This window comes from Haematobia irritans, chromosome 1, assembly GCF_050003625.1.
Source record: "Haematobia irritans isolate KBUSLIRL chromosome 1, ASM5000362v1, whole genome shotgun sequence".
In the NCBI taxonomy this organism is placed as follows: Eukaryota; Metazoa; Arthropoda; class Insecta; order Diptera; family Muscidae; genus Haematobia; species Haematobia irritans.
The window spans coordinates 197,069,700-197,141,788 of record NC_134397.1 but is presented as its reverse complement, the minus strand read 5'-3'; the positions used below and the strand labels follow the sequence as shown (position 1 = coordinate 197,141,788).

Below are 72,089 nucleotides of genomic sequence, written 5' to 3'. Positions count from 1 at the left end.
TTTCTATCCAATTCGCCTGAAATTGGAAATCTAGAGGTATTTTAGCACCATAAAGAGGTGTGCCAAAAATGGTGGCTATCGGTTGATGTTTAGGTATATCCCCCATATAGACCGATTTCCCGATTTTACTTCTTGGGCTTCTAGAATCCGTAGTTATTATCCAATTTGGTTGAAATTTGAAATCTAGAGGTATTTTATGACCATAAAGAGGTGTGCTAAAAATGGTGAGTATCGGTCCAGGTTTTCGTATATCCCCCATATAGACCGATCTCCCGATTTGAGTTCTTGGGCTTATAGAATCATTAGTTTTTATCCAATTTGCCTGAAATTGTAAATCTAGAGTTATTTTAGAACAATAAAGAGGTGTGCCGAAAATGGTGAGTATCGGACCATGTTTTTATATAGCCCCTATATAGACCGATCTCCAGATTTTATTCTTGGGCTTATAGAAACCGTAGTTTTTATCCAACTTGCCTCAAATTGGAAATCTAGAGGTATTTTAGGACCATAAAAAGGTATGCCAAAAATGGTGAGTATAGGTCCATGTTTTGATATAGCCATCAGATAGACCGATCTCCCGATATTACTTTTTGGGCTTCCAGAAACCGTAATTGTTGTCCACTTTGCATGAAATCGAAAATCTGGAGGTTTTTATACCCACCACCATAGAATGGTGACGGGGGTATAATAAGTTTGTCATTCCGTTTGTAACACATCGAAATATCGATTTCCGACTATATAAAGTATATATATTCTTGATCAGGGAGAAATTCTAAGACGATATAACGATGTCCGTCTGTCCGTCTGTCTGTCTGTCTGTCAGTCTGTCTGTCTGTCTGTTGTAATCACGCTACAGTCTTCAATAATGAAGCAATCGTGCTGAAATTTTGCACAAGCTCGTCTTTTGTCTGCAGGCAGGTCAAGTTCGAAGATGGGCTATATCGGTCCAGGTTTTGATATAGTCCCCATATAAACCGACCTCCCGATTTGGGGTCTTGGGCTTATAGAAATCGTAGTTTTTATCCAATTTGCCTGAAATTTGAAATCTGGAGGTATTTTCAGGTCACAAAGAGGTGTGCCAAAAATGGTGAGTATCGGTCCACGTTTTGGTATAGCCCCCATATAGACCGATCTCCCGATTTTACTTCTTGGGCTTATAGAAACCGCAGTTTTTATTCAATTTACCTGAAATTGGAAATCTAGAGGGATTGTAGGACCACAAATACGTGTGCCAAAAATTGTGAGTATCGGTCCATATTTTGGTATAGCCCCCATATAGACCGATCTCCCGATTTTACTTCTTGGGCTTATAGAAAACGCAGTTTTTATTCAATTTATCTGAAATTGGAAATCTAGAGGTATTGTAGGACCACAAATACGTGTGCCAAAAATTGTGAGTATCGGTCCATATTTTGGTATAGCCCCCATATAGACCGATCTCCCGATTTTACTTCTTGGGCTTATAGAAACGGCAGTTTTTATTCAATTTATCTGAAATTGGAAATCTAGAGGTATTGTAGGACCACAAATATGTGTGCCAAAAATTGTGAGTATCGGTCCATATTTTGGTATAGCCCCCATATAGACCGATCTCCCGATTTTACTTCTTGGGCTTATAGAAATCGCAGTTTTTATTAAATTTACCTGAAATTGGAAATATAGAGGTATTGTAGGATCACAAATACGTGTGCCAAAAATTGTGAGTATCGGTCCATATTTTGGTATAGCCCCCATATAGACCGATCTCCCGACTTGGAGTCTTGGGCTTCTAGAATCCGAAGTTTTTATCCTATTTGCCTGAAATTGGAAATCTAGAGGTATTTTCAGGTCACAAAGAGGTGTGCCGAATATGGTGAGTATTGGTCCATATTTTAGTATAGCCCCCATAAGAACGATCTCCCGATTTAACTCCTTGGGTTTCTAGAAACCGTAGTTTTTATCTGATATGCCTGAAATTGTAAATATTCTGGTATTTTAGGCTCACAAAAACGTGTATCGGATTAAGTTTTTATCGGTCCATTTGGTAATGCCTCCATATAGACCGACTTCACTTCTTGAGGGTGTAGAAGGCGCACTGATCATGAAAATTGCTTGAAACTCAATGTAAAATTTCCAGATTTTACTTCTACAGATTTAAGATTTCAAATCAAGACGTTATTTTATAATTTTCTTGCACACTTACAAGAGATGTAATGATTCCTCTAAAACTCAAACAAAAATGGTTCTTATAAATCCAGAATCTGATATAGTCTTCATAGGTGAAATCTTTAAATTTATCTTCGGGAAGTGTCCTCAAGCCCTCCTGAAATTTCAAAGGAAACCCTAATATTTGGTTCATGGTGGTGGGTATTTAAGATTCGGCCCGGCCGAACTAACTGCTGTATATACTTGTTAGGAATACAAATAGGTGTGCAAGAAATGATTTTATTTTTTAGGCTTCTAGAATCCGTAGTTTTTATCCAATTTGCCTGAAATGAGAAATCTACAGGTATTTTAGGACCTTAAATATGAGAGCCGAAAATGGCGTGTATTGGTCCATGTTTTGGATTATCTCCCAAATAGACCCATCTCCCGATTTTACTTCTTCGGCTTTTAGAAACCATAGTTTTTATCAAATTTGCATGAAATTTTAAATCTAGAAGTATTTTAGGAACATAAAGAGGTGTGTCGAAAATGGTGAATATCGGTCCATGTGAACTGATAATGAAAATTGCTTGAAACTGAATTATAGTTTCCAGATTTAACTTCTGGTAATCATTTAAATAATGGGGGTAAAAATCTACAGATATTAGATTAAAAATCAAGGCGTTATTTCATTTTCTTGCACACTTGCACACGATGTTTATGATTATTATCTTCAGGAATCCCCCTGAAATTTTCACATGAAACTATAATATTTGATTAATGGTGGTGGGTATTTAAGATTCGGCCCGGTCGAACTTACTGCTTTATATACTCCTTATACCCACCACCATAGAATGGTGACGGGGGTATAATAAGTTTGCCATTCCGTTTGTAACACATCGAAATATCGATTTTTTTTTTATTTACGGTTGTTAGAAATCATATAATGACATCACGTACCAAAATCTGATGAAATTTCCTCCTCCAAGAGACTTCGTAAATTGTATCTGGAGATCACCCCAAATAGGTTTCAACAGCAATATATTATTTTTGAACAGTGAACGTGGAACATTTTTGTAGCAAAAATTTTTCTTTCTTTTTTGTTGCCAAAATCAGATACATAATTTTCGACAAACGTATTATATGTTCCCTGTCCAAAAATAGCATTTTGTTCTTGAAATCTGTTTGAGGTGATCCTAATTCCGTATAATAATGGACCGAATTTTTGTATGATTGTTAGAAGGGATATGAGAATCACCGTAATGCAATCGTTAGCTTGCCCACATTGCATACAAAGGGTGATGGGTTCAATCCCATTTTCGACCAAACACCAAAAAGCTCCAACGCCAGAGAAGTTCAGCACTGTGGTATCACAACGGACTGAATAGTCTAAGTGAGCCTAAAATATCGGGCTGCCACTATACCTAACCTAATTCTCTCAGTAATGCTGGTGAAAACATGGAATCGACCATCACTCAGTGATAAGAGAGAAGTTCACCACATTGGTATCATAATAGACTGAATAGTCTATGTGAACCTGAAATATCGGGCTACCATTATTCATAACCAAACCTAACCTAGGAGGCTTATGTTACCATCACGTACCAAATTTCAACCGGATCGGGGGGTATGGGGACTATATACAATAATTGACCTTTGCCGCTTTGCAATACCATAGTTTATAACTTCTTACATCCCGAAGTTAGCGTGATTTCAACAGACGGACGGAACATCGCTGGATCGTTTCAGAATTTCAACACCCCCCATTATATACGTGATCGCTAAATCTTTATTTTTTATTTGAAAAAAAAAATGTCCTAAATAATATCTAATTTTGTTACGAATCATGACCTTCAAACGTTGGCAGCGTGCGATGGCAACCCAAAATCCCATGGATTTAGATCTGGATGTGTTGGTGGCCATTGTGTGGTAGAAATAAAGCGAGGAACCTTCTTTTTAAGTCATTCTTGTTTGACGTGAACTGAGTGCGCAGGTGCTGATATCAGTTGGAATGCCTATGGTCTAAGGCCGAAATGTTTGTCTGCCCAGGGCTTGAACAATGGACTGGACTAGGACATTCTACCCGATAATATCCATCATAAAATATGGGGAAATATAGTAGAAAATATCATAGTTTACATCCATTTTCAATAAGATTGAACTTCAATCGACTTGATATTTTATATAGGGAATATATTTAACATTGCATTTATATATGTTATATTTGATCCAAATCGGTTCAGATTTAGATATAGCTACCATTATTATATGTCCTGCCGATTTAAAGAAATATGAGCAGAATACAGTGTTGCCAGGGGAATTTTTTGATTTACCCTACAAGGACAAAAAGGTTCCCTAATTTCAAAAAATGTCCCCTACAATATTTTTCGTTCTATAGAAATAAAATTTTGACAACATTTTTAATAGAAATAAAATTAAAATTCTTTATAGAAATAAAATTTTGACAAAATTTTCTATAGAAATAAAATTGTGGCAAAATTTTCTATAGAAATAAAATTTTGACAAAATTTTCTATAGAAATAAAATTTTGACAAAGTTTTCTATAGAAATAAAATTTTGACAAAATTTGCTATAGAAATAAAATTTTGACAAAATTTTCTATAGAAATAAAATTTTGACAAAGTTTTCTATAGAAATAAAATTTTGACAAAATTTGCTATAGAAATAAAATTTTGACAAAATTTTCTATAGAAATAAAATTTTGACAAAATTTTCTATAGAAATAAATTTTCTGTAGAAATAAAACTTTGACAAAATTTTCTATAGAAATAAAATTTTGACAAAATTCTCTATAGAAATGAAATTTTGACAAAATTTTCTATAGAAATGAAATTTTGACAAAATTTTCTATAGAAATACAATTTTGACAAAGAAATACAATTTTGACAAAATTTTCTATAGAAATAAAATTTTGACAAAATTTTCGTTAAAAATAAAATTTTGACAAATTTGTCTATAGAAATAAAATTGTGACAAAATTTTCTATAGAAATAAAATTTTGACAAAATTTTCTATAGAAATAAATTTTCTGTAAAAATAAAACGTTGACAAAATTTTCTATAGAAATCAAATTTTTCTATAGAAAATAAAAGTTTGACAAAATTATCTATAGAAATAAAATTTTGACAAAATTTTCTATAGAAATAAAATGTTGACAAAATTTTCTATAGAAATACAATTCTGACAAAATTTTCAATATAAATAAAATTTTGACAAAATATTCAATAGACATATTTCTTCAAATTTTGGTAGACTATTTCTTTTTTGGTACGAATGGTACCAAGGCTAGAGCCTTCCTTCTAAAAAATATGAAAAATTGTGTTAAGTGAAAAAGTCTCTACATTGTGTCCCTATGTTTCTACAAGACGCTACATATTAGAAAAAAACTATTTGTAGGCAATTTCCCCTACTTCTGGCAACACTGCCAGAATACCCACATTTTACACGCAATATGAGTGATGCTTTTCCATTTATAGTAGTCATAGCCTTGGATTTTACTTACATTGTGTTTCGTCCCAGGACATTAAATTTTAAGTCTAGGGATTGTGTAGAAATGTAAAAAATTTTTTCAGATTTAAATATATGTATATGTATAAAAAAATTCTATGCTACAAAATAATGAAGGGTATAATATAGTCGGCCCCGCCTGACTTTAGACTTTACTTACTTGTTTTTCAATAAGTGTTACATCCGTCCTAACAATATGTTCATGGGCTGCAAAAGAGTGGAAAATAATAATTTGATGAGATTTTCATAAAATTCTTGAAATTTGAATTTACTGGGTAGAAGTGCGATTAACTAAATTGAAGTTCAAAACTTGTTATAAATTACGAGCTACATGTTTTTCGAGCTCCATGTTTTACTATAAAATTTCCCATTAAGTCGCTGGGCCTCGCAGGATAAATCTGTAAGAAATGTTGGGAAAAACTATATGTGGTAACAATCAATGATTCTAAATGGCAAATTAGCTTCGAACAGACTCTAAATATGTTGGATAAATTGAGATATATAGATTCTATTATGGCAAGTTATGCAAATTGCGTGTTGAGTTGAGTTCTTTTGTATTGTCTGCCATTCAGTCTATCGTGTTCTATTGTATCACCATAACCACCTTCTGCTACTATCTCTATCACCGGTTACACCTTTGGCTATTGTTGTAATGACAACAAAAGGGGCGCTACTCACATTTGAAGTTGATTAATTGTTATTTAAAAACAGTATTTAAGATACATTAATTAAATTTAATTAAATATGTGTTAAACTATCCCTATTTGTTCAAACCCAATGGTCCATGGGAGCTGGGTATATTTCAATTAAGAGTCGCAAAAAATTTTGCATGTCTAGTATAGAATATTCCCAGAATGAATTCCGTTGGTGTAACAGGTACAACCCGGAATTCCAATCTATTCAATGGATAATTAACACATATGGTTCGATTGTGATCACTTGATTGTTTTGGTATAATTTTGATATTTATGGTGGGTTATTAAATATTAGCATATTTAAAATATTATTTTCTAATTCTACTCGTATAATTTAAATTGATTATTTATATTCATGAAGGCGAAAATGATTTAGCCTTTTAACTAGAGGTGTAGCCTGTACCGATGTGAGTAATTAATTAAATTTGTTTGGTGGTGAATATTGAAGGGATATGAGATGGAATACCGTATGGAAATGTAAAAAACATTTAACCAATGCATGTAGATTATGTTACAGAATAATTACACTGGCAAAAAATAAGTACATAAGTTCGTCCGAGCCAAATCTCAATTATCACCATCATGGATTACAAACAATAATTTCCTCAGAACCTGAGAAGTCAAATTAGTTATGACAGGATTGACAACAGATAGCTTGGTTCAGAAGATACTCATCACACAATATTGAAACGAATATCATAGTTTTCATTTTCAGAATGTGTTATTTGCCCGGAGTGTACGTTAGGATAGGTATAGGGGAAGCTCGTTATTTCAGGCTCACTTAGACTATTCCGTCAATTGGGGAACTTTACAGTGAATCCACTTGAAACACTCAGAAATATCACCAGCATTACTGAGAGGATCACGTTAGGTTAGGTATAGTGGCAGCCCGATATTTTACGCTCGCTTAGACTAGTCAGTCCATTGTCACAGCACAGTGGTGAACTTCTCTCTTATCACTGAGTGCTGCCCGATTCTATGTTAAGCTCAATGACAAGGGACCTACTTTTTATAGCCGAGTCCGAACGGCGTTCAACATTGCAGTGAAACCATTTAGAGCAGCTTTGAAACACTCAGAAATGTCACCAGCATTACTGAGCTGGGATAATCCACCGCTGAAAATTTTTTTGGTGTTTGGTCCAAACTGGGTTTGAACCCACGACTCTGTGTATGCAAGGCGGGCATGCTAACCATTGCCTCACGGTGGCTCTCTGCCCGGAGTGTAAACAACGTTGTCAGGTCATCGTTCGTATCTACACAACAGCACTTGGGGGAAGCTTGGATTTATTTCTTTAATTTGGAGAAAAATTCAGCTGGATCGCACCGGTTACTCTTCGTAGCTTATACGGGGTGTGCTATTTCAGTTACAACGTGCGATAGGTGTTTCAGAACTGGTGATTTTCATGTGAAAGACAATGAACGTTCAGGACAGCCAAAGAAGTTCAATGATGCTGAAATGGAGGCAAAACTCCATGAAGTCAAACGCCAGAGAACTGGCCATATCCCATTGATTAAAATTAGTGGGTTTAGTTCAAAGGCAAGGACGAGTTGAAGTTCAGAGACGTCGAATGTTTTTACGTACGAACTTCTGCTGCAAAGGTAATGTTTTTTGCATCGCATCGTTACTGGTGCTGAAAAGTGGAACCACTACACAGAAAAAAAATGTCCGTAGTTAAACTAACGCTAAATTTAACTTATTTTTATTGGAAAAGAATTATTTGCTTGTAGTTAAGTTTTATTATTTTTATCGAAATTTTCCACAGCTTAATGAAATCTTACTTTCTTAAGTATGTCTCAAAAACAACGTAACCGAGGCGACGTAAATCGAGGGATTGCTTCAGCCTAATTGGATGAAATTTGCTCTTCCAAGGGGCTCTGGAAGTCAAATCTGTGGTGGGTGTATACACGCTCACAAAAAATCGCTTCTGTAACATATACTCCCAAACATATTTTGCTTCAAGCATATACATTTTTGGCTATTGCCCAAACATTTATATGTTTGATCTCTTCCAATATATCATATGTTTGAAAGCATATTGGTCTAAACAATATATGTTTGGGTAGTCAATTTCCAAACATTTTGTATTTTTGCATCCAAATTCAATAATGTTGTCTTCCAAAAAACAATATGTTATTATGTGAACATATAATAGGTTTGGAAGCATTTTGCACCCAAAAATATTATATGCTTAAAAAAAAATTCTCCCAAACAATATTGTGCTCAAAATTTTATTTATTTATTTATATATTTACAATCATAATGAATTATGAAAATAAACAGGTAATATAGGTGCTAACAACATAGGTTTTCGACCTGAATGCTCAAAATTTTGTTTCTGCCCAATTGTATATTCCCCGACATCTTTCTCACTTCCACGAGATTTTTTAGTTCTTAGCACCTTTTTCTGTAATACAAACATTGTAGAAGAAATTATTCAATTGTATGATTTTTTTTTATTTTAATTTTACCTTTTGCCGGACTGGGATTCGAACAGCGGTCCACACAGTTTGTAAGGATCAAAGAATTAGCTGATCAATTGCCCAAGGAAAAATAAAATGTTAATTTTGTAATAACAAGCAACAACCACCAACTTAATTCAATATCGCTCCCTGTTAAATAGCGCTCCAAGCTACTAAACACATATATGTTTATAGGCTATTTCTAAATTAATATATGTTTGCATCCAAGCATATTATATTTACAAACATTTTATGTCCCAAACATAATATGTTCTAACATATTAACATATATGTCCCAAACATGTTATGCTAATTTATGAACATTATATGCTTGCACTCAAAAATATTGTGTTTAAAAATTTGTGTTCCAAACATATAATGTTTATAGCCAAACATATGAAAAACAGTCTTTTTCATCCGTGTACACAGAAAAATATTTCCGTAGTTAAACTAACGCTAAATGTAACTTATTTTTTATTGAAAAAAAAAAAATATTTGCTTGTAGTTAAGTTTTATTATTTTTATCGAAATTTTCCACAGCTTAATGAAATCTTACTTTTCTTAAGTATGTCTCAAAAACAACGTAACCGAGGCGACGTAAATCGAGGGATTGCTTCAGCCTAATTGGATGAAATTTGCTATTCCGAGGGGCTATGGAAGTCAAATCTGTGGTGGGTGTATACACGCAGCAGCACTAGAGGTACTGATGGGAGTCAACCCGCTGGATCTGCATATCAGAAGAACAGCGGAGATTATACTCATGAGGCTGAAGAGCATAGACTCGCTCGGAAATGCGGTAAGCAGACACATGGAACTCGTTGCTTCAGTTGGGCGAGATATTAGGACGGACTTTATGGCGACTCAGCATGTATGTGAGGGGACAGCTGAGATCGATTATACCAAGGGGAGTGGAGAGAGGTACGCATACACTTTGAAGACCTGAATTTATATACGGACGGCTCGAAGATGGATGAGGGTACGGGCAGTGGTGTCTACTGCGAAGAGCTGGGTATCAGCGATTCATACAAGATGGATGACGGATGCAGCATCTTTCAGGCAGAGGTGTTTGCCATTGCGTAGGCTGCAGAACCACTGTTGATGAGGCCGATATTCAGGAGCGATATCAGCTTCTTCATCGACAGTCAGGCAGCAATTAAGGCCTTGGGAAACCCGAACATAACGTCGAAGGTAGTCAGCCGCCGTCATAGAGAGCTTAGAGTTCTCACTGAACAGCATAATATTACTCTGCTGCTGGGTACCTGGACATTATGGAATAAGGGGAAATGAGGAGGCGGATGTTGGCTAAAGAAGTCGCATGCGGGACGAAAAACATCGTGACGGATGTCTTCCCCCCGCTATCCTTATATACTTACAGGATCAATATAAGATACGATGATTTATGGAAGGAACGTTGGGCTTCCTCGGCGACCTGCGAGCAAACCAAGCTGATTTGGGACGACAAGAGCCGCAAGAACTCTGATTTCCAGATGGCGACCCGTAGAGATGATCTGAGAGCATTAAAAGGCATCGTAACGGGACACAACACCCTTCGAAAACACATGGTAAGGATTGGCTTAATGACTGATGATATTTGTAGATGGTGTCTGGACCCAGAGGCAAAAGAAGACTCCTACCATTTTCTGTGCCAGTGTCCAGCATTATCCTTTAGAAGAAACAAGATAACATACTACACACAAAATTTTTTTTTCTGATTCAATCACGAAATTAATTGATCCAATTAATTTTTAATTGAAATGTCTTCAATCATAGAAATGATAGTATCAATTAAAAAATTAATTGAAGGTCAATTAAAAAGTTAATTGATCCAATTAAAAAATTAATTGATATTATTATTTTTGTGTTTGATTTTTGTTTCAATTAAAAAATTTGTTGAATCAATTAAATTTTTAATTGAATATTTTTTAAAACTCAATTAAAATTTTAATTGGAAAATTTTTCGTGAAATTTTTGTGTGTGTAGTCTCTTTTTTCTTTCAGGATACAACGGACGTACCTAGGAAAACTTTCTTTGGAACTTGCCTGCAAACTCAAATGATGGAGGAGGACGCAGAAGAACAACAATGAGGAAACACAATGGATCAACATGGTCTAAGTGGGAGCCAGCCCTTTTTGTTACGGGCTGGTCTCATCCTCCATAACCTAACCTATCCTAACCATACACACAAAATGGAGGAGGATGCAGAAGAACAACAATGAGGAAACACAATGGATCAACATGGTCTAAGTGGGAGCCAGCCCTTTTTGTTACGAGCTGGTCTCATCCTCCATAACCTAACCTAACCATACTCACAAAAAAAGGTTTTTCTAATTCACTCACGTAATTAATTGATGCAATCAATTTTTTTATTGAAATGTCTTTAATCACGAAAATGATTAGCATGCCCGCCTTGCTTACATAAGGTCGTGGGTTCAATCCCAGTTTCGACCGAAGACCAAAACGCTTTTTAGTGGTGATTTATACCGTCTCAGTAATGATGGTGACATTTCTGATTGTTTCAAAGCTTCTCTAAGTGATTTCAACGCAATGTGGAACACCATTCGGACTCGGTTATAAAAATGAGGTCCCTTGTTATTGAGATAAACATAGAATCGGGCAACGCTCAGTGATAAGAGAGAAGTTCAATGGACTTAATAGTCTAACGCCCATTTTCATTAATCTCCGTTTGTGATTCGTTAGCTAGCGAACTTTTAAACTGTAATGTAGATATATCTGTCATCTTGCCTATATATTCCATATGCCAGTTAGGTTCTTAACTGCTGAAAATTTCCAGTTAAAGTTAAGCGGAGAGAAGATATTTGCAATTTAATGTCTGTTAAATGGCAGTTAAAACCCAACGGAGCTACATAGTGCCAAATTCCAGGACGATAGCTTCATTATTGAAGTCTGCAGAGTGATTACAATAGACAGACGGACATTGTTAGATTGTCTTGGAATTTCTTTTGCAGATCGGTATATGTTAACGTTATGGACCAACTCTCATGCGGATTTCACGAAAGGCAAGCCTCCATGTGGGTGGTCCATCAAACTCCCTTTTCATTTAAAAGTTAGCTTTTCAATTCTTCCATTGAGAGGCCTATTAGTCGACTTTGTTTACTTCTGGACATGCCGATTTTGGCCAACAATTAAATTTCGACTTTGTATCCCCAGATCTATATCGTAAAATTAGGTATATATGTTATATTTACTTTTTTGCATATTGAAATTAGTTTTTTCGACCTTTGCTCTTTACTTTCACTCTCACAATAATGACACGTGCCCAATATCACCATAGAATATAATGTTCATTGAAATAATAGGTGAACCATAAAGTTCAACAAGTTAAGAATAATTCAACAAGTTAAACACCCCATTACCTGAAAATTCTGTTTTGTTTCACTTTGTCCAATTAAATTCAAATCAATCATTTTTGAATTCCAACTCTAAACAAGATAGTTGAGAATTGTGATAAAAAAAACCCGAATGGTTTCGAGCTTCAACTCCAACCAAACCCATTCAAATAATAGCGACACATGTTTTTCATATTCCGCAGTACAATAGATTTATGGAAGCGTGTTATTACCCTCGTTCTTATAGTACCTGATGCTGGCAATGATTATTATGATAATGGTTATGACGATGGAAGCCATATCACGCATAATTCAAGTAATTTCGAGAAACAAGAATCATGGTTACCAAAGTCGTTGATCAGGTTGAAAATCAAATGTACCAGAAATAAAGAATGTGAAAGAAATCAAAAGTTGCAGGTATAAACTCTGTAGCGTAAAATCCATGTAACTCGGTGAAATCTTAATGCAATTCGTCGCACAATAATTATGGAATCACTTTCAGGAAGAATAGATACTCTCGAAATCGCTCTCGCAATAATATGGTATCTGCTTTACGGATTAATAAAAAATTGGAAAATTAGGACGATGGGGTCTATTAAAAACAAGCTAGATTCTAAAAGGACGTTGCTATTGTCTTCTGTAGTAATTAACATCACTAACCAGCATTTTCATGAAGCTCCGTTCCCTTAACTAACGAACTTTTAAATCGCATTATTGACATAGCTGTCATTTTGCCTATATATTCCATAGCCAGTTAAGAACTTAACTGCTGAAAAAAGGAGAGAAGATATTTGCAATATAATTTCTGTTAACTGATAGTTAAAGCCTAACGGAGCTACATGAAAATTGCCTTAAATTGATTTATTTTAAAGAGAAGTAGAAGTTCTATTCTAGATATTGTGTATGCGATTCGTTCAATTATTTTCTGCGATGGAAGATCAACTGTTACCGCGTGGGAACAATTATTATTGTCATGTGGATTCAAATACAGTGCTGTTAGTTTTCTTTGCTGGCAGGAGCAGTATGTGGTATGCATTCAACTTACCCTTCAACTCTATGTAGTCTACAATCTTTTTGTACCGATTGTGATCTCTTTCCATTTCTACACAGAAAAAAATATGTACGTGATATTAAAGATTACACAACCTCAATTTCTGGACTCGCAATTTACTATTAAGGACAAATTTCTTTAAAATAATGACATTTTAATTAAAAGATATTTTATAATCTTTGCTTCAAAAGTTTTTTTCATTAAATTTAGGACACACATTTTGAAAAATTTTGTCCTTTTTAGAAAAATATTTAACAAAAAATTGCCGCTGGTGTGATTTGAATCAGCGTTCTTCATTTTTATACCCTCCATCATAGGATGGGGGTATATTAACTTTGTCATTCCGTTTGTAACACATCGAAATATTGCTCTAAGACCCCATAAAGTATATATATTCTGGGTCGTTGTGAAATTCTGAGTCGATCTAAGCATGTCCGTCCGTCCGTCTGTTGAAATCACGCTAACTTCCGAACGAAACAAGCTATCGGCTTGAAACTTGGCACAAGTAGTTGCTATCGATGTAGGTCGGATGGTATTGAAAATGGGCCATATCGGTCCACTTTTACGTATAGCCCCCATATAAAGGGACCCTCAGATTTGGCTTGTGGAGCCTATAACAGAAGCATATTTCATCCGATCCGGCTGAAATTTGGTACATAGTGTTGGTATATAGTCACTAAAAACATGCGAAAATTGGTCCACATCGGTCCATAATTATATATAGCCCCCATATAAACCGATCCCCAGATTTGGCTTGCGGAGCCTAAAACAGAAGCAAATTTCATCCGATCCGGCTGAAATTTGGTACATAGTGTTGGTATATAGTCACTAAAAACCATGCGAAAATTGGTCCACATCGGTCCATAATTATATATAGCCCCCATATAAACCGATCCCCAGATTTGGCTTGCGGAGCCTCAAAGAGAAGCAAATTTCATCCAATCCGGCTGAAATTTGGTACATGGTGTTGGTATATGGTCTCTAACAACCATGCAAAAATTGGTCCACATCGGTCCATAATTATATATACCCCCCATATAAACCGATCCCCAGATTTGGCTTGCGGAGCCTCAAAGAGAAGAAAATTTCATCCGATCCGGCTGAAATTTGGTACATGATGTTGGTATATGGTCTCTAACAACCATGCAAAAGTTGGTCCATATCGGTCCTTAATTATATATAGCCCCCATATAAACCGATCCCCAGATTTGGCCGGTTGTAATTATGAACATGGTGTTAGTATATGATCTTTAACAACCGTGCCAGAATTGGTCCATATCGGTCCATAATTATATACAGCCCCCATATAAAACGTTCTCCAGATTTGACCTCCGGAGCCTCTTGGAGGAGCAAAATTCATCCGATCCGGTTCAAATTAGGAACGTGGTGTTAGTATATGGTCGCTAACAACCATACCAAAATTGGTCCAATCACACAAAAATTGGTCCATATCGGTTCATAATCATGGTTGCCACAAGAGCCAAAAATAATCTACCAAAATTTTATTTCTATAGAAAATTTTGTCAAAATTTTATTTCTAAAAAAATTTTGTCAAAATTTTATTTCTAGAGAAAATTTTGTTAAAATTTTATTCGGTTCATAATCATGGTTGCCACTCGAGCCACAAATAATCTACCAAGATTTTATTTCTATAGAAAATTTTGTCAAAAGTTTATTTCTATAGAAAATTTTGTTAAAATTTTATTTCTGTAGAAATTTCTGTCAAAATTTTCTTTGTATAGAATATTTTGTCAAAATTCTTATTTCTATAGAAAATTTTGTGAAAATTTTATTTGTATAGAACACTTTGTTAAAATTTTATTTCTGTAGAAAATTTTGTCAAAATTTTATGTCTACTTTGTCAAACTGAATTATATACGTATTGGATCGATCTTTTTTGATTTAATATATACCACGTATGGAATTACATACAATTTAGAAGATGGTGTTAGGAGGTTTTAAGATACCTTGCCATTGGCAAGCGTTACCGCAACTTAAGTAATTCGATTGTGGATGGCAGTGTTTAGAAGAAGTTTCTACGCAATCCATGATGGAGGGTACATAAGCTTCGGCCTGGCCGAACTTACGGCCGTATATACTTGTTTGATTTAATATATACCACGTATGGAATTACATACAATTTAGAAGATGGTGTTAGGAGGTTTTAAGATACCTTGCCATCGGCAAGCGTTACCGCAACTTAAGTAATTCGATTGTGGATGGCAGTGTTTAGAAGAAGTTTCTACGCAATCCATGATGGAGGGTACATAAGCTTCGGCCTGGCCGAACTTACAGCCGTATATACTTGTTTTTATTCATAATAATAAAGAACATCTCAGGAAGTAGTTAGAATGTCATGCCGTGGTGTCATATTAGGTTCATATCACAAACATTTGAATAAACGTGTTGATGCATGGTGTTCAATGGCGTTCTGTTATGGTGCCAACAAAATGGAGTACTTCCGTCCCATGTAAAATACATTGCAGACTATTGGAGTTTGCACTATTTCCGGATCACAAATTGGGGATCCAAACTACTTTTTTGGAAGCTCTTTTTTGCTGGGTTGTTATTAAAGGTATTAGTTTCAAAACATCAGTAACATTGTAATCAACGGGAGTAAGAATGATTTTACTCTAAAATAAAATTGAGATAATATATCCATTTAAAACTAGTACATAAATCCCTTTTGGGATTTAATTGTTTATTGTGTTGGATCGAAGACAAATTATATTTCAAAGATTTTATATGATATATTTTACTTTAATATTATAAGCAATTATGACATTAGATTTCTTTAACATTACATTGTAAATGTTAAAGTGTTACAATCCTTAGTCAACACAAAAGCCCTCTGGTAAAACTAACTCGTTAGTGTTACAAAGAAACACGTTCGTTAATCTAATAATTAATGAATAAATCTTAGAAATTAGTTTTGAATGATTTGTGCATTGTCATGCAATTTTAATGTTTTTTTTTTATATGATATCTACAAATATGAATCGAAAAGGCGTTTTAAGATTCTATATCCTAGGGAAATACATTTGCATTTTTAGCTTCTGGTATTTATTCTTTGATTAGACCAACTGATAAAGGCAATTAACAAAACAAGTGTAAAGTGTTGCACCAGTTTTTCACTTTGATATTCGAGATTAGTACTTAAAACAAAATCTCACGAGTAATTAAGGCGCCACCATAAAAATGTATACGGTATAAGCCAGGTTAATACGTTAAGTATTAACTTGGCTTATTGAGTATGTTCTATAAGCAAGTTTATTAGAATAAATGTTTCATGTCCATTTAGTTGTTAGTCTCGTTAAATCGGTATCAAGTTTGTGTTAACAATGTAAGATTTCTTGTCGTTTTCACATACATTTCTTTTCTAATTAATATGTTAGATTTAAATGTGACATTTTATGGGAAAAATGTTGACGGCATTGATTTAATTGTAATAAATTATGTTACAATTGCAATTTACAATGTACAATTTGATAAAATTGAGATGTGGACTATGTTGGGTAAATAATAATTATTAATTATTTATACATACCAACATAGGATGATATATACAAAGTTTGACTTTGACGTTTGTATATAAGAAATATATCTTCTTGATCAGGGAAATATTTTAAGATAACGTTGTAATCCTATTACACCCTTCAATGTACAAAAAAAAAATTCACAAAAATATTTCCAATTATGAAGATTATTGAAGTAGAAAACACAAAATATTGACAGAATGAATTAGCTTCTTCATCAAATTTAACCCTAGACAGTCATCATTCGTCAAAATGACGACGCTTAATTCTAATTCGCTTATTCTAATTCAAAGATTTTATGAGTTTTTGTTTAATGGTTATTGAAAACAAGTGAGTAAAGTAGATAGTCGTACGGGGCCGACTATATCATATCTTACTGAACTAGTAAACATAAGTATTTGTGGGGTATCAATGGTATAGGTTTGGGAGATGAACCGCATTTCCATATTTAAGAAAATTAAGGGGTACATGCACTGAAAAAAATATTGTCGTGAGGTCAAAGATTTCATGTCTTTAAAATACGAATACAAATTTTGCTTAGCATAGAAGACGCATTTCTTTAAAATAAAGTTATTTTCCTTGTCCAAAAGTCGACAAACTTTTTAATGAAGTCGTCATAATTAAGTGATTTGACTTAAAAAATGGGTATCTTAACATGAAAGAAAAAAATTATAGGCTAAGGTCAAATTGACTTTAATAATTCAGAAAAATTCTTTAAATTTAATGAAATTGTCTTTAAATTTTTTGTCTTTTTGCATCTTGGCTACAAAGCAAAAAATCGTTCAAATATAGGACATGTTTTTCAAAACTTTATTTTAAAGAAGTTTTTTACTTCAAACATAGCATAATTTCTACTGGAAGTCGAGTCCTAATTTGGAAAGTAATGTTGGCGTTAACTCGTTTTTAAAGGACTTTGATAGCATATGAAGAAAAAAAGCTGAGAAAGCGAAAAATTAAAATTTGCTTCCTAGAAGCAAGTACACAAAACCTAAATTTAAAAGAAAATTGTGTCTTAAAAGTATCCTTACTTGTATTCTCCGCTTCTTTGGCTCGGAATCAATACCAAATTTTTTAAAGTAAAGACAAAATCTTTGGAACCTAGTATGCTTTTTTTTCAGTGTGGTTATGGGAATGTTATCACAATCTGAACAGAAAAGTCTGATATTAGAAGCTATAGTTGATTTTGCACCTACAGAAATAATGCCACTAATATCCATTATTAAACAAGTAAGGAAAGTCTAAAGTCGGGCGGGCTGACTATATTATACCCTGCACCACTTTGTAGATCTAAATGTTCGATACCACATCACATCCGTCAAATGTGTTGGGGGCTATATGTAAAGGTTTGTCCCAAATACATACATTTAAATATCACTCGATCTGGACAGAATTTGATAGACTTCAACAAAATCTATAGACTCAAAATTTAAGTCGGCTAATGCACTAGGGTGGAACACAATGTTAGTAAAAACAAGTATATACGGCGGTAAGTTCGGCCAGGCCGAATCTTATGTACCCTCCACCATGGATTGCGTAGAAACTTCGAATCGAATTACTTGGGTTGTGGTATCTTAAAACATCTTAACATCATTTTTTAACTTGTGAGTTATTCCATACGTGGTATATATTAGACAAAAAAGTTATGTATAGGTAAGTCTACAAATAATTACGAATCGACATGGACTTTTGCACGGTACGTAGAGAGCCAGAATTGAAATAGGGGGTCGCTTATATTGGGGCTATATAGAATTATGAACTTGATATGGATCAACTTTTGTGTGGCGATCGATTTATCTGAGGGCTATATTTTTTTGGGGGATCGATTTATCTGAGGGCTATATATAACTATAGACCGATATGGACCTAGTTAGGCATGGTTAGGTTAGGTTAGGTTAGGTTAGGTTAGGTGGCAACCCGATGTATCAGGCTCACTTAGACTATTCAGTCCATTGTGAACTTCGCTCTTATCACTGAGTGCTGCCCGATTCCATGTTAAGCTCAATGACAAGGGACCTCCTTTTTATAGCCTAGTCCGAACGGCGTTCCACATTGCAGTGAAACCACTTAGAGAAGCTTTGAAAACCTCAGAAATGTCACCAGCAATACTGAGGTGGGATAATCCACCGCTGAAAAACGTTTTGGTGTTCGGTCGAAGCAGGAATCGAACCCACGACCTTGTGTATGCAAGGCGGGCATGCTAACCACTGCACCACGGTGGCTCCCCTTTACATGGTTGTTAACGGCCAAATACTAGCACAATGTACCAAATTTCAACTGACTCGGATGAAATTTACTCCTCCAAGAGGCTCCACAACCAAATCTCGGGATCGGTTTATATGGGGCTATATATAATTATGGACTGATAGGAACCAATTCTTGCATGGTTGTTGGATACCATATACTAACATCACGTACAAAATTTCAACCGAATCGGATGAATTTTGCTCTTCCAAGGGGCTCCGGAGGTCAAATCTGGGGATCAGTTTATAGGGGGGGCTATATATAATAATGGACTGATAGGAACCAATTCCTGCATGGTTGTTGGATACCATATACTAACATCACGTACCAAATTTCAACCGAATCGGATGAATTTTTCTCTTCCAATGGGCTCCGGAGGTCAAATCTGGGGATCGGTTTATATGGGGCCTATATATAATTATTGACCGATTTCGTCCAATTTTTGGCATGGGTGTTTGAAGCCATATATTAACACCACGTACCAAATTTCAACTGAATTAGATTAATTTTGGTCTTCCAAGAGGCTCCGGAGTTCAAATCTGGTGATCGGTTTATATGGGGGCTATATATAATAATGGACCGATGTGGACCAATTTTTACACGGTTGTGTGAGAGTATATACTAACATGATGTACCAAACTTCAACCGGATCGGATGAAATTTGCTTCTCTTAGAGGCCCCGCAAGCCAAATCGGGGGATCGGTTTATATGGGGGCTATATGTAATTATGGACCGATGTTGGCCAATTTTTGAATGGTTGTTAGAGACTATATACTAACATGATGTACCAAATTTCAACCGGATGGGATGAAATTTGCTTCTCTTAGAAGCTCCGTAAGCCAAATCGGGGGATCGCTTTATATGGGGGCTATATGTAATTATGGACCGATGTGAACCAATTTGTGCATGGTTGTTAGAGACCATATACTAACATCATGTACCAAATTTCAGCCGGATCGGATGAAATTTGCTTCTCTTAGAGGCCTCGCAAGCCAAATTTGGGGGTCCGTTTATATGGGGGCTATACGTAAAAGTGGACCGATATGGCCCATTTGCAATACCGTCCGACCTACATCAATAACAACTACTTGTGCCAAGTTTCAAGTCGATAGCTTGTTTCGTTCGGAAGTTAGCGTCAACAGACGGATGGACGGACTGACACGCTCAGATCGACTCAGAATTTCACCACGACCCAGAATATATATACTTTATGGGGTCTTAGAGCAATATTTCGATGTGTTACATGTGATTGTTTGTGGTAATCTCCAGTTTTATGCCATGGCAAAACTGTCTGCATTTGACTGCTAATGAATGAATGAGAGATTTTTTTTCAGAAACACTCAGGTTTAAACATTTTGAAATCGTTGATTTTTTGTTGGCAAATAAGAGAAATGATTCGAATTCTGTTAAAAAAATTACATATTGAAGTCTGACGATTTGAGATATGAATAAGCCGATTGTATGCGTAGACTTGGCAGCAAAAAAAACTCAAAATTAAAAAAAATTTAGGGTCTCCATTTCAAAAAGCCGAAATACAATGGCAGTGAAGACGGTGATGAAACCCATTCCAAGAGAGAAGAGCATTTTCCGGTAAGGACCTTTTAGAATCTTTTACTGGTGTTAGTATTGGTTTTTAAAACATTTACAGCCAAACTCAATTGCTTTCTCCTCGGAATTTGAAAATGGTACTCAAAAGTCTCGTCGTCATTGCATTAAAAATAGTGAAATATTTTTCACAAAATATGAATGGTCCTCGATGTCTGCCATAATATACAAAATATTAGTATATATAGTTATCTCAAAGAAACAAGGTTTCAGTAGTTACTATAGATTTCCTTACAGAAAATTAATCTGAGACCCGAAACAAGTGTTGAAAAAAAGATCGAGCACTATTTTTCGAGGTATTTATAGCAATTACTCTAAAAAGGGGGCGTGTCCCCTTTTTATTTCTAAAATCAATTTTTTTATAACTACAAATCTACTCACCAAATTTTTTGAAGCTAACTTGGTGGGAAGTATCGCCTATAGGGCAGTGGAAATTTTTTTATTAAATATTTTTCCAAAAAAATATTTGTTGGCATATTTTTTTGTATAAATATATTTTTCCATTAAAAATCAACAAAAATTTAAATTATCGTAATTTGCAAAACCTTCTCAAAAAAAAAAACTTCCATGGAAGTGAAAAAGTCAAACGACACAGGTTCAAATCCCAGTGGGGATGGTTTTTTCATTATTTTTTATGCTTTTTTGATTTTCTATTCTTTTTTGTGAAGTTTTATTGTCCAAAACTTAATTTTTCACTTAAAACGGCCTAATTTCGTACTTTCTAAAACTTGTCTAACAGGATTACATCGGAAGTGAAAACAAGTAAGTAAAGTAGAAAGTCGGGCGGGGCCGACTATATCATACCCTAAACCACCATTACAGAATTAGTAATCATAAGCATTTGTGGGGTAACATATATGTCTGGGAGATAAACCGCAGTTGCATATTTAAGAAAATTAAGGGGTACATGTCTATGGGTGCTTTGTGTCAATCTGACTATAGCTCATAGTCAATGTTGCCAGGGAAAATGTTCGGTTTATCCTACAAGGACAAAAAAAATTTCCCTACTTTCCCATACATTCCCAAACAATTTTCCCTACTATATTTTAATTTAAAAAATTTTACAAAACAAAAATGGTTCTAAGTACTTTATTATCTTAAAACATGAATATGCAACGTATATAACTTAGAATATAAATTTGTATTACCACCACGGTTGCACAGTTGGTAGAATTCTACCCAAATTAGTAATCTTTTTTGTTAAATTTTGGAAAAAGTTTCTATAAACAAATGTTTGTGAGAAATTTTTCTATAGAAATAAAATTTTGACAATAAATTCTATAGAAATAAAATTTTGAGAAAAAATTCCAGAGAAATAAAATTTTGAGAAAATTTTTTATAGAAATAATATTTTGAAAAAAATTTCTATAGAAATACAATTTTGACAAAATATTCAATAGAAATAAAATGTTGACAAAATTTTCTACAGAAATAAAGTTTACCACACATTGTTAAAGATCAAGCCTTGCCGGCTTCTAATTTCCTCCTCTAGAGCCACCAAAATCTAAAAATTATTACAAATTGTGTTGAGTTAAAATGTCCTACGTCCCTACAAGACGCTAAATATTAGAAAACCCTACATATAGGGAATTTTCCCTACTTCTAGCAACACTGGCTGTGTTGATATTGCGCCTACGGAGTTAGTATGCCACTAATATTGAGCCCATTATAAAAAAGAGAAAATCGTTAAATTAGTGTGGGTAATAAATCCAAATTTGTAAAAATCGAGCAATATTTTTATGTAAGAGCTACAAGTACGTATAAGTACGATCGGCTAGTACATCAAAATTTGAAATTTGTGTAACATTGGTTAATAAATAAGAGTACTATGGCCAAATTAGGGAAAATCGAGCGATGCATATATATGGAAGCTATATCTAAATCTGAACCAATTTGCATAATATTTTGCGGGTTTGATTAATACCACAAAAGGTTACCTTGTGCAAGATTTGAGTAAGATCAGCTACGAAATGAGGCCTGTATGGTCAAACATAAGGTTATAAGGGCGAATTTTTGAAAATCGGGCGATACATATATGGGAGATATATTTAAATTTGAACCGATTTCGATGAAATTTTACACATATAGTTAGTACTATAGAGGACTGGATCTAGCCAACTTGTAGTAAGATCGGTTAATAAATAAGGGTTCTATGGCCAAATTTGGGAAAATCGGGCTATACATATATATGGGAGCTATATCTAAATCTGAACCGATTTCGATGATTTTTTGCACATATAGTTAGTGCTATAGAAGACTACATTTAGCCAAATTTGGGTAAGATCGGTTGATAAATAAGGGTTTTATGGCCAAATTTGGGAAAATCGGGCGATACATATATATGAGAGCTATATCTAAATCTGAACCGATTTGGATGAAATTTTGCAGACTTGAAGGGCGATGGAAAAGATTACCTTTTGCGAAATTTGGTGACGATCCGTTTGAAAAAACGCGCAACGTGACCCCATTTGTCGAAATCGGGCGATACATATATATGGGAGCTATATCTAAATTTGATCCGATTTGTGCCCAAAAAACTCCCTGTACCAAATTTCATCAAAAATCGGTCAATAATTGCGACCGGAATCGTGTGAACAACAAATACATGGACAGACGGACGGACGGACAACAAGCGCTAGATCGACTCAGGAGGTGATTCTGAGTCGATCGGTATATATTTTATGGGGTCTAAAATCAATATTTCTGGTAGGCACATTTTTTGGCCGATCAAACTTATTATACCCTGACCACTATGTGGTTTAGGGTATACAAATAGATAAGGGATCCCGGAATGCGCAACGGAAGTGGAAAAAACTTAATGGGGGATTCCAGGGTGCGCTTTAAAAGAAATGTTTGTGAACTAGTCCAAAAGGACTGCAACGGAAGTGGACAAATCTTGATTCCAGGCTGTGCTTTAAAAGAAATGTTTGCGGAACAACTTCCAATTTTTTTTGCTATGAGCACTTATCGTCCCTATTGTAATCGTAATTTGTCTGAAAGCAGTTCAAGTGTGAAGATGAGCTATATTAGTCCAGGTTTTGAGGTTTTGACAGAGCACTTTAAACACCGGCCTCCCTTTCAAATTAAAAATTAATTTTCCCGATTTTACTTCTCAATTGGAGTAAAAAATTTACAGAGTTTAGATATCAAATGACGTGTAATGAGTTTAGGTGCTTCAGTGCAGGTATGTCCAAATAATTCGTAATTGTTTGTGTTTTTCTTTTTTGCTAATCCAAATTTTGGATAATGTTTTCGCCAAGACAATTTGTTAACGAAATTCAAGAATTCCTGCATATTTGTCTTGGGGATAAAAATGTCCATATTCACGCAACACAGCATGACCAATTACAAATGTTCTGTTCTGGTTTACATGAACAGTAGATGCCGTGTCCATTATTAATTAGCTTGAGCAACAGGTGCTGACACATAATGTAGACAATATAGTACCCATGTCCGTGTGTATGACTAAAACTAATGGGCCAAGTGAGGCAAGGTTGCTGTAATTCGTAATCGGATCTAATCGAACACTTGAACACCTCCATCACACGTTATCTGATTTTGAATTAAAACAAAAAAAAAAACAACAGTTTTCCAACTTTTGCGCTAATAATAGGGGGCGCGAATATGCCATAAGGTGCGAAATAATTATGACTGCAATCGTGATATAAGAAATTGATGCTTGGTGGGGGGCGGTATACCTAAGATTGGCTAACTGACTGATTCACACGGTCTTTTCAATGTTTTCAACTGTTCGAATTATGAAGGGAGAGAGGTATCATTAGTTTCAAGGACAGCGAAGTGGTTTTTATTCACTCCATTAAAATGAATTACCATCATCATTTGCCTGTAATCTAAACAACCTCTCGTAATTGGCGGATGTCTGGAGATTTCTATCAAGAATTGCAATTCGTTGTCAGCAATTGATGCTGGAATATTCCAAGTTAAATGTGGAGGTGGTGTAGAAAATTGCATTTTGGTATTCGTTTTCAGGGAAACCGGATACCATAGCTCATCGAAATACTACGTGCGATGATGAAAACAAGTGCCGAATTTTCGAATTTCCAAGGGGCTCCGGAGGTCAAATCTGGGGATCGGTTTATACGGGGCCTATATGTAATTATTGACCGATTTCGACCAATTTTTGCATGGGTGTTTGAGGCCATATATTAACACAACGTACCAAATATCAACTGAATCAGATGAACTATGGTCTTCCAAGAGGCTCCGGAGGTCTAATCTGGTGATCGGTTTATATGGGGGCTATATATAATTATGGACCGATGTGGACCAATTTTTGCATGGTCATTAGAGACCATATACTAACACCATATACAAAATTTCAGCCGGATCGGATGAAATTTTCTTCTCTTAGAGGCTCCGCAAGCCAAATCGGGGGATCGGTTTATATGGGGGGCTATATAAAGGGTGATTCTTTTGAGGTTAGGATTTTCATGCATTAGTATTTGACAGATCACGTGGGATTTCAGACATGGTGTCAAAGAGAAAGATGCTCAGTATGCTTTGACATTTCATCATGAATAGACTTACTAACGAGCAACGCTTGCAAATCATTGAATTTTATTACCAAAATCAGTGGCAGAAAATCCGCTTTTTTATCGACAAATTTTGTTCAGCGATGAGGCTCATTTCTGGTTGAATGGCTACGTAAATAAGCAAAATTGCCGCATTTGGAGTGAAGAGCAACCAGAAGCCGTTCAAGAACTGCCCATGCATCCCGAAAAATGCACTGTTTGGTGTGGTTTGTACGCTGGTGGAATCATTGGACCGTATTTTTTCAAAGATGCTGTTGGACGCAACGTTACGGTGAATGGCGATCGCTATCGTTCGATGCTAACAAACTTTTTGTTGCCAAAAATGGAAGAACTGAACTTGGTTGACATGTGGTTTCAACAAGATGGCGCTACATGCCACACAGCTCGCGATTCTATGGCCATTTTGAGGGAAAACTTCGGAGAACAATTCATCTCAAGAAATGGACCGGTAAGTTGGCCACCAAGATCATGCGATTTGACGCCTTTAGACTATTTTTTGTGGGGCTACGTCAAGTCTAAAGTCTACAGAAATAAGCCAGCAACTATTCCAGCTTTGGAAGACAACATTTCCGAAGAAATTCGGGCTATTCCGGCCGAAATGCTCGAAAAAGTTGCCCAAAATTGGACTTTCCGAATGGACCACCTAAGACGCAGCCGCGGTCAACATTTAAATGAAATTATCTTCAAAAAGTAAATGTCATGGACCAATCTAACGTTTCAAATAAAGAACCGATGAGATTTTGCAAATTTTATGCGTTTTTTTTTAAAAAAAAGTTATCAAGCTCTTAACAAATCACCCTTTATAATTATGGACCGCTATGGACCAATTTTTGCATGGTTGTTAGAGACCATATACTAACACTATGTACCAAATTTCAGCCGGATCGGATATGAAATTTGCTTCGCTTAGAGCTATCGCAAGCCAAATTTGGGAGTCCGTTTATATGGAGGCTATACGTAAAAGTGGACCGATATGGCCCATTTGCAATACCCTCCGACCTACATCAATAACAACTACTTGTGCCAAGTTTCAAGTCGATAGCTTGTTTCGTTCAGAAGTTAGCGTGATTTCAACAGACGGACGGACGGACATGCTCAGATCGAATTTCACCCCGACCCAGAATATATATACTTTATGGGGTCTTAGAGCAATATTTCGATGTGTTACAAACGGAATGACAAAGTTAATATACTCCCATCCTATGGTGGAGGGTATAAAAAAAAGTATACTTACGAACAAAATTTAAAAAAATCTATGAAATTTAGTAAGCTTCATTTTGAAATTTTGATAAAAAATTTGGCGGTTGGTGTGGCAAATAAACTTACAAAGAAATATTTTATTTAATAACTTACCATAGAAATTAAGATTATACAGGGGTCTTATATGACTTGGGACCATCTTCAGGTTACAAACTTCGTCTCACAAATTTTTCTATAGAGCTAAAATTTTGACAAAATTTTCTATAGAGTTAAAAATTTGACAAAATTTTCTAACGAAACAAAATTTCGACAAAATTTTCTATAGAAATAAAATTGTGACAAAATTTTTTGTAGAAATAAAATTTTGACAAAATTTTCTATTGAAATAAAATCTTGACAGAATTTTCTATAGAAATAAAATTTTGACAAAATTTTCTATAGAAATATAAATTTGACAGAATTTTCTAACGAAGTAAAATTTTCATAAAGTTTCTTTAGAAATACTTTTTTGACAAAATCTTCTACAGAAATAAAATTTTGACAAAATTATCTATAGAAATAAAAAAAAAAAACAAAATTTTTGCAAAATTTCCTATAGAAATAAAATGTTCACAAAATTTCCTATAGAAATAAAATGTTGGCAACATTTTGTATAGAACTAAAATTTTGACAAAAATTTTCTATTGGCGTAAAATTTTGACAAAAATTTTCTATAGCCGTAAAATTTTGACAAAATTTTCTATAGAAATAAAATTTTGACAAAACTTTCAATAGAAATAGCATTTTGACAAAATTTTCTATAAAAATAAAGTTTAATGTTGTTTTTGGTCTCTGCTTAAAGCCATGCATTGACTAAACTGTAGCTTAACCAACAGAGGAAAATTATGCTTGTCAAATTTATTTGGGCAAAGCCCTATAGACTGTAAGATGGTTGGATGTACAGCTGTTTCGTAATTACCACATTCCTCATCAGCATCCTCTACTTGCAGCACAACTATCAACCAATTATCGGAACAAATTCGGGTAATTCACTCAACCCAAAGTGAACTGCACCTGAACCTTCTGAAAAAAGGTTTGATATTCGGCTACTGCCTAAACAAATTTGCAAGCATATCTCTTTTCCTTTGCCAAACTCAAATCATCGATTTGAATGTAGTTGGCTGGGTTTGTTTTTGAGCGTGCTTCCTCTATCTTCATTCGTTTTGTTTGTTATTGTTGGTTAAGCTACACTTGTAGTTTAGTCAATGCATGGCTTTAAGCTGAGATCAAAAACAACAATAACGATTGAAGAGAAGCCAACAATAACAAACAAAACGAATGAAGATAGAGGAAGCACGCTCAAAAACAAAATTTTCAATAGAAATAGCATTTTGACAAAATTTTCTATAGAAATAAAATTTTGATAAAATTTTCTATAGAAATAAAATTTTGACAAACTTTTCTATAGAAATAAAATTTTGACAAAATTTTCTATAGAAATAAAATTTTGACAAATTTTTCTATAGAAATAAAATTTTGACAAAATTTTCCAGAATCAGACTTTATGTATGGTAGATTATTGGTAAACTTTTTTTTCCAAAATTTAATATTTATATTTTTTATGGAATGGGTAGTCTTTTGGTAATATTTTCTCCAAAATTTTGTAGATTTTTTTTTGCTCGAGTGGCAACCGTGATCTAAGGAATTTTGGAGAGTAAGGTTGGCACTAAAAGATATCAAAATGAATATGAAAAAATATGTAGTCCATTTGAAAGCCATAATTCATGCCAAAAATAGATAATTCAAACAAGCCCAAACTGATTATATAATTTGATGTTGTTTTCGACATTTTTTGCTTCTGAAAAATAAGATAAAAAACAACAAATTAGAAACTATAGCACTTTACGTTATTGTATTATATATCAGCCACCTTATGCACCATCAAATGGTGCCTGCCCGTGCATACAAGGGATCATTGGATCACTCCCACATTTGGCTTTAAACCTTCTCTAAGTGGTTTCACCGCAGTGAGAAAGGCCGTTCGGACTCGCTCGCTTGTGAGCTAAATATAGCAGAGGGTAGCAATCACTGATGAGCGAGAAGTTCACAACTGCGGTGTCACAATGGACTGATTGATCTAAGTTATCGGCTGTCACTATATCTAACATAAAACTAGTTCGAGAATTTTGAAGATTACAAAAAATTGACGTCAACTCTTTTTTTAATAAAAGAGAAAAACATATGTTTTTAAATGATAAAATGTGACACCACATTTTACCTGTTTTTCGTGACTATGCAATTTTTTAACACTTTTGCAGCGAGGAGGGTTTCTCTTCATATTCATATTTTTTATACCCTCCACCATAGGATAGGGGGTTTATTAACTTTGTCATTCCGTTTGTAACACATCGAAATAGTGCTCCAAGACCCCATAAAGTATATATATTCTGGGTCGTGGTGAAATTTTGAGTCGATCTAGCGATGTCCGTCCGGCTGTCCTTCCGGCTGTCCATCCGTCTGTGGAAATCACGCTAACTTCCGAAAGAAACAAGCTATCTACTTGAAACTTGGCACAAGTAGTTGTTATTGATGTAGGTCGGATGGTATTGCATATGGGCCATATCGGATCACTTTTACGTATAGCCCCCATATAACCGGACCCACAGATTTGGCTTGCGGAGCCTCTTAGGGAAGCAAATCTCATTCGATCCGATTAAAATTTGGTGCGTGGTGTTAGTATAAGGTATCTAACATTCACGCTAAATTTGGTCCATATATGTCCATAATTGTATATAGCCCCCATATACATAGATCCCCAGATTTTGTTTGCGAATCCTCTTGGAGGAGCAAATTTCATTCGATCCGGTTGAAATATGGTGCGTGGTGTTAGTATATGGTCTTTAACATTCACGCTAGGTTAGGTTATGTTAGGTATAGTGGCAGCCTGATATTTCAGGCTCACTTAGACTATTCAGTCCATTGTGATCAGAGATGGTCTGTATCAAACTGTTTTAGGTTTGCGACTGTCGCAAAGTTGTAAACGTCACATACTTGCCGTAAATGTAGAAAAAGTAACAAAAGTCGCAAACTCAAAATAGTTTAGTCGCGTCAGCTAGGCAGCAAATTCGATGATATCCAAGACGATGGTATGTGCGAAGAGAAGGTTTTAGTCCCCACATTTTCCCTATTGCCTTTTGCACGAGTCCAGGGTAACCGTGGATTTTCTTGTCCTTTCTTAGCTTTAACCCGTATTCTCCCGAGTTATAAAATAATCATCCGATTATAATAATGTTTGTTCACAGCATGTATAGGCTACCTTTAGTATATATATGAAAAAAAAAACAAGTATATACGGCCGTAAGTTCGGCCAGGCCGAAGCTTATGTACCCTCCACCATGGATTGCTTAGAAACTTCTACTGAAGCCGATGGCAAGGTATCTTAAAACTTCCTAACACCATAATATATATGTACCACATAGTCCATACGTGGTATATATTAAACTAAAAAGGCCGATTAAATACGTATATAATTAAATTTAAAGTTTCTATAGAAATAAAATTTTGACAAAATAAAATTTTGACAACATTTTATATAGAAGTAAAATTTTGACAAAATTTTCTATAGAAATAAAATTTGGAAAAAATTTTCTATAGAAATAAAATTTTGACAAAATTTTCTATAGAAATAAAATTTGGAAAAAATTTTCTATAGAAATAAAATTTTGACAAAATTTTCTATAGAAATAAAATGTTGTCAAAATTTTCTATAGAAATAAAATTTTGACAAAATTTTCTATAGAAATAAAATGTTGACAAAATTTTCTGTAGAAATAACATTTTGACAATGTTTTCTATAAAAATAAAATTTTGGTAGATTATTTTTGGCTTGAGTGGCAACCATGATTATGAACCGATATGGACCAATTTTTGTGTGATTGGGGATCGGCTATATATAACTACAGACCGATATGGACTAATTTTGGCATGGTTATTAGCGTCCTTATACTAACAGCACGTTGTAAATTTCAACCGGATTGGATAAATTTTGATCCTCCAAGAGGCTTCGGAGGACAAATCTGGGGATCGATTTATATGGGGGCTATATATAATTATGGACCGATATAGACCAATTCTTTCGTGTTTGTTAGAGACTACATTCTAACACCATGTTCCAAATTTCAACCGGATCGGATAAATTTTGCTCCTCCAAGTGGCTCCGGAGGACAAATCTGGGGATCGATTTATATGGGGGCTATATATAATTATGGACCGATATGGACCAATTCTTGCGTGGTTGTTAGAGACCATATACTAACACCACGTACCAAATTTCAACCGGATCGGACGAATTTTGTTCTCCTAAGAGGCTCCGGAGGTCAAATCTGGGGATCGGCTTATATGGGGGCCATATATAATTATGGGTCGATGTGGACCTTTTTTTGCATGGTTGTTAGAGACCATATACTAACACCATGTACCAAATTTCAGCTGGATCGGATGCAATTTGCTTCTCGCAAGCAATCGCAAGCCAAATTTGGGGGTCCGTTTATATGGGGGCTATACGTTAAAGTGGACCGATATGGACCAATTTTTGCATGGTTGTTAGAGACCATATACCAACACCATGTACCAACTGTCAGCCTGATCGGATGAAAAGAGCAATCGCAAGCCAAATTTGGGGGTCCGTTTATATGGGGGCTATACGTAAAAGTGGACCGATATGGACCAATTTTTGCATGGTTGTTAGAGGGGCTATACGTAAAAGTGGACCGATATGGCCCATTTGGAATACCATCCGACCTACATCAATAACAACTACTTGTGCCAAGTTTCAAGTCGATAGCTTGTTTCGTTCGGATGTTAGCGTGAATTCAACAGACGGACGGACGGACGGACGGACATGCTCAGATCGACTCAGAATTTCACCACGACCCAGAATATATATACTTTATGGGGTCTAAGAGCAATATTTCGATGTGTTACAAACGGAATGACAAAGTTAATATACCCCCATCCTATGGTGGAGGGTATAAAAATTGTCATATCGGGTTCAGGTTTCCGGAAAATGGGTGTCGTCATATGATAATAAGTTCACACAAAAAAAAACATTTTCTGATTCAATCACGAAATTAATTGGTCCAATTAATTTTTAATTGAAATGTCTTTTATCACAGAAATGATAGTATCAATTAAAAAATTAATTGAAGGTCAATTAAAAAATTAATTGATCCAATTAAAAAATTAATTGATACTATTAATTTTCGTGATTGATTTTTGTTTCAATTAAAAAATTTGTTGATTCAATTAAATTTTTAATTGAATATTTTTTAAAACTCAATTAAAATTTTAATTGGAAAATTTTTCGTGAAATTTTTTTCTGTCTTTTTTTATTTTTTTCTGTGCAGCGATAACGGTACACTGGTGCATTGAACATGCCAATGTTTCTGTCGTCATATGACGACGCTATGAGAATATGGGTTAAGTTCAGTCCCCTGTCCAATATAACCCCCAAGGTATTTTGCACACTCGCCAACGGGAATTTCGATACCACCTAAGAAAATAGGCTTGACAGTGGAAAAACTTTCACAAATTTCTGCAGAAACTCACAGCGAATGCTGTGAGGATTTCTTCTATTCAAAATTAGGTTTTCTACAGTAGGTTTACGACTTTTGCGACATACGTATTATACCGTCGCAAATGTATGTCGCAAAAGTCACAGTTTGTGACAGGCCAACCCTGATTGTGATACCACAGTGGTGAGCTTCTCTCTTAGCACTGAGTGCTGCCCGCTCAATGACAAGGGACCTCCTTTTTATAGCCGAGTCTGAACGGCGCTCCACATTGCAGTGAAACCACTTACTCGTAGAGAAGCTTTGAAATACTCAGAAATGTCACCAGCATTACTGAGGTGGGATAATCCATCGCTGAAAAACTTTTTGGTTATCAAAAGAGCTTTTAGATTATCAAAAGAGCTTGAGCTCCGGATCGAAGTGATTTCTCACCCTATGAATCAATAGTACCATATCGGAGCCTAAGTTCTCGTCTACCATTGAAAGGTGATCCTCCTCTTCTCCTTTCGTCCATAGCCCATTGATGAACCTAAGTTCATTTAGCTAATTATCCACTAAAGTATTCATTCATATTTTTTATACCCTCCACCATAGGATAGGGGGGTATATTAACTTTGTCATTCCGTTTGTAACACATCGAAATATTGCTCTAAGACCCAATAAAGTATATATTTATTTATTTATTTATTTATGTAAGTCTATGGATATACAAAATCCTTACAGACTAGCTCCTAAACTAAAAGTAGTAAGATTCTAGTACTTCATTAAATTTTTTCAAAGACATTGATAAGTCTAAATTAAGTTTAGCATTTACAGCATTATATTCAAAAAGCGAACGCGTAATGGGCTCATTTCTGGAATAGTTTGTAGTATGAGTAGAGACATAAAAAGTTTCCTCATATCTAAGAATATGAATAGGTACCTTAAATTTTATAAGACTTAAAAGAAAAGAAGAATCTATTAAACCAGACACTAGCTTAAATATAAATAAAAGAGAACAACGAGATCGATTATTGACCAATGTATCTAGATGAATAAGTTTGCACCGAGATTCATATGAAGGTAAAGGTGATTGAAAATTAAGAGAAGCAAGACAAGCCTTCAAAAATTTCTTTTGAATTCTTTCAATGCGGTTAACATGAACCGAATAGAAAGGATTCCAAACCATGGAAGCATATTCAAGCCTAGACCGAACAAAAGAAATATATAGCAATTTCAGTGTGTACGGATTTGTGAAATCTTTAGCATTTCTCATAACGAAAGCTAAGAGAGAATATGACTTAGGAACAATGTAATCAATGTGGAAGTTGAACTTGAACTTCGAATCAAAAACCACTCCCAAGTCCAAAGTACTTTCAACTCTGCGTAATAAAATGTTATTAATACTATACTCTGATTCAATGGTCAATAGACGCCTAGAAAAACGAATGTACGAGCATTTTCCAATATTCAGTTTCAAGCGATTCATTTCACACCAACTATATAGGCGATTAATATCGTCCTGAAGTTGAGATATGTGATTACTGCAATTAATGGCCGAAAAAACCTTCAAATCGTCCGCATACAAAAGAACATTTCCAAAACGAAAACAAGAACTGATGTCATCAATGAATATAACAAAAAGAAGTGGGCCCAAAACACTACCCTGGGGAACACCAGAGGGAGCATAATAAGGCTTAGAATGAAAATTCCCAATAGAAACATAACAACTTCTATTCTTAAGGTATGAATCAAACCAATTAAGAATGCTTGAATGTACCCCCATCTTAAACAATTTTAACAAAATAATGGAATGAGACACTCGGTCAAAAGCCTTAGAAAGATCGAAATAGATGGTGTCAACTTGACACCCCTTTTCGAATTTTGAAATACAATAATTTGTAAAACTCAAAAGATTGGTTATATATATATATATATATATATATATATATATATATATATATATATATATATATATATATATATATATATATATATATATATATATATATATATATATATATATATATATATATATATATATATATATATATATATATATATATATATATATATTCTGGGTCGTGGTAAAATTCTGAGTAGATCTAGCGATGTCCGTCCGGCTGTCCGTCCGTCTGTGGAAATCACGCTAACTTCCGAAAGAAACAAGCTATCTACTTGAAACTTGGCACAAGTAGTTCTTATTGATGTAGGTCGGATGGTATTGCAAATGAGCCATATCGGATCACTTTTACGTATAGCTCCCATATAACCGGACCCATAGATTTGGCTTGCGGAGCCTGTTAGGGAAGCAAATCTCATTCGATCCGGTTAAAATTTGGTGCGTGGTGTTAGTATATGGTATCTAACATTCACGCTAAATGTGGTCCATATATGTCCATAATTGTATATAGCCCCCATATACATCGATCCGCAGATTTTGTTTGCGGATCCTCTTGGAGGAGCAAATTTCATCCGATCCGGTTGAAATATGGTGCGTGGTGTTAGTATATGGTCTTTAACATTCACGCTAGGTTAGGTTAGGTTAGGTATAGTGGCAGCCTGATATTTCAGGCTCACTTAGACTATTCAGTCCATTGTGATACCACAGTGGTGAGCTTCTCTCTTAGCACTGAGTGCTGCTCGCTCAATGACAAGGGACCTCCTTTTTATAGCCGAGTCTGAACGGCGCTCCACATTGCAGTGAAACCACTTACTCGTAGAGAAGCTTTGAAATACTCAGAAATGTCACCAGCATTACTAAGGTGGCATAATCCATCGCTGAAAAACTTTTTGGTGTTTGGACGAAACTGGGTTTGAACCCGTGACTCTATGAATGCAAGGCGGATATGCTACCCGCCATACCATTGCACCACGGTGGCTCCCATTCACGCTAAAATTGGTCCATATATATGTCCATAATTGTATATAGCCCCCATATAAAACGATCCCCAGATTTTTCTTGCGACTCTCATATTTCACTTCTGGTTCTCTAATTACGACGCAACAGTTCATATCGGTTCGAGTATTACCCCAAGTAATTTGATTTCTACGCAATCCATGGTGGAGGGTACATAAGATTCAGCCTGGCCGAACTTACGGCCGTATATACTTCTTTCATATTCATATCATCGCAAATACCATTTACATTTTTTCTCGTGATCATTTTATTTTGTAGACATGTTTGGGGCTTATAGCCATAAATAACAATAACAGGTTATATAATAATTTCAAAAATTGATTTATCATAAGTGACTTGAATGATGTTATATACAATTTTTTATATAATATATATATATATATTTTTTGCTCTTTATTATTTTTTCTAATTTTTTTGCAGTTATATGTATGTCTGCGTTTGTACATCTTATGAGAACACAGCGTAAATTTCGAAATAGTATTTATTGTGGAAAATAAAACGAAATCGAGCGTGTACAAATAATTGACGTTTGCTTTTACGAAATTATAAACACAAATGAAAAACTATGAAAACAATTGGAACAAAAATAAATTTTCTACTATTTTTTTAATTTTATAAAACAGGGTTTTCTTCCAAAGAGGATAACATTTTAGACTATGCAAGGAAAAGAATTTTTATTTTGCTCTTCGATTATAATCTTCTTGGCGTTCACAATTAGAGAAGGAAAGCGATCACCCCAAAAATGTTATCTATGGGCGGTGAACATAGATGGTACATAGATAGATTTACAGCAACGATGTTATTTTCTCGAAAATTATGTATTCTTTGAATATTAATAAATTTAAGAACTTGTTAAACACAATTTATTATTAAGCATTAGTCTGTAAGGAATATTTTCACTAGACGAAATAAATAAATAAATAACAAGTATATACGGCCGTAAGTTCAGCCAGGCCGAAGCTTATGTACCCTCCACCAAGGATTGCGTAGAAACTTCTACTGAAGACTGTCACCCACAATAGAATTACTTGGGTTGCGGTAACACTTGCCAATGGCAAGGTATCTTAAAACTTCCTAACACCGTAATATATACCACATAGTCCATACGTGGTATATATTAATCTAAAAAGGCTGATTAAATACGTATATATTTAAGTTTAAAGTTTCTATAGAAATAAAATTTGGAAAAAAAATTTCTTTAGAAATAAAATTTGGAACAAATGTTCTATAGAAATAAAATTTGAAAAAAATTTTCTATAAAAAAAAAATTGGAAAAAAATTCTATTGAAATAAAATTTTGACAAAATTTTCTATAGAAATAAAATTTTGACAAAATTTTCTATAGAAATAACATTTTTGGCTCGAGTGGCAACCATGATTATGAACCGATATGGACCAATTTTTTGTGATTGGGGATCGGCTATATATAACTATAGACCGATAGGGACCAATTTTGGCATGGTTATTAGCGGCCTTATACTAACACCACGTTGCAAATTTCAACCGGATCGGATGAATTTTGCTCCTCCAAGAGGCTCCGGAATCAAATCTGGGGAACGGTTTATATGGGGGCTATATATAATTATGGACCGATATGGACCAATTCTTGCGTGTTACTTAGAGACCACATTCTAACACCATCTTCCAAATTTCAACCGGATCGGATGAATTTTGCTCCTTCAAGAGGCTCCGGAGGACAAATCTGGGGATCGATTTATATGGGGGCTATATATAATTGTGGACCGATATGGACCAATTCTTGCGTGGTTGTTAGAGACCATATACTAACACCACGTACTAAATTTCAACCGTATCGGATGAACTTTGCTCCTCTAAGAGGCTCCGGAGTTCAAATCTTGGAATCAGCTTATATGGGGGCTATATATAATTATGGACCGATATGGACCAGTTTTTGCATGGTCATTAGAGATCATACACCAACTTCATGTACCAAATTTCAGCCGGATCGGATGAAATGTGCTTCTCTTAGAGGCTCCACAAGCAAAATCGGGGGATCGGTTTATATGGGGGCTATATATAATTATGGACCGATGTGGACCAATTTCTGCATGGTTGTTAGAGACCATATACCAACACCATGTACCAAATTTCACCTGAATCGGATGAAATTTGGTTCTCGTAGAGTCTCCGCAAGCCAAATCGGGGGATCGGTTTATATGGGGGCTATATATAATTATGGGCTTATGTAGACCAATTTTTGCGTGGTTATTACAGACCATATACTAACACTACGTACCAAATTTCAACCGGATCGGATGAATTTTGCTCCTCTAAGAGGCTCCGGAAGTCAAATCTGGGGATCGGTTTATATGGGGGCTATATATAATTATGGACCGATATGGACCAATTTTGGCATGATTGTTTGAGACCATATACTAACACTACGTACCAAATTTCAACCGGATCGGATGAATTTTGCTCCTCTAAGAGGCTCCGGAAGTCAAATCTGGGGATCGGTTTATATGGGGGCTATATATAATTATGGGCTTATGTAGACCAATTTTTGCGTGGTTATTACAGACCATATACTAACACTACGTACCAAATTTCAACCGGATCGGATGAATTTTGCTCCTCTAAGAGGCTCCGGAAGTCAAATCTGGGGATCGGTTTATATGGGGGCTATATATAACTATGGGCCTATGTAGACCAATTTTTGCATGGTTATTAGAGACCATATACTAACACCATGTACCAAATTTCAGCCGGATCGGATGAAATTTGCATCTCTTAGAGCAATGGCAAGCCAAATTTGGGGGTCCGTTTATATGGGGGCTATACGTAAAAGTGGACCGATATAAACCAATTTTAGCATGGTGGTTAGAGACCATATACTAAAACCATGTACCAAATTTCAGCCGAATTGGATGAAATTTGCTTCTCTTAGAGCAATCGCAAACCAAATTTGGGGGTCCGTTTATATGGGGGATATACGTAAAAGTAGACCGATATGGCCCATTTGCAATACCATCCGACCTACATCAATAACAACTACTTGTGCCAAGTTTCAAGTCGATAGTTTGTTTCGTTCGGAAGTTAGCGTGATTCCAACAGACGGACGGACAGACGGACATGCTCAGATCGGCTCAGAATTTCACCACGACCCAGAATATTTATACTTTATGGGGTCTTAGAGCAATATTTCGATGTGTTACAAACGGAATGACAAAGTTAATATACCCCCATCCTATGGTGGAGGGTATAAAAATTATATATATGATTTCGACGACCATGTATATGTTTAGACTTGTCAACGGCAAAGAAAACAGTTAAAAATTGAACCGATTTAAACCACAACTGGCACGCATATCCGGAACGTTTATTCTACTCCCTGTACAAAGTTTAAAGCAAACCAGAGCAAAACTCTGGTTTCTGGGGCCATATAGGTGTATATCGGGTGAAAGATATGTATTGGAGCTATATCTAAAACTGAAACGATTTCTTCAAAATCAATAGGGTTCTATTCTGACCCAAAAAGATATACTTGTGGCAAAGTTGGTGCATATGTTGGAAACATATGCACTAACTTATAATACTCTGTTCCACAGTGAGGCGCATACAAATTAGTTTTTATTCCAAAATCACAGCCAATTTCATTTATATCAAGGTCTATTCTTTCCTGGATTGATGTTTCAATTAAGAAACATTTTGCGCGTTTTCGTAAAAAAAATGAATTAATGCGTTATTTCCGTGTCCAAATGTTGTATTTGATACATCGTTTGTAAGTGGTTAAGTTTCTTTACATTGGCTTGTGTGTGCCCAACAATGTGGTCTATAAATAGAACTGCTTGACTTTATGGGCTGCTTTTTTCTTGGCTATATACTATGAAAGCCGATTGACCCGAAACTTGAAACATTTTATTGGATTTTGCCAACCCATATTTTGACCCATCTCCCGGCATTGCGTTTCCTGTTTTATTTGTCGTAAATAGGAAAATTATAAGCAGGTTCATAACTAGGAGTCCAGGTGGAGTTGGTGTCCAGGTTGATAAAAATCCACACGAACTCGAGCAAATTTGAAGCGACTCCACAGAGCAGAAATTGCCTTGTATTTTTTATTTTTTCCTCTTAAAGAACGTATGTTTACAATTTCGTTCCCGAGAATAGACAAATTTTCTTTACGTGTATATATTAAAATGGTCTAAAATAAATTTTCATTCCAATGCTTATCATCAGATCAGGTATTATATTTAATATGTTTTTTTTGCAGATTATTATGATGACAAAGAAGCAACTAGAATGCCATTGAAGTAACATATTTGAGGGAGAAATGTTGTATAAAATTCTTTTCGCTTTCATAGCTTTTGAGTATTTGGCAAAAGTTCAGGTTAAAAATAATAATATAATAAATAAATATACAGTGAGCAAAAAAAAAAGTGGTACTCCAATGTGACATAAATTGTGGCACGATATGGAAACTATGAAATAAATATTTATTTATTATACCTTAAATTAAAGCTCGGGTCTCAAGCTTTAATTTATGGTATAATAAATAAATATTTATAGTTTCCATATTGTTTCACAATTTATGTCCCAGAGGTGCACAACTTTTTTTTCTGTTCACTGTATATAACAAAAAATAATTTATTTTGTGTGTGTGTGTTTTAGGCTGCTGATCGTCATTTTGATTTGCAACTACAGAACATTACTTGCTATGGACATCCAAACCTTTTGAAAAAATTAATTTGTAGTTTTGAGAAGTTGAGCCGAAATCGCTATGACGTAAGTGTAACGTTTGAATTGCTACGCCAAATGCCATCAAATCTAGATGCTTCTGCGCTGCTTTTCATTCGTGCTGAGAAAGCAAAAAAATCCATAAAGTTTCTTGACGTTCGAGTGAAAGTGTGTGATCTACTCACTAGTGTCCTCTCAATACCATTGGCAAAGGAAATAATGGAGAGAGTTACTGCATCTAGTAATTTACCCTATACGTGTCCTATTAAAGAGGTTAGTATATGAAATATTTCTTAAAAAATTTAAATTTCGTTGGAGCAATTTACTTTTCAACGTTGTTTCTCTTTGTTTTTCGCAGAATATTATGTTCAATATAACGAAAGTACCTATTACAGATGATCTTTTTCCTCGTTATACACCTCCGATTCATTTTAATTTTACTATGAATTTTAATGAAGGGAAAAAACTGTATGCCAAGTTTGACCTTACTGGCTTCCGAATGTTTAAAATGTAATTTTATTTATTTGTCAAAAAGCATAAAATTTCAGAAAATAAAATGTACGTTGTACGTTTTAAAATTTCATTTCTTTTAAGTTTTCATTTATATACATAGCAACGATTGTTAATTTGTTTGCAATAAATTTAAATTTTCTGATTTTTTCTATATATGTGTGAAAAAGAGGAAGGGCAAAATAAATATCGGAAATTTTCAAAAAATATTTGAAAAGTGTACCGATCGATACCTGATCGGTTGTTCCACAAAGACAACGCACCGTGCCACAAGTCAACGAGAACGATGGCAAAAATTCATGAATTGGGCTTCGAATTGCTTCCCCACCCACCTTATTCTCCAGATCTGGTCCCCAGCGACTTTTTCTTGTTCTCAGACCTCAAGAGGATGCTCGCAGGGGAAAAAATGGCTGCAATGAAGAGGTGATCGCCGAAACTGAGGCCTATTTTGAGGCAAAACCGAAGGAGTACTACCAAAATGGTATCAAAAAATTGGAAGGTCGTTATAATGGTTGAAGGGAAGCTCTTGAAGGGAACTATGTTGAATAATAAAAACGAATTTTGACAAAAAATGTGTTTTTCTTTGTTAGACAGGGGACTTATCAGCCAACCTGTTAGTTTACAGTAATGGGAAATTTCTAGCTGTCTAAAATTTTTTTCCGAAGTAAAATATTTTTTCTTTGCATGTATATACAGATCAAATCTAAACCAGCACTTTGGTTTTTTTTTAATCTTTTTAATGGTGCTTTCTATCTTAATTGCAACTTTTATATTATTTATGTTCTCAAAAAACAAAAATACATTAATGACATCCATGCAGTGATGAGTTCATTTAACAGTAAGTTTGTTCAATTTGTTTGCGTTTGTTTGTTTGTGATTACCAAAATGTGTTCACACACAGAAAAAATAGTGTCTCGTAAATTTAAGAAGATTTTTACAATAATTTATTATAAGAATTTTCCAGAATTTTAGTTCACTTTTCGTATCTTCAACGAAAATTAACTACTCGAAAGGAAATTTTACAAATTCTAAGTAGCAATCGTTTAGTTCATGGCCTACAAAATACGATGGAAATTTCCTTTAAAATTTCTTAACTGCACTGAAAAAAATATATACGTGATATTACCGATTTCGCAATCTAAATTTTAGGATGCGAAATTTGCAAAATATTAAGGACAAATTTCTTTAAAATAGTGAAATTTTAATTCAAATAAAGTTTATTATCTTTGCTTCAAAAATTGTTTTCATTAAATTTAGTGCACAAATTTTGTAAATTTGCGTCCCTCCGTTAAAGTCATATGTCTTTGAACTAAGGCTAATTTTCTTGAAAGTAAAGAAAACATTTTTCATTTAAAGAAATTGTCCTTAAATTAACTGAAATATTGAAATTTTAGAGTAAAGATGAAAACGCTTCAAATATAGGCTAAGACTTATTTTGAGGATTTAGCGTCTTTGGTTTAAAGTTTTTTTTTGGAATTAAGAAAAATTCCGTTTGTAACACATCGAAATATTGCTTAAGACCCCATAAAGTATATATATTCTGGGTCGTGGTGAAATTCTGAGTTGATCTGAGCATGTCCGTCCGTCCGTCTGTTGAAATCACGCTAACTTCCGAACGAAACAAGCTATCGACTTGAAATTTGGCACAAGTAGTTGTTATTGATGTAGGTCGGCTGGTATTGCAAATGGACTATATCGGTCCACTTTTACGTATAGCCCTCATATAAACGGGCCCCAAATTTGGTTTGCGAATCCTCTAAGAGAAGCAAATTTCATCCGATCTGGCTGAAATTTAATACATGATGTCAGCATATGATCTCTAACAACCATGCAAAACTTGGTCCACGTCGATCTATAATTATATATAGCCCCCATATAATCCGATCCCCCGATTTGGCTTGCGGAGCCTCTAAGAGAAGCAAATTTCATCCGATCCGGCTGAAATTTGGTACATGGTGTAAGTATATGGTCTCAAACAACTATGCAAAAATTGGTCCACATCGGTCAATAATTATACATAGCCCCCATATAAACCGATCCCCCGATTTGGCTTGCGGAACCTCTAAGAGAAGCAAATTTCACCCGATCCGGCGGAAATTTGGTACATGGTGTTAGTATATGGTCTCAAATGACCATGCAAAAATTGGTCCACATCGGTTCATAATTATATATAGCCGCAATATAAACCGATCACCAGATTTGACCTCCGGAGCATCTTGGAAGACCAAAACTCATCTGATTCAGTTCAAATTTGATACGTGGTGATAATATATGGCCTCAAACACCCATGCAAAAACTGGTCGAAACCGGTCCATAATTAGATATAGGCCCCATATAAACCGATCCCTAGATTTGACCTCCGGAGCCCCTTGGAAGAGCAAAATTCATCCGGTTCGGTTGAAATTTGGTACGTGATGTTAGTATATTGTATCCAACAACCATGCAGAAATTGGTTCATAACAGTCCATAATTATATATAGCTCCCATATAAACCGATCTCCAGATTTGAACTCCGGTGCCTTATGGAGAAGCAAAATTCATCCGATCTGGTTGAAATTTGGTACGTGGTGGTAGTATATGATATTTAATAATCATTTGGTACATTGTGCCAGTATATGACCGGTCATATCGGTCTATAGTTATATATAGCCCTCAGATAAATCATGCCCAATCACACAAAAATTGGTCCATATCAAGTTCATAATTGTATATAGCCCCCACATAAGCGAACCCCATATTACAATTCTGGTAGAAGTTTCTACGCAATCCATGGTGGAGGGTACATATGATTCGGCCTGGCCGAACTTACGGCCGTATATACTTGTTGTTTTTATCAATGTTTTTTTATACCCTCCACCATAGGATGGGGTATATTAACTTTGTCATTCCGTTTGTAACACATCGAAATATTGATCTAAGACCCCATAGAATATATATGTTCTGGGCCGTGGTGAAATTCTGTGTCGATCTGAGCATGTCCGTCTGTTGAAATTACGATATCTTCCTAACGAAACAAGCTATCGACTTGAAATGAAAATGGGCCATATCGGTCCACTTTTACGTATAGCCCCCATATAAACGGACCCCCAAATTTGGATTGCGAATCCTCTAAGAGAAGCAAATTTCATCCGATCCGTCTGAAATTTGGTACATGGTGTTAGTATATGGTCTCTAACGGCCATGCAAAAATTGGTCCACGTCGGTCCATAATTATATATAGCCCCAATATAAACCGATCCCCCGATTTGGCTTGCGCAGCTTCTAAGAGAAGTAAATTTCATCTGATCCGGCTGAAATTTGATACATGGTGTCAGCATATGATCTCTAACAACCATGCAAAAATTGGTCCACATCGATCTATAATTACCCAGCAAAAAAATTGGAAGTTGTTCCACAAACATTTCTTTTAAAGCCCATCCCAGAATCCCCCATCGAGTTTTTTCCACTTCCGATGCAGTTCTTTTAGACAAGTGCACAAACATTTCTTCTAAAGCGCATCTTGGGATCCCCCAATGATTTTTTTACTACTTCCGATGCAGTCCTTGTGGACAAGTATTAGAAAGAACGCAATCAGGATATTTTAAGTGAAAATTTTGGACAATTAAATTTAACAAAAAATAAAAATAGAAAACTAATAAAACAATTAAAAAATAGAAAATTAATAAAAAAGTAAAAAATAAAAAAATGTTATCTCCGCTGGGATTTGAACCTGCGCCGTTTGACTTTTTCGCTTCCATGGAAATTCTTTTGAGAAGGTTTTGCAAATTACGAGAATTTGTATTTTTTTTGTTAATTTTTAATGGAAAAAATATATTTATACGAAAATATATGCCGAAAATAAAAAATAAAAACGATGCATAACATAAAAAAGAAAATTTTAAGAAAAATATTTGATAAAAAAATTGCCGCTGGTGAGATCTGAACCTGCGTTTCTTATTTTTGCGTTCATATTAATAAAGAACTTCTCGAGAAGCAATTAGAATGTTATTCCTTGGTGTCGTTTTACGATCATATCACAAACATTTGAATTGACATTTCGACGTTTTATGTTCAATGACGTTTGTGGCTGAGTGTGCTAAGGCGTTTTGTTATGGTGCCAGCAAACCGAGGTTCAACCCCTGGTCAAATTGTAAAAAAATAGATAATAGGAAAATAATAGTGTAATAAAAAATATTAATGAAAACAAGTAAAATTAGTTGAATAAATTTTTTTTCGCTTTTTAAATTTCTTCATTCAAATTAACTTCCAGGGCACAACTTCTAAAGCAATGCAAAGGATCCAAAATGGGAGTATTTCCGTCCTATGACAAGCCTATGTAAAATTCATTGGAGATGATCCAAGTTTGCACTAATTCCGGATCACAGATTGGGGATCCAAACTACTTTTCTGGAAGCTCTTTTTTTGCTGGGTATATATAGCTCCCATATAAACCGATCCCCCGATTTGGCTTGCGGAGCCTCTAAGAGAAGCAAATTTCATCCAATCCGGCTGAAATTTGGTACATGGTGTCAGCATATGATCTCTAACAACCATGCATAAATCGGTCCTCATCGGTTCATAATTATATGTAGCCCCGATATAAGCCGATCCCCCGATTTGGCTTGCTTCTCTTAGAAACAAATTTCGACCGATCCGGCTGAAATTTGGTACATGGTGTAAGTATATGGTCTCAAATAACTATGCAAAAATTGGTCCACATCGGTCCATAATTATATATAGCCCCCATATAAACCGATCCCCCGATTTGGCTTGCGGAGCCTCTAAGAGAAGCAAATTTCATCCAATCCGGCCGAAATTTGGTACATGGTGTCAATATGGTCTCTAATGACCATGCAAAAATTGGTCCACATCGGTCCATAAGTATATATAGCCCCCATATAAACCGATCACCAGATTTGACCTTCGGAGCCTTTTGGAAGACCAAAATTCATTTGATTCAGTTGAAATTTGGAACGTGGTGTTAATATATGGCCTCAAACACCCATGCAAAAATTGATCGAAATCGGTCCATAATTATATATAGGCCCCATATAAACTGATCTCCAGATTTGACCTCCGGAGCCCCTTGGAAGAGCAAAATTCATCCGATTCGGTTGAAATTTGGTACGTGTTCTTGGTATATTGTATCCAACAACCATGCAGGAATTGGTTCATAACAGTCCATAATTATATATAGCTCCCATATAAACCGATCTCCAGATTTTACCTCCGGTGCCTTATGGAGAAGCAAAATTCATCCGATCTGGTTGAAATTTGTTACGTATATATATAACAACCATATGCTATATAACAACCATGCCAAAAGTGGTCCATATCAGTCCATAATCATATATAGCCCCCATATAAACCGATCCCGAGATTTAGTTTTGGAGTCTCTTGGAGGAGCAAATTTCATCCGAGTCAGTTGAAATTTGGTACATTGAGTTAGTATCCCAATCACACAAAAATTGATCCATATCAAGTTCATAATTGTATATAGCCCACATAAATATTTCAATTCTGGCTCTCTACGTACCGTGCAAAAGCCCATATCGACTCGTAATTATTTGTAGACTTACCTATACATAATTTTTTGGCTAATATATACCAATTTTGAAAGAAATAATAAGGGAAATCGGTGAAAATTTTGTTGTTGTTTAGATTCTTTTTAAATTTTTTCATTCAAATGAATTCCCAAGGCACAACTTATAAAGCAATATAAAGGATCGATTCCTCAGATGTTCAGATTGTGGAGGTTGAACCTTTTTGGTAGCATCACTGCCATGTAATAAATAGATAACTTGTTGCAGCAACAGATTGTGATTGTGTTTGCTGTTGGGACTGTTGTTGTTGCCTGTTACAGGTCATCGTTTGTGCCGGTGAGCCTTGGGAGGATGATGTCGCTGCTGTTGTGACAGATCCATTGCTAGAGGTAGCCTTTTTCATGTGCAATGCCGGCACATGATGAGGTTGTCATAAGAGTTTTATGTTTATTACCACCGCCACCACCTCCATTACTACCGGTGCCCTGATTTCCAAGTTGGCACTACTTGCGGATCACAAATGATCCAAGTTTGAACTACTTCGTGGGAAATGAGGAAATTGCTTATTGTAATTAAACATGTATTTTACATGTTTTTTTTTTTTTGCGGCAATAAAATGCTCAAAATAAACATTAAATATTTTATTTTAAAGATATTTTCTATGTATGTAGAAGCCAAAGAGGACAATCACGACTGTCATTCATATTTGAAGTCTTTGCTAAAGTGGAATTCAATAACTGATTGAAATGTAATTTAAATCGTTGGGGTTGTTAAAATTTTGTTCTACATTTTGTAATATTTGCTTGTTATTTCGACTTGTTTGTTGAGTTTTTGAAAGGGGGGCATTTTGTTGTTTTATTAATTTTTTTTCTTGTTTGAGCAATTGGCATTGAATTTTCATTATACCAACTGAATTTAATTAACGATTGTGTATTATATTACAATCGATTTTAAATATTTCTCATATTAGTAACGGCGGCTTGTTACCGTTGATATTTAGTTGAATAGTTTTCCAGTCTTTTTTTGTATTTAAACAAATTGCCTTCCTTCCTTCTTCGAAGTTACTGAATTTGTTTACTTTTGGTCAAGCTTGAAGTGAAGTGATTTAAACACGATCCGACATAGACTTCCACATGTATGGCTTTAAGAGATATAGCCTCGTAACACATGAATAGAGGGTTATAATAGAGGATTTGGAAATTGTTTAGAATATGCACCGAAAAAAAAGTGAACTGTTTTATAGGAAGTATGAATTACCTCGCACGAAAATTTAACTAAATGTTACTCTACATTTTAAGATTTCCACAAAGCGTTTTTAAAACCGGGAAATTTTAATGCCCTGTTGTACTCTTTAACTGCAGTTCACGAAATTACATCATCTCATAGAAAAAAAATTAACTAAACGTAAAGAAGAAATTCATTGGCGCCAAATCATGACCATTTTAACCCTACAGTAGTTCATTCTTACTACTTTTTGGAATCGTACGAAAATCTTCTTTTGCTTTAGTTCATATTGAATTTATGTGTATGGCCATTGAACTTTATACTCACGTTTAGTTCATAAAATTAAAAAAATTAAAATTACTTAAAAAAGTAAGATTTCATTAAGCTGTGGAAAATTTCGATAAAAATAATAAAATTTAACTACAAGCAAAAAATTTGTTTCCAATAAAATTAAGTTAAATTTAGCATTAGTTTAACTAAGGAAATTTTTTTCTGTGTGAGAAGGAGTATGATCATCTAAGAACAGAATGTAATTTTTTTTTTAAGAACATGGAGCATTGTTTATTATTTTCATGCCAAACATAACATGTTTTGCGAAATCAGATAATTACTTTCCGAGAAAATAACATAGTTGCGACACACATGTTAGATGATCCCCATGAAAAAAAAAATATGATCTTGAAACATCCCAGCAAAAAATGGAGCACTTTCAGCAGGATTGTAAGGGAGAGAGGCAGTACCAACTGCCTACAAAACAACCGAATCAGACCTCATTTTTGTGGTCGATGTCCCGATTTAGATCAGTTGGTTCATATTCCTTTTCTGCGTATATATAGGCCATATATTACAGTGGACAGAATCTTAAATATCCACCAACATGGATCAAATATAATAGTTACCGTGGTGCAATGGTTAGCATGCCCTCCTTGCAGCCAAAGTGTCTGTTCAATCCCAGTTTCGAACGAAAATCATAAGGTTTTTCAGCAGTGGAAATTACCCTCTTAGAAAAATCTGGTGAAACAAAGAATCGAATAGCACTCTTTGAAAAGTGAGAAGTTCACCACTTGTGGTATTACAATGCAATACTGAATAGTCTAAACAGGCTTAAAAGTAGCAGAACGCCACTATACCTTCCTTTGAATATCCCTGGTCGTAGTGGGATACGGGAATTCAGAGACATTTGATTTAGAGGTGTGCACGTGACACGAAATTGCCATGACTCACGAAAATTTTCGTGATTCGTGCGTGAGTCGTGAGTCACGCTCATGACAACAGCGTGAGTGTGCGTGAGCGTGATTAACAAACCAAAATGTCGTGCGTGAGTCACGAAAATAATATCTTCGTGAGTGCGCGTGAGTAACGAATTACACTCACGAAAATATTCCTGCTCACCAACATAAAACGCTTAAGAGTTAAATTCATTTTAGTGACACCTGGGATGTTAAGAGTTTAATAACACTCTCGATTTTAATAATGCTCATGTTTTCCGACACTTCGGTAAGGTAAATGAATCATAAAATTATTCGTGAGTCACGATATTTTTAGTGAGTCGCGATATTTTTCGTGAGTCACGATATTTTTCGTGAGTCACGACGTTTTCGTGCGTGGGTACAAATTTTCTTTTCGTGAGTGTGCGTGAGTCCTACCAAAAAATATCGTGCGTGAGTGCTCGTGAGTATGATTTTTCAGTCGTAAGTGTGCGTGAGCGTGAGTAAACTATTACTCACGTGCACACCTCTAATTTGATTAAGCCCACACTTCAAATTTGGTTCACGAAGTTAAATTTAAAGTTTATATACAACACTACATACGAACTATTATTGCTTGAGTTTTAGAGGAATTTTAAACTTCTAGTCTAAGCGTGAAAGAAAAACCGCAATGAATAACGCCTTTATATGATTTGAAATATAAATTCTATAGATTTTGACCCCCATTACTCGAATAAGGTTTGGAAATAAAATCGTGAAATTTACTTTTACATATTGGACATGAATATTAAGGTATTGGTATTATTACGTTATTGAAAAGAAAATGTCAGATAGCAATCTCCACAAGCGTGACTATACACATGTTTTACCGTTGGCCAAGGCAAATTTCCATAGTCTTTAGTGTAGATCTAGCGAAGTGAGGTGATTCAATTTGAGTCTTATATGCTAATAATTTCTTATGGATATTACATACGAAAATTTTACTTCTAATTTTGGCAGATTTAGATGATCAGTCCTAGCAAAAAATGGAGCACTATTTCAGCAGGATAGTAAGGAAGAGAGACAGTACCAACTGCTTACAAAACAACCGAATCAGCGCTGATTTTTGTGGGCGATGTCCCGATTTAGAGCAGTTTCTACATAGCGCTGATATAATTGCTCATTTTAATAGAAATATTGCTCAGAAGAGATATATAATATTGAGTATAGCATTGTTGGCGTGAAGGAAAACAGCACTACCTTTCATGCATCTATACTGCATGAATTGGTTGAAATAACGTAAACGAATGATCATAAACTACCCAGCAAAAAATACTTCAGCAGTAAGAGTTTAGTTGCGCTTTTTGGTATACAATAAAGTAGGCAGTGTTTCCGCACTGCATGAATCGGTGGCAATTACACTTTCTGACAACTTTGCACTTTCTGTCCTCTCGAGATGATAAATCGGAAGACCGTTGTATATAAGGGCTTTATCAAAAAACTTACCGATAGAAACTAAATGCTCCCCAATAGAAGGGATGTAAAAATTACATCCCTTTCATTGTATTTATAGAAAACTTAACTTTTACTTTTACTCCTCGCATTCGCAACTTCGATCTATCACAATGTTCATCAAAGTTTTCGTTGCATCAACGAATGACTATGTTAGCTAGGGTTTTGACAATTTTTATTTAGTATGGAAATTGTCTCTAATAAGTCAAAAAGTGATTTTTTAAAATTCACTCTGCGGAAGGCTAATATGAGCATGAACGTGTACATATCGTCACGTTTACTGCACCATCGAGTAGAACATAGTAATTTTGGCTTGAAATCTTCTTCTGAAATAAGCCTTTTGTCTTCTAGTTTTTTAAATCCGTTTATAATTTTATGAACATTCCTGAGAATTGAAACTTCTTCGAACATACCATCATCTTCTATATCATCGAATTCGGGGACCACCCGACGCGACTGAAGTATTTTGAATTTACGACGTTTGTTACTTTTTCTACATTTACGAAGCGAATGTGACGTTTACGACGTTGACAACTTTGCGACAGATGGTCTGTATCAAAACTAAATAAGTTTGATACAGACCATCTCTGATCGGGAGATCGGTTTATATGGGGGCTATATCAAACTATGGACCGATACAAACCATATTCGACATACTTATTTAAGGACCTATAATACCTTTAGATTTCCAATATCAGACATCTTGGATAAAAATTCGTTGCCCTTGCCACCAAATCAGGAGATCGGTTTAAATTACGATTATACACTGAAAGAAAAGTTTTCTAAATCTGAGGAACGAATTTTAGACAAGCCAAGTTTTCTTTTGCAGCAAAAAAAATTTGACGGAATTAAAAAATGGAAATACTCCTTAAATCGCTTACCATTAAGCCGGGATTATTTGCTTTTAAAGATAACACTTTATGATAATGTTTCGTTCCCGATGAATGTTTTTTCCTTTGGGTGTGGTAAAAATTTCAGCTATACGTAAAAAAACCAAAATTGCTGTTAGCATCGTGTTTTATATTTTATATGAATTTTTATATGGTTTTTTCTGCCACATTTTTACCTAAAAAACGCCGTTTTTTAACCTTTTTAAGCCGCCAACATCCATTCTGAGAATGGGTTGTAGACGGCTCAATTTTCTTTAATTTGAGTAGTAATAGGATCAAATAGATCAAAGAAGACGAAAGATATGCTCAAAATTGTAAGTGTACCTCCAAAAATTAAAAAAAAAAGTTCACAAATTTCTATCTCGAAAACCAATCGACAGAAAATTTTTTAAAACTCATTTTCGTGTTTAGTAGGTCAAAATCAATGGGAAAAAGTATGCTAGAAACAAATAACAGAGAAAATTTTGTTATTTGTGACCTAGTGTATTTGACAGAAATCAAAACAGAATTCTTTGCGCGGTCAAACCAGTAAACACTTTTAGCTCATATTTGGTGCATAACATAACGATAGAAGTATGTTCCATATTCCATATGTGACCATATTTTGCACGATACTCATGGGTCAGAATATAACTCTACCCAACAAAAAAGCGTCGCCAATAAAGTAGTGCAAATGTTCTTTTTGAATTCGGAAGTGGTGAAAAATTGGCGCAGAAGCGATTAATTTAACAAGGGCTTGTTATAGGACGGATGTCCACCATTTTAATAGCCGTTGCAATGAATTTTCATCACTTCTTAAGGTGTGATCCGAATTCAGTGTTTAGGATGTGTATTAAAAAATTGTATGATGTTTTGCAAAATAAATAATTTTTATAATTTTTATGAATTTTAATGCATTCTAACGCTGTCTGAAACGTTTGGCATCAAAACTTTTCCAAAAATTCGCATTTTTTTAGAATGAATGTAGCATTTTTTTCGACAAACTTGTAAAAATTTTGTACCACTTCATTAATTCTTACTCTGTTTTTAACACATTTGAAAAAAAAAAAACTTCAAACTACCCATTAAAAATATGAAAAGTGCTAGTTATACAAAATTGAATCAAAACAACCTCCTGGGTAGTTAAAATAAAGAACTTATTTGAGAGGACATTTTTAGAAGTACTTTTAAAGTTGTGCCTTTAGAAGAACATCAAAATTTTTTTGCTGGGTATTGATTTCGGAAAAAATCGTTTCCCATTTACATAAGTAACTTTCGCCCGATATACATTTATAAGGTCCCAGAATCCAGTGTTAGATTTTGCACAAAGAGTACAATTGATAATTTTTTTCAAATGTGCTTAATTTGGATTTAGATTTAGATATAGGGTCCATACATATCCTTCGGCCGATTTACAAATATGTAACCACAGAAGCCAAAGTTTTAGCCCGATTTACGTGAAATTTTGCACAGCAGAACTAGCATTCTAGCAAAACATGCCAAAATTAAAGGAAATATGTTAAGAAATATGTTAAGATAAACACTTGCCACTTGAACCCAAACTAATCTACCAAAATTTGGAGAAAATTTTACCAAAAAACCACCAAATAAAAAATCTTATTGTGCAAAATTTTATTTCTTAGAAAATTGTTTCAAATTTTTATTTCGATGCAAAATTTTATTTCTATAGGAAATTTTGTCAAAATTGTATTTCTATAGGTAATTTTGTCACAATTTTATTTCTATAGAAAATTTTGTCAAAATATAATTTCTATAGAAAATTTTGCCACAATTCTATTTCTATAGAAAATTTTGGCAACATTTTATTTTTATAGAAAATTTTGTCAAAATGTATTTCAATAGAAAATTTGTGAAGTGCCTCTTAGGTGTAGAAGCATAATTTGCAAAATCTACCAAAACATCAAGAATTCTACCAATCTACCCAACAGTAAAAAATATACTATTTTTGGTAGAATTCTACCACCTGTGGCAAACGTGTACACAAACATTGCAAGTTTTCTTAATTATTGATGTCATACAAGCTTACTTGGCATTTTTCGAAAATTTGGAACATATCTAGTTTCGACATCAAAGGGATTGCAATCGTTTAGCAGTCAAGAATATCAACGGTGGAATTGTACACGCAGAGAAGGAATATGATCACCACAACAATGTTCCAAGAGCAAAATGTTACTTTTTCATGGAAAACATGTAGCATGTTTGTTGAAACCGTATTCTTTTCTCGGAATTTATGTATCTGATTTCGGAAAGCATTTTATGTTGGACGAGAAAAGAATATTTTTGCAACAAAAATGCTACATGGTCACTGTGAAAAAGTAACATGGTGCTCTTGAAACATGTTTGAGGTAATCATATTCCTTCTCAGGGTGTAAGCTTGATGTGTAGGCTTAAGCTTAAACTCGAATGCCTCAGTGGTAGATCACTAGAAAAGGCCTGAAAAACTGATATACACTCCGCTGAAGTAGCCAGCATATTCAACAACCTTTCTTTTTTCACGAATATATTAAGTATCCTCCTGTATGGGAATCATTTGCTCAGAAATTTATAGTTTATTTTTCTTCTTCAATACCCCTTTGATTTTTCATAGCATATGTTTTGATGAAACGCCCTCTTACCGGCATTTCATAGTTTCTTCTAAAGAAACAATTAAGCTTAAATATAAGCATAGAGCACATTGAAAAGCCATATTCCGACGAACCTATACACATTTATTTAATTACTTATGCTTATTTCTAATCTATCTTTTATTAACTTCAGAACGTGTAGCTTAACAAGTAATCTTAGTGGATTGCACTGTTATTTTGTGCATACCGAGTTCGTGTTTAATATTTGGCCAGATGAATGGAGGTCTGGTTAGGCAGGTGGTCACTTAAGTGTTTATGGTATATTGTGTCCATCGTTTTTCTGTTATGAAGGTACTCCATCAATCACTGGCCAGGTTGGTGAATCGCCATGTAATAAAAAAATGTACACTAGGGAACAACTTTAACCTTCATTGTGGGAAATAAGTGACGAAATTAGATATTAAAATACTAATTGGTTGAAAGGGAAAGGGGTAAACAAACATCCCATCAGACATTTATTTTAAAGCTCATCCCGGGATGCTCCATTTATTTTTTCCCACTTCTGGTAACATATTATGGCGTTTTAAGTGAAATTTTTTTGTTTTGTACAATTAAATTTCGCAATAACAAGCAATAAAATTTAATTTAAAAATTTCATCCCTGCTGCGATTCGAACCTGTGCTGTTTGACTTTTTCACTTCCGTGGAAGTTCTTTTAAGTAGGAATTGCAACTTACGATAATTTAATTTTTTTTATTGATTTTTAATGAAAAAAATATATAAATATATAAAAACGAATTACACACGCAGAGAAGGAATATGATCACCTCAAACATGTTTCAAGAGCAAAATATTATTTTGGAACAGTGCGCATGGAACATTTTTCTCGCTTTGCGTCGCAGATACGTTCCAAAAAAACACGACGCAAAGTGAATTATGAGTTTCTATGGCAAACCATGCAAAGATTGGACACAGATAACAACGCAACTTCGAAAATCTAACGTCGCATGGTTGCCGAAATCAGCTACATAATTTTCGAGAAAATAACATGACACATGTTTGAGGTAATCATATTCCTTCTCTGGGTGCAACGTAAAAAACCAGTCTTTCGAAAAACTATATGATTAACATATTTTGCCAATGGAGAGATTTGAATCTGCGTTCTTTAACCTTTGTTCATAATAATAAGGAACATCTCGACAAGAAGTTAGAATGGTATGCCTTGATGTCATAATATTTTTATGTAGTTTTTTATTTATATAGGGAATTACACATACAACAAAATGTTAAACATTTTTTTAAAATTATAGTCAATACATTCATATCACAAACATTTTAATTGAGGTATTGATGCATCGTTTTCAATTGCGATAAGGAGGTCTGTTATGGTTTGATGACAGATGTTCTCCCAAGCAGATCAATTCAACCAGTACACTTCCCGAAGGTAAATTTAAAGATTCAGTCTATGAAGACTAAATCAGATTCTGGATTTATAAGAACCATTTTTATTTGAGTTTTTGAGAAGTCATAACCATCTCATGTAAGTGTGCATGTAAATTATAAAATAACGACTTGATTTGAAATCTAATATCTGTAGATTTTTACCCCCATTATTCAAATGATTACGAGAAGTAAAATCTTGAAATTTTACATTCAGTTTCAATAGACTGAGTAGTCTAAGTGAGCCTGAAATATCGGGCTGCCACCTAACCTAACTTACATTCAGTTTCAAGCAATTTTCATGATTAGTGCGCCTTCAATACCATCAAGAAGTGAAATCGGCCTTACCAAAAGCCACGGTTTATATACGACCAAGGACTTAAATGGGGAGATCAGTCTATTATGGTCCTAAAAAACCTCAAGATTTTCAATTTCAGACAAATCGGATAAAAATTACGGTTTCCAGAAGCCCAAGAAGTAAAATTGTGAGATCGGTCAATATGAGGGCTATACCACAACATAGACCGATACACCCCATTTTCGACACAGCTATTTGTGGTCATAAAATACCTCTAGATTTCCAATTTCAGACAAATCGGTTAAAAACTACGGTTTCTAGAAGCCCATGAAGTAAAATCGTGAGATCGGTCTATATGGGGGCTATACCAAAACATGGACCGATACACACCATTTTCGGCACCCCTCTTTATGGTCCTAAAATACCTCTAGATTTCCAACTTCATACAAATCGGTTAAAAACTACGGTTTCTAGAAACCCATGAAGTAAAATCGTGAGATCGGTGTATATACGGGCTATACCAAAACATGGACCGATACACCCCATTTTCGACACATCTATTTTTGGTACTAAAATACCACTAGATTTCCAACTTCAGACAAATCGGTTAAAAACTACGGTTTCTAGAAGCCAAAGAGGTAAAATCGGGAGATCGGTCTATATGAGGGGTATACCAAAACATGGACCAATACACCCCATTTTCGACACAGTTATTTGTGGTCCTAAAATACCTCTAGATTTCCAACTTCAGACAAATCGGTTAAAAACTACGGTTTCTAGAAGCCAAAGAGGTAAAATCGGGAGATCGGTCTATATAAGGGCTGTACCAAAACATAGACCGATACACCCCATTTGCGACACAGCTATTTAGGGTCCTAAAATACCTCTAGATTTCCAACTTCAGACAAATCGGTTAAAAACTACTGTTTCTAGAAGCCCAAGAGGTAAAATCGGGAGATCGGTCTATATGAGGGCTATACCAAAACATGGACCGATACACACCATTTTCGGCACCCCTCTTTATGGTCCTAAAATACCTCTAGATTTCCAATTTCAGACAAATGGCATAAAAACTACGGTTTCTAGAAGCCCATGAAGTAAAATCGTGAGATCGGTCTATATATGGGCTATACCAAAACACCCCATTTTCGACACATCTATTTTTGGTACTAAAATACCTCTAGGTTTCCAACTTCAGACAAATCGGTTAAAAACTACGGTTTCTAGAAGCCAAAGAGGTAAAATGGGGAGATCGGTCTATATGAGGGCTATACCAAAACATTTTCGACACACCTCTTTTTGGTCCTAAAATACCTCTAGATTTCCAACTTCAGACAAATCGAATAAGAACTAGGGTTTCTAGAAGCCCAAGACCCCAATTCGGGGTATCGGTTTATATGGGTCAAAACCTGGACCGATATAGCCCATCTTCGAACTTGGTCTGCGTGCAGACAAAAGACGGATCTGTGCCAAATTTCAGGACGATAGCGCAATTATTGAAGACTGGAGTGTGATTACAACAGACAGACAGACAACCAGACGGACATGCTTATATCGTCTTACAATTTCTCCCTGATCAAGAATATACTTTATATAGTCGGAAATCGATATTTCGATGTGTTATAAACGGAATGACAAACTTAGTACACCCCCATCACCATTCTATGGTGATGGGTATAAAAATGAGTGAACGATTTCGCGGGGGTTTTAAACACTTAATTGCTCCAATTTAATTAGAAAATTTAATCGAGATCGATTTCAAAACTCAATTAATTGTTTAACTGATTTAATTAAAAAAAAAACAACCCATTTAATCAATTAAAAAGCTAAGTTTTCCACTCGACAACAATTGAATTTTTGATTGAATTAATTAAAAATCAATTTAATTTTTAATTGAACCAATTACCAAATTAATTGAAATTTTAAAATCAAATCAATTAATTTGTTAATCAAATATTTTTTATGTCTAATTGAAACTGTCATTGATACTATCATTTTTGTCATTGAAGACATTTAAATTGAAACATTAATTGTATCAAGTAATTTCGTGATTGAATTAGGAATCTTTTGTGTGTTTCTTAACACAGCAAGCATATGAAAAAACAGGAAACGTGCGTCTGCTGTTTGAACCTGTGTTGCCAAAAAAATGTAATAGCTAAAAAATTACCCTTTACCTTACATGTTACTTATTGTGTAATCAACAAAGATGTTCAGAACTTTAGATGAAATGTAGACCAGTGTTATGGTCTTAGGTGACCATTCTGAATTCATGCTTTAGGAAAATTCTCACAAATTCTTGACTAGAATGAATGAAGCTTGTTTCCTCGTCCATACAAGGGGATTTTGCAATATTTCCACTTGTCGCTCCAAATTAATTATTACCATCAACAACGAAATGTAAAACAAACCACCATTAGGAGAATATCTTGAAGACTGCATCACTATGTTTCGTTTATGTGGCATCTGAGTTAACTTTTGCATAGATTGCTTGGCTAATTATTCACTCTAAGTATCCATGAAAAAAAAAAAATGAATAAGAACGATAAAGGCAGTCTCATAGCTTTTCACATAATTTTTTATTCGATTTTTTTTCTTCTACGTATATTATGAGGGTTCTTAAGAAGCTTGATTCCGTAGATGGGGTGTTTTGATTTACTTGTAGTTAAATGAGCAACGCAATATCAGAGAACAGGGTGTGCACGATGCACTACAAGTAATAATAAATAATTTTTGAATTCTATGGCTAAATATTTGCATTTAATGGAGATAACTTGTTAACCACTTCCAACACCACCACGACTAGACGCCAGAAAATGTTCTTCTAAAACAAACCATGTTTGACAATTTGTTATGGAAGCAGACAGAGGACAAATTTTGTCTTGTAAAGTTAAATGAGTTGACTGGAGATATTAGGGGGCTTCAAGATAATTGGATAACTAAGTGGAGCTTAGGAATAAGCTATAGAGTTTGTCATCATGAAATTTTATATGAATATGATCTTATTTATATGATCACGAGTGGACTTAATTAAATATCGTAGTAACGCAAATAAAGCTTTTCCACCAGGAACTATTTGATTTAGTATTTAAAGAAAAATATTTATTTCATAAGCCATTTGTAATAAAAACCAATATCGCCAAATGGGCACCAAGATGACGTTAACAGGGCCATATCCTTACTATGAGATTTTGCATAACCAAATCACAAAGTGTATTTCCTCTATAGCTTCACGAATCCTCGAGGACTGGAAGCGATGCTGGACTGTTTGCTTTGATCTTATCTTTCACGCGGCTCCAAATGAATGTTAATTATATAACAATCCTTTTTTACTCAAAAGATCCGAATAGAAAAACATTAATCAGGTAATAATACGTAAAACGAAAAATAATTTCATATCATAAACAAGTATATACGGCCGTAAGTTCGGCCAGGCCGAAGCTTATGTACCCTCCATCATGGATTGCGTAGAAACTTCTTCTAATCACTGCATTCCACAATCGAATTACTTAAGTTGCGGTCACGATGGCAAGGTATCTTAAAACCTACTAACACCATCTTCTAAATTTTATGTAAGTACATACGTGGTATATATTAAATCAAAAAGATCGATCCAATACGTATATAATTCAGTTTGACAAAGTAGACATAACATTTTGACAAAATTTTCTACAGAAATAAAATTTTAACAAAATTTTCTATAGAAATAAAATTTTCACAAAATTTCCTATAGAAATAAAAATTTTGACAAAATTTTCTATAGAAAGAAAATTTTGACAAAAATTTCCACAGAAATAAAATTTTAACAAAATTTTCGATAGAAATAAACTTTTGACAAAATTTTCTATAGAAATAAAATCTTGGTAGATTATTTCTGGCTCGAGTGGCAACCATGATTATGAACCGAATAAAATTTGAACAAAATTTTCTATAGAAATAAAATTTTGACAAAATTTTCTATAGAAATAAAACTTTGACAAAATTTTCTATAGAAATACAATTTTTGCAATGATGAAAATTTTATTATGAACGGAATAAAATTTTAACAAAATTTTCTCTAGAAATAAAATTTTGACAAAATTTTCTATGGAAATAAAATTTTGACAAAATTTTCTATAGAAATAAAATTTTGACAAAATTTTCTATAGAAATAAAATTTTGACAAAATTTTCTATAGAAATAAAATTTTGACAAAATTTTCTATAGAAATAAAATTTTGGTAGATTATTTTTGGCTCTAGTGGCAACCATGATTATGAACCGATATGGACCAATTTTTGTGTGATTGGACCAATTTTGGGTATGGTCCTTAGCGACCATATACTAATACCACGTTCCTAATTCGAACCGGATCGGATGAATTTTGCTCCTCCAAGAGGCTCCGGAGGTCAAATCTGGAGAACGTTTTATATGGGGCCTATATATAATTATGGACCCTTATGGACCAATTCTGGCACGGTTGTTAAAGATCATATACTAACACCATGTTCCAAATTCATATGGGGCTATATATAATTAACCGATATGGACCAATTTTTGCATGGTTGTCAGAGACCATATACCAACATCATGTACCAAATTTCAGCCGGATCGGATGAAATTTTCTTCCCTTTGAGGCTCCGCAAGCCAAATCTGGGGATCGGTTTATATGGGGGCTATATATAATTATGGACCGATGTGGATCACTTTTTGCATGGTTGTTAGAGACCATATACCAACACCGTGTACCAAATTTCAGCCGGATCGGATGAAATTTGCTTCTCTTTTAGGCTCCGCAAGCCAAATCTGGGGATCGGTTTATATGGGGGCTATATATAATTATGGACCGATCTGGACCAATTTTTGCACGGTTGTTAGAGACCATATACCAACACCATGTACCAAATTTCAGCCGGATCGGATGAAATATGCTTCTGTTAGAGGCTCCACAAGCTAAATCTGAGGGTCCCTTTATATGGGGGCTATACGTAAAAGTGGACCGATATGGCCCATTTTCAATACCATCCGACCTACACCGATAACAAGTACTTGTGCCAAGTTTCAAGTCGATAGCTCGTTTCGTTCGGAAGTTAGCGTGATTTCAACAGACGGACGGACGGACGGACGGACATTCTTAGATCGACTCAGAATTTCACCACGACCCAGAATATATATACTTTATGGGGTCTTAGAGCAATATTTCGATGTGTTACAAACGGAATGACAAAGTTAATATACCCCCATCCTATGATGGAGGGTATAAAAATACGAAGATTCAAATGAAATATGTTATTTATCAATTTACAGATTCAACGTCCACAGTTGTAGGTGTTTTATCGAAAATTTTTTCTAATTTTAACTGATAAAAAAGTACATTATTCAACAAAAATATCGTAGGTATTTTATCACTTATGAAAGTGAGCAGTTTTTGCACAACATTTTCAAATATTTTCCGGAAAATTTCCAGTTTTTGAACAAAATTTTCAAATATTTTTCTTCGAATATTTTACGGAAAATTTCCTAAGGACAGCCCTGGGCAGATAAACATTTCGGACGCAGATCATGGACATTAGAACAAGACTCAGCACCATAGTATTCAGCACGTGTCAACCACGAATGAAAGTTACTCGCTTCATATTTACCGCACAATGACCAATCGTGCCAAAAATAATCTACCAAAATTTGAAGAAAATTTTACCAAAAATCTCCCAAATAGAAAAAAGTCTTATTTAATTTTAGCACTTCATTTCAATATTTGCAATATTATATATTAAAGCCATATTTGCGACAATTTTTTGGGTGCACCCCTATCCCTATATGTTTTAACGAATTACCTTGAACAAACAAGGCAAAGTTAATACTTCTATAAAAAGATAGAACTTACAATGGACTTTGATAGAATGACCGAAATGAATACCCTGTTTCTGTATGTCGAACGAAAATCCAGTCGACTGAAAAGCAGTCACTCAAATTCGAATCAATTTGGGTTTCTCTATTTTTGAAAGTTCATATCGTTTGTATGAGAGTACATTGAATATAAAAATGAGTATTTTCAAATTTTTAGCCTGAGAATTGATTCAAATTTCAAAATTGTTTTTAAACTAACGCTAAATTTAACTTATTTCTATTGGAAAAAAAATTATTTGCTAATAGTTAAATTTTATTATTTTTTTGAAAATTTCTACAGCTTAATGAAATCTTACTTTTTTAAGTATGTCTCAAAAATGTTATGAACTAAACGTGGGTATAAAGTTCAATGACCGTACACATAAGTTCAATATTAAGTAAAGCAAACGAAGATTTTCGTACGATTCCCAAAAATAGTAAGAATGAACTACTGTAGGGTTAAAATGATGATGACTTGGCGCCAATGATTTTCCTCTTTATTTTAGTTCATTTTTTCTTCTATGGGTGGATGTAATTTCGTGAACTGCAGTTAAAAAGTACAACAGGGCATTAAATTTTCCTGGTTTTAACAACGCTTTGTGAAAATCTCAAAATGTGGACCAAAATTTAGTTCAATTTTCGTGCGAAATAGTTCATTCTTCCTACAAAATAGTTCAGAAACAGGGTATAAAAAATAATAAAACTTTTAAATATATTGAAATTAAAGATTTTTTTTTTTAAATTTTAATTCTAATTAAATTTTGTCAAAAGTTTATTTCTATAGGAAATTTTGTGAAAATTTTATTTATATAGAAAATTTTGTCAAAATTTTATTTCTATAGGAAATTTTGTGAAAATGTTATTTCTATAGAAAATTTTGTCAAAATTTTATTTCTATAGGAAATTTTGTGAAAATGTTATTTCTATAGAAAATTTTGTCAAAATTTTATTTCTATAGAAATTTTTGTCAAAATTTTATTTCTATGAAAAATTTGTCAAAATTTTATTTCTATAGAATATTTTGTGAAAATTTTATTTCTATAGAATATTTTGTCAAATTTTATTTCTGTATTGTCAAATTTTATTTCTATAGACATTTTTGTCAAAATTTTATTTCTATGAAAAATTTTGTCTAAATTTTTTTCCATAGAAAATTTTTTCTAAATTTTATTTCTATAGAACATTTTGTCAACATTTTACTTCTATAGAAAATGTTGTCAAAATTTTATTTCTATAAAAAACTAGCATAACCCGGCCCGCTTCGCTGCGCCTTCCAAAGCATATTTGGAGGAATATTTTGCGTTAACTTAGTCAACTATATCCTTCGTGCTGAAAACAAATTCGAAAAGATTTGAATTCTTTTAAACAAATCGGACTACTTGATTTTTCGTTTATATGTACAAATACGGCGGGAGAGGGTGTATCTTATTCTATATTTCTTGTGAATCTTAAGTGTGGTTTTTCAAGGAAAGGTATCCTTCTCTTCAACATACCTGGAAATTAAGCACTATGTTATAATAACATACAAAGAATTACTGTTTCCCATCCAATAAATCGGAAAAAGAAAAAATAGTAAAAAATTTTACCACATTAACATTTGGTAAAATGTTGGAAAATGATGCACCTTCTATCAGGGATCCGGAGCGGAGCGGAGCAAGCCCGTTTTTTGCCGGAGCGGGAGCGGCATTTCTAAAATCCGGAGCGGAGCGGTTTCCAAATGAAAAACCGCTCCGCTCCGAATAAAATATTACTTGAATGAAATGTGTAACTTTGAAATTACACTGTGTAGGTAATTTCAAATATAGCTAGTAGTTTGTAATGAACGTCAAATAAATGCAATTAAATGATCTTATTTATATTTAATTTTTTAGTTTTCTACACTGAACAAAATATTGTCGTGAAGTCAAAGATTTCATGTCCTTAGAATAAGAATGCAAATTTTGCTTAACATGGAAGACGAACGAACATTTTGAGAACGAACATTTCTTAAAAACGCTGTTCGAAAATGTATTTTTGCAATAAAAGAGAAAAAAGCGAAATTAGGTAACACTAGATCTGAGTAAGAATATTCGTAGGTATACCACGGACTGATTTCGATGGAGGTTGTTGCAAACATAAACATACACACACACATTACAAATATAACAAAACCTCTTCTCTACGTCTGTTGCAAAACAAAAAAAACTTTCGGAGAGTAGCTACTTCTACTCTGTGTATAGACTTTCAATTCCAATCAGCGTTGCCGTTTTGGTCCGATCGAACCAAAATTGGTCCAAAAAATGTCTAATTTTTAAATTTGGTCCGATGGTCGGACCAAACAGAATTTGGTCCATTTTCATAAATTTGGTTTCTATCACATATTAAATAGTAGATGGTGCGCCGCAAAGAATATTGTCGGGAGGCCAAATATTTCACATGCGTAAAATATGAATACGAATTTTGCTTAGAATAGAAAACGTATTTCTCTGAAGTAAAGTTTTTTCCTTGTCTAAAAGTCTCTAAACTTTTCAATGAAGTCTGTTTGTCCTTATAGCTAAGTGATTCGACATAAAAATGTGTATCCTAACATGAATGAAAATTTTGTTTTAATGAAGTCAAAATGGATTTAATATTTCTGAAAAAATCTTCAAAATTAATAAAATGTTTCAACACATTGTTTTAAAGTCAATATACCCTAAACCACATAGTGGTTAGGGTATAATAAGTTTGATCTGCCAAAAAATGTGCCTACCAGAAATATTGATTTTAGACCTAATAAAGTATATACCGATCGACTCAGAATCACCTCCTGAGTCGATCTAGCGCTTGGTGTCCGTCCGTCCGTCTGTCCATGTATTTGTTGTTCACAGGATTCCGGTCGCAATTATTAACCGATTTTGATGAAGTTTGGTACAGGGAGTTTTTTCGGGCACAAGGACGAACGCTATTGAATTTGGAATAAATCGGATCAAATTTAGATATAGCATATATATGTATTGCTCGATTTCGACAAATGGGGTCACGTTGCACTTTTTTACTAACCGATCGTCGTCAAATTTAGCACAAAATAATCTTTTGTATCACCCTCTAAGTCTGAAAATTTCATCGAAATCGGTTCAGATTTAGATAAAGGTCCCATATATATGTATCGCCCAATTTTGCCAAATTATGTCATAAAACCCTTATTTATCAACCGATCTTACTCAAAGTTGGCTAAATGTAATCTTCTATAGCACTAACTATAGAAGAAATTTGGCATACTTGACTACACTACTAATTGTACCCCAGTGCAAAATTTCAACTTATTTGGGATAAAACTCTGGCTTCTGGGACCGTATTAGTCCATATCGGGCGAAAGATATATATGGGAGCTATATCTAAATCTGAACCGATTTCAATAAAATTTGACACACTTGACTCTAGTGCTAATTGTTCTTCTTCTGCAAAATTTTAAGCAAATTGGGGTAAAACTCTGGCTTCTGGGGCCATATAAGTCCATATCGGGCGAAATATATATATGGGAGCTATATCTAAATCGGAACCGATTTCTTCCAAAATCAATAGGGTTCTATTCTGAGCCAAAGCATATACTTGTGTCAAATTTGAAGTCGATTGGACTAAAACTGCGACCTAGACTTTGATTACAAAAATGTGTTCACGGACAGACGGACATCACTATATCGACTCAAGAGCCCACCCTGAGCATTTTTGCCAAAGACACCATGTGTCTATCTCGTCTCCTTCTGGGTGTTGCAAACATATGCACTAACTTATAATACCCTGTTCCACAGTGTGGAGCAGGGTATAATAAAACTCAATTGAACAAATAATACAATATTTGTACTATAATTTTCTCGAAGAGGAGCGGAGCGGAGCGTGGAGCGGAGCGATTTTTTTTCTCGGAGCGGAGCATGGAGCGGAGCGGTTTTTTTTTTCTCCGGAGCGGGAGCGGAGCGGAGCGAAAAAAATGGACCGCTCCGGATCCCTGCCTTCTATGTTGGCTGCCAATTTCATGTAAATTTAAGTTCTTTACTAAAAAGAAGTCTGGCAGAAGCCTGTGCAAAAATCATAAAATTATGTGCCGAGTTCCCATTTACGGACAACCCTCTACCTTCAATTTAAGAAAAAATAACGGAATAAAGGGACTATCACGTACCCTATATTAATTTCGCAACTACTCAATGGTCCCTATAAATTCTATCGAAGTAAATCGACAAAGTTTATTTCAATTTTCCCCTTCCCCATCCAGATATCGAAAAATCATATACTAATTTAAAATCATGTATAAATTTAATCACCTCCTCCCACGTTGCCTGTAAATTTCAAGTAGATCGGCGATGTTTAAATTTTGCTCTATTGTTTTAAAGGGACGTCACTTTCCCCGATACAATATCGACAAACACCGTAGTGAATAACACCCCTAACCTTCCCTGAAAATTCTTGAAACTTTCCTTCAAGTGTGGGGCAAGGAAGGTTGGCTCTTCGTCATAACCTTCCCCCACTGCCTATGTAAATTTCAAGAAAACTTAAGAATTGTTGTTTTTTTTTGCAGTTTTAGAGGAGGACCTCCTCCCCGACTAAATATCGAAAAGTGATGTAGCGTATCTTTTGTAAACGTCCCAGAAAATATCAAGCAAATTATAAGCCTAAAAGGGCGGCCTCTCTTCCGTCCAAATATCACAAAATCAGGTATCAACTATTAATATCGTAACCTCTCCCCAGTCCTCTGTACATTTCAATTAACTCGGTAAAAGTTTAATTGTTTCTCTGTATGTACTTAAGAGAAGCAGATGTCTCCCTATGTCCTTTTATTTTTATTAAAAAATCGAGAACCTGATATAAATTTCATAACCCATTTTTTCCGTACAATTTCAGTCGGGGGAGTTTAGTTTTGTTTGTACTTTAAAACAAGAAAATTCGGGCAAAGGGGTAGTCCCCCTCCCCGACCCAATATCGAAAAATAATGTAGCGGATTTTTGTCTAGATGCCAACCCCAACATTCAATGAAAATTTCTAGCAAATCGCATAATTTTGTTCCAATTTTCAAAAAGTCCGACGAAGGGGAGGTCCCCCTCCGCGACCAGGTGTCAAAAAATGAGGTACCCTATTTTCACCACATGAACGCCCCCTACGATCTCTGAAAGTTTCAAGTAAATCGGTTCAGCCGTTTCGGAGCCAACTCGGAACATACAAACAAACAAACAAATAAACAAACATAGATTGAATTTTATATATATAGATGTTGTCAAAATTTTATTTCTATAGAAAATTTTGTCAAAATTTTATTTCTTTAGAAAATTTTGTCTAAATTTTATTTCTATAGGAAATTTTGTCAAAGTTTTATTTCTAAAGAAACTTTCGTGAAAATTTTATTTCTATAGAAAATTTTGTCAAAAGTTTATTTCTATAGAAAATGTTGTCAAAATATTATCTCTATAGAAAATTTTGTTAAAATTTTAATTCTATAGGAAATTTTGTCAACATTTTATTTCTATAGAAAATTTTGTGAAAAATCTATTTCTATAGAAAAATTTGTCAAAATTGTATTTCTATAGAAAATTTTGTCAAAATTTTATTTCTGTAGAAAATTTTGTCAAAATTTTATTACTATAGAAAATTTTGTCAAAATTGTAGTTCTATAGAAAATTTTGTCGAAATTTTATTTCTATAGAAAATTTTGTCAAAATTTTATTTCTATAGAAAATTTTGTCAAAATTTTATTTCTATGAAAAATTTTGTCAACATTTTATTTCTATAGAAAATTTTGTCAAAATTTTATTTCTATAGAAAATTTTGTCAAAATTTTATTTCTATAGTAAATTCTGTCAAAATTTTATTTCTATAGTAAATTTTGTCAAAATTTTATTTCTATAGAAAATCAATGTGCCTCTTCGTTGGTGAGGTATATTTTGCAAAATCTACCGAAACATCTACAAAACAGTAGAATTCGGCCAACTGTTGCAACAGTGTTCTCAATCCGTTTGACTTGTGCACTTGTTGCATTTTCGAGAGTAAAGTTGACACAAAAATTATCAAGTTGTTGGTCATCTCAAGACTGTGCTTTACTGGGAATGGACCAAAACACCGCAGAGTACATTACGTGCAGCTTATGTTTGCTGATTTGAGCATCTTGAAAGATAAAATTTTATCCGATATCCGGTTGCAATTTGGTACGCGATGTTAGTATATCCCCTCCATAAACCGCGTAAAAATAGGTCTATAATCATATATAGGCCCCATACCAGTCGATGTCCAGATTTGATTTCCGAAACCTCTTTGAGGAGAAAATTTCAACCGACCTGGTTGAAGCCGTAACAAGAAATAAATAAATAAATAAATAAATAAAATAATAAATAATAAAAACAACAGGTCAACTAAACTAAGGACAATATTATAATATCCAATATGATAAAATTTATATTTCTAAATATGTATATTTCTATCATATTTGGCACAAAAAGCTAACTCATTTTTCTACGGAAGCTGGTTTAATATCAGAAAAATATATTTTATTGGTTCTATGCCACTTCCACAAATTTACAGAAAATTATAACAATGTTTTTTGTTTTTTAATTTATTGTTTCGTGATACACCAAATATGTTTATTATATTCGATTTTACAAGTGTGAGAATTGTTTCCCATTGTTAGTCGTCAGTCTGATTATTTATGATTGAGTTTGATTGATGGTGTTTTAAATGCTGAGTTTTATTTTGTTTTTCTTGTTGGCAAAATTGAACTTTATACAAAACTATTTTACGCTTTTTGTTAGTTTTCGAAACTTTATTCTACTTTTTTACATTGTTAAATTAAAATGACAACTATTTTGTTTTTTTGTGCTGGTTAACGATGTATAATGACAAGCTAAATTTTGTCTTTTTTTAGCAAAATCAAAACATTGTTTTTATAGCAAACCTTCAAACATTAAAATTTTATCAAATATTTCAATAACATAATGCATAAAATACTATTTGTGTTTTCCTTTGCAATTATTAAAATCAGAGAAGGAAGCTGTTAAGGGGTGATATAGATTTTAGCGAAGCCTATTTTTCAGAATGACCTATTGTATCAGAGCAAATTGACTACTCTATTTCATATAACTTCATTAACAAATTAAAAATATTTTGTTAATTATTTATATGACCAAAATTAATAAATCTTCACTAGAATTATATCAACACTACCGATTGAGTGTCATAGAGAGGAACAAAAATGTTGTCCAATATGACCATATTTACACTGAAAAAAATGCATGTCCGGTTGTAAAGATTTTGTCCTTACACTTTGTCATTTTGATATTGATTCCGAGTCAAAGAAGCGGGGAATTGGAATAAGGATACACTTAAATTTAAGTTTTGCGTCCAAATTTATCCTCGACTACAAGTAGAAATTATGCTATGTCTCAAGTAAATAACGTCTTTAGAAGAAAGCGTTGAAAAACATATCCTATTTTTGAACGCTTTTTTTGCTTTGTAGTAATATGCAAAAAGACAACAATTTTAAAGACGATTTAATTAATTTTGAAGATTTTTTCAGAAGTATTAAAGACAAGTTGACCTTAGTAAAAATAAATTTTCTTTCATGCTAGGAAACCCAAATTTAAGTCGAATCACTTAACTATAAGGACAAAACGACTTCATTGAAAAGTTTATCGACTTTTGGACCAAGAAAAAACTTTATGTTTGTAATAATGTTTAGTTAAAATTTTCTAAAAAAATATATATTTTAATTAACTAAAATTTTTCTTCCTTGTGAATTCACTTGTTTTTAAGAGGAAGTTTGTACTAAAAATTCAGTAAAAGAAACAAAACAAAAGGAGTTCAAAATTAAACTTAAATGATTCATGAGGACTTTTGCGCCTGTTAAACATGGCTTCAACACCTGATTTGATGTCTGGTGTCTCTTGGAGGCTCCAAGAGCTATAGAGGTTTATATAAGCCTGTTTTTTATTTCACAAAAACCCGAGCCACCGTGGTGTAATATAACCTACACAGAAAAAATATTTTTTCTGATTCGTCACGAAATTAATTGAACCATTTAATTTTCTAATTGAAATATTTTCAATTACGAAAATAATAGTATGATTCACAGCGCTAATTGGCCAAAAAAATATAAATTTATTTAGTTAGCAAATTTCAATTATTTATTTTTTTTTGATTCAATTAATAATTTAATTGATCTTCTTTGCAATACTCAATAATTTTTTTATACCCTCCACCATATGATGGTGCACCCTCAAAAAAAAAATCGCTTCTTTAACATATGTTCCAAACATATTTTGCAGGAAGCACATATATTATTGCATACTGCCGAAACATTAATATGTTTGTTTTATGTGAACATATTATATGTTTGGAAGCATTTTGAGCCAAAAATATTATATGCTTGGAAGAATTTTTCCCAAACACGATTGTGCTCATTCCCTAACATACTCGTAATTTTCACTTCCACGAAATTTTTTAGTTATTGGCACCTTTCTCTGTAATACAAATAATGTTGAAGAAATTATTCACTTTTATAAATTTTTTAAATTTTACCTTTCGCCTGCACGGAGAATCGAACCGAGGACCATACAGTTTGTAAGCCAATACACTATCCACTGGGCTACGTAGCTGTTATAGTCACCAGTAGATAATTATCGTTTTAAGTTACATTTATATAGCATAGTTTGCAGCGCCCACGAGCCCATGCAAACATAACATTATTTAGCAGAAACATACATTTGTTTGCCACGTGGAGCAGTGGTTAGCATGTCTGCCTTGCATGCAAAGGGTCGTGGGTTCAATCCCTGCTCCGACCGAACATTTTTTTTGTTTTTTTGTTTTTTTTTTTTAATTTACACATTTATATTTATACTATATTAATTTTTTTAAATGAAACATCGAAATGTGCGTTATTAAAGATTTATAGTCTGTAACAGTGCTTGATATAAACGAAATTGAATGATTTTTGGATAAAATATTATTTTTTATTGCAAAAATAACCATCTTGTAATAAAAAACTGTTTTTGTACAAAACTTTAAAATTTGGAAGGAATTCAAAAACTAACAAAAGAAGAACGTGGAGTCGAGTATAAACATGCATACATAATTTTATAATATAAACATAAATTTATTTAGGAGTGAACAGTTTTTTACTAGCATTTAACACCATCGCTCTAAAATTCCTTTTATTTTTCTTTAATAATTCATTTTAAAGAAAATAAACTTTTTAAATTGTTTTAGCTGTAAAAGTCGAACTTAATGCCCGCTTTTATATTTGATGGTGTCCGTCAACTCCTCGTGGACTACTTTTTAATAAAGAGAAACTAAACTTTGTTTTTTTACATTTTACTGTGTAATTTTTCACTATTTCCTCCTTATTTCATTTTACCGTCCCAACTCTAAAAAGAGTATAGTGCCCTTTCGTTATTTTTATGAAGACCCCTGATTTCTTTCAACGAACCAAGAAAAAATAATGCCAAAATGATAAACAAAACACATGTCCACACATACATAAAATGCTGCTCTCAAGGCGAAAACATAAGCTGTTTGTTTTTCAAATGTCTATTCTCTTGGTTCAGAATGTCTATTCTCTTTATTCAAATTAAATAATATTTAGACTTAAACATATCAAATTTTTGGCCTTATCATAAAACAGTTTTCCGAAACAACATACAACCGGTTTCACAGAAATTGTTCTCTTTTGACTATTTTGCTGTGTTATATTGATATCTTTCGTCAACTCTCCCGGTTTCCATCTCTATTTCTCTCTATACTCTCTCTGTCGCTTTGAATAAAATATCACAACATATGTATGTTTAGTTCAAATTTGTAAATTTATATATGTTTGTATTCACACATATGATTTTTATGAAACATTCATGCCCCAAACATAATATATTCTAACATATTAACATAGATGTCCCAAACATTTAGTGTTAGTTTAGGAAAATTACATGTTCGCACTTAAATATATTGTGGTTTAAAATCGTGCCCGAAACACATTTTGTTTATATCGGAACATATGAAAAACATATTTTTCTAACAGTGTGGTATATTAACTTTATCATTCCGTTTGTAACACATCAAAATATTGCTCTAAGTCCCCATAAAGTATATATATTATGGGTCGTGGTGAAATTCTGTGTCGATCTGAGCATGTCCGTCCGTCCATCCGTCCGTCCGTCTGAAACGGGAATCTCGCTAACTTCCGTACGAAACAAGCTATCGACTTGAAACTTGGCACAAGTAGTTGTTATTGATGTAGGTCGGATGGTATTGCAAATGGGCCATATCGGTCCACTTTTACGTATAGCCTATACGGACCCCCAAATTTGGCTTTCAGACCCTCTAAGAGAAGCAAATTTCATCAGATCCGGCTGAAATTTGGTACATGATGTTAGTATATGGTCTCTAACAACTATGCAAAAATTAGTCCACATCGGTCCATAATTATATATAGCCCCCATATAAACCGATCCCCCGATTTGGTTTTCGGAGCAAATTTCATACGATCCGGCTGAAATTTGGTACATGGTGTTAGTTATGGCCTCTGGGAGCCACCGTGGTGCAATGGTTAGCATGCCCGCCTTGCATACACAAGGTCGTGGTTTCGATTCCTGCTTCGACCGAACACCAAAAAGTTTTTCAGCGGTGGATTATCCCACCTCAGTAATGCTGGTGACATTTCTGAGGGTTTCAAAGCTTCTCTAAGTGGTTTCACTGCAATGTGGAACGCCGTTCGGACTCGGCTGTAAAAAAGGAGGTCCTTTGTCATTGAGCTGAACATGGAATCGGGCAGCACTCAGTGATAAGAGAGAAGTTCACCAAATGTGGTATCACAATGGACTGAATAGTCTACGTGAGCCTGATACATCGGGCTGCCACCTAACAACCTAACCTAACCATTCCATGCGCATTCCAAAAAACAGAAGCCATTACTTTGCCAGCGGACTTTTGAGTTTTTCCACGCTCCGGACAAGGTTCACCGCACTGAAAAAAAGCATACTCGGTTCCAAAGATTTTGTCTTTACTTTAAAAAATTTGGTATTGATTCCGAGCCAAAGAAGCGGAGAATACAAGTAAGGATACTTTTAAGACACAATTCTCTTTTAAATTTAGGTTTTGTGTACTTTCTTCTAGGAAGCAAATTTTAATTTTTCGCTTTCTCAGCTTTTTTTCTTCATATGCTATCAAAGTCCTTTAAAAACGAGTTAACGGCAATTGGGACTCGACTCGACTTTCCAAATTGGGACTCGACTACCAGTAGAAATTATGCTATGTTTGAAGTAAAAAACTTCTTTAAAATAAAGTTTTGAAAATCATGTCCTATATTTGAACGATTTTTTGCTTTGTAGTCATGATGCAAAAAGACAACAAATTTAAAGACAATTTCATTAAATTTAAAGATTTTTTCTGAATTATTAAAGTCAAGTTGACCTTAGCCTATAAATTTTTTCTTTCATGTTAAGATACCCATTTTTAAGTCAAATCACTTAATTATAAGGACAATACGACTTCATTGAAAAGCTTATCGACTTTTGGACAAGGAAAATAACTTTATTTTAGAGAAATGCGTCTTCTATGCTAAGCAAAATTTGTATTCGTATTTTAAAGACATGAAATCTTTGACCTCACGACA

The 72,089-nt window shown here is 34.2% G+C and overlaps 1 protein-coding gene across 1 annotated transcript; it reads left to right on the top strand.

Moving 5' to 3' along the window:
* The first annotated feature begins 39,028 nt into the window (after positions 1 to 39,028).
* Positions 39,029 to 40,064, top strand: LOC142242996 (uncharacterized). Its single transcript, XM_075314447.1, has 3 exons — positions 39,029 to 39,136; positions 39,418 to 39,756; positions 39,842 to 40,064. Exons 1-3 carry the CDS (start codon positions 39,080 to 39,082, stop codon positions 39,995 to 39,997), a joined length of 552 nt encoding a protein of 183 aa, XP_075170562.1. The 5' UTR covers positions 39,029 to 39,079; the 3' UTR covers positions 39,998 to 40,064.
* Positions 40,065 to 72,089: the final 32,025 nt, after the last annotated feature.

Coding starts and splice junctions, on each gene's coding strand:
- LOC142242996 (XM_075314447.1), top strand. CDS start 39,080: ATGTTGTATAAAATTCTTTTCGCTTTCATAGCTTTTGAGTATTTGGCA. Junction 39,137..39,417: donor AGTATTTGGCAAAAGTTCAG/GTTAAAAATAAT, acceptor TGTGTGTTTTAG/GCTGCTGATCGTCATTTTGA. Junction 39,757..39,841: donor ATACGTGTCCTATTAAAGAG/GTTAGTATATGA, acceptor TGTTTTTCGCAG/AATATTATGTTCAATATAAC.